General features: G+C 40.7%; 4 protein-coding genes and 2 long non-coding RNA genes across 8 annotated transcripts in view; 1 reads left to right on the top strand and 5 right to left on the bottom strand.

The window, feature by feature from the left end:
- Positions 1–10,691, top strand: part of LOC135535821 (CD209 antigen-like protein C) — a 17,047-nt gene extending 6,356 nt beyond the window's left edge. The window contains exons 2-6 of one of the 2 annotated variants that reach the window (XM_064962250.1): positions 6,770–6,871; positions 6,951–7,226; positions 7,347–7,489; positions 7,581–7,681; positions 8,195–10,691. In XM_064962250.1, the coding sequence (XP_064818322.1) occupies positions 6,770–6,871; positions 6,951–7,226; positions 7,347–7,489; positions 7,581–7,681; positions 8,195–8,339 (767 nt within the window). In that variant the 3' untranslated portion in view covers positions 8,340–10,691. Of the gene's footprint in view, positions 1–6,754; positions 6,872–6,950; positions 7,227–7,346; positions 7,490–7,580; positions 7,682–8,194 lie in introns of both variants that reach the window. The other variant, XM_064962249.1, reaches the window with a different exon arrangement.
- A 13,654-nt stretch (positions 10,692–24,345) lies between these two features.
- On the bottom strand, positions 24,346–26,706 carry LOC135535809 (ubiquitin carboxyl-terminal hydrolase 37-like). Its single transcript, XM_064962238.1, has 4 exons — positions 26,565–26,706; positions 26,087–26,206; positions 25,120–25,255; positions 24,346–25,051 (listed from the first exon to the last, which is right to left on the bottom strand). The coding sequence occupies exons 1-4, from the start codon at positions 26,704–26,706 to the stop codon at positions 25,015–25,017; spliced, it is 435 nt and encodes a 144-aa protein (XP_064818310.1). The 3' UTR covers positions 24,346–25,014.
- A 119-nt stretch (positions 26,707–26,825) lies between these two features.
- Positions 26,826–27,852, bottom strand: LOC135535817 (ubiquitin carboxyl-terminal hydrolase 37-like). The gene is made up of 4 exons (XM_064962247.1): positions 27,758–27,852; positions 27,512–27,648; positions 27,219–27,318; positions 26,826–27,089 (listed from the first exon to the last, which is right to left on the bottom strand). The coding sequence occupies exons 1-4, from the start codon at positions 27,818–27,820 to the stop codon at positions 27,006–27,008; spliced, it is 384 nt and encodes a 127-aa protein (XP_064818319.1). The 5' UTR covers positions 27,821–27,852; the 3' UTR covers positions 26,826–27,005.
- A 4,878-nt stretch (positions 27,853–32,730) lies between these two features.
- Positions 32,731–35,251, bottom strand: LOC135535818 (uncharacterized). The gene is made up of 3 exons (XR_010454891.1): positions 35,127–35,251; positions 34,125–34,218; positions 32,731–33,492 (listed from the first exon to the last, which is right to left on the bottom strand). It is a non-coding gene; the product is annotated as an uncharacterized LOC135535818 (long non-coding RNA).
- An 8,520-nt stretch (positions 35,252–43,771) lies between these two features.
- LOC135535808 (ubiquitin carboxyl-terminal hydrolase 37-like) lies at positions 43,772–46,420 on the bottom strand. Its single transcript, XM_064962236.1, has 9 exons — positions 46,335–46,420; positions 45,585–45,717; positions 45,339–45,475; positions 45,101–45,200; positions 44,892–44,971; positions 44,447–44,697; positions 44,190–44,236; positions 43,915–43,996; positions 43,772–43,785 (listed from the first exon to the last, which is right to left on the bottom strand). The coding sequence occupies exons 1-9, from the start codon at positions 46,418–46,420 to the stop codon at positions 43,772–43,774; spliced, it is 930 nt and encodes a 309-aa protein (XP_064818308.1).
- Positions 46,421–69,404: 22,984 nt separating this feature from the next.
- On the bottom strand, positions 69,405–71,629 carry LOC135535795 (uncharacterized). Of its 2 annotated transcripts, none has more exons than XR_010454882.1 (2): positions 71,565–71,629; positions 69,405–70,541 (listed from the first exon to the last, which is right to left on the bottom strand). It is a non-coding gene; the product is annotated as an uncharacterized LOC135535795 (long non-coding RNA). The 2 variants fall into 2 exon arrangements; XR_010454883.1 differs by lacking the exon at positions 71,565–71,629 and adding an exon at positions 70,611–70,710.
- Positions 71,630–72,089: the final 460 nt, after the last annotated feature.

Genomic DNA, 72,089 nt, shown 5'->3' with positions numbered 1-72,089 from the left:
TGTTACTGTATAACAAGACAGGACATGGTACTGTATAACCAGCCAGCATATGTTACTGTATAACCAGCCAGGACATGTTACTGTACAACCAGCCAGGATATGTTACTGTACAACCAGACAGGATATGTTACTGTATAACCAGCCAGGACATGTTACTGTACAACCAGACAGGACATGGTACTGTATAACAAGACAGGACATGTTACTGTATAACCAGCCAGGACATGTTACTGTATAACAAGACAGGACATGGTACTGTATAACCAGCCAGGATATGTTACTGTATAACCAGCCAGGACATGTTACTGTATAACCAGCCAGGACATGTTACTGTACAACCAGACAGGATATGTTACTGTATAACCAGCCAGGAAATGTTACTGTATAACCAGCCAGGACATGTTACTGTATAACCAGCCAGGACATGTTACTGTATAACAAGACAGGACATGGTACTGTATAACCAGCCAGGATATGTTACTGTATAACCAGCCAGGACATGTTACTGTATAACCAGCCAGGACATGTTACTGTACAACCAGACAGGATATGTTACTGTATAACCAGCCAGGACATGTTACTGTATAACCAGCCAGGACATGTTACTGTATAACCAGCCAGGACATGTTACTGTATAACCAGACAGGACATGATACTGTATAACCAGCCAGGACATGTTACTGTATAACCAGACAGGACATGATACTGTATAACCAGCCAGGACATGTTACTGTATAACCAGCCAGGACATGTTACTGTATAACCAGCCAGGACATGTTACTGTATAACCAGCCAGGAAATGTTACAGTATAACCAGCCAGGACATGTTACTGTATAACCAGCCAGGAAATGTTACTGTATAACCAGCCAGGACATGTTACTGTATAACCAGCCAGGAAATGTTACAGTATAACCAGCCAGGACATGTTACTGTATAACCAGCCAGGAAATGTTACTGTATAACCAGCCAGGACATGTTACTGTATAACCAGCCAGGACATGTTACTGTATAACCAGCTTTGGACTCTCGGTACTGCGGGCCTCCTCTGGGTGAACGTTTGGTTTTTTACCCCAGCACTACACAGCTGATTCTAATCATCAAAGCTTGATGATGAGTTGGTTATTTGAATCAGCTGTGTAGTTCTAGGGCAACAACCAAAATGTTCGCCAAGCGGGGCACCAGGACCGAGTTTGAGAAACTCTGCTTTAAGGCACTGTAGCTAGAATCAGAAAAAATTGTTTAAAATGTGTGAGTCCATCTATACCAATCCAGATATGACCAATAAGGTTTGACAGAAGTGAGATGGAGGAGAGGATTGTGGATATCTACAACAGTGCAGACACACTGGGGGGAACAGTGAGATCAGCACCATGACACATCTGCAGAAAGGCCAGCTACAAGCCAGTTAAAAACACCTTTACAGAGGAAAGAGACCAACTACAGACAAACTAGAACAACCTGACTGAAGTGAGAGATTAGCCATAGACCAGTTACATCAACCTGCCTGAGGGGAGAGACCAGCTACAGACCAGTTACAACAACTTAACTGAAGAGTGATACAAGCTACAGATAAGTTATAACCCCATGACTAATGAAAGAGACCACCTACAGACAAGCTACAACAAGTTGACTAAAGAGAGGCCAGCTACAGAGGAAGAGAGATGGTTTTGAAAGTTTTCTTACTGCAGTTTAACGGAGGCTCGGCCCAGAAAGACAATTTTCCAAACACGGCCACATTGAGAATTCAAATGAGAAAATTCCAAATAAGACACTGAAGTCATCACATTTGTGCACAAAACATCCATTGAATTATTGAAATATTTGTTGTTGAGGCTGATTTTTAAAAAACATGTTATATTCATCCAATGTCTGGCATGTTTTTGGATGACTTAATGACAATGTTGCTGCTAACACTATTCCCTGTGCACTTAGTGTTACTGCACATGTGATGTTGGCTGTGTAAACCGGATGCACCCGGGATATAGATGTCCATGAATCTGATTATGCGAACATGATTACCTTGATAACAACGGGCGGACATCTTGGATGCATTCTCCAGCTGTTATTGTACCTCAGTGGTCTCCTCCGACATACCATTAGCATGGAGCTCCTCAAACTTGCAGCTCTCTGCCAACCTAACCGAAGATGTCAAAGAGACGCGCATCGTTTTAGTCAACCTATGCCAGGGCAACGGGGCCCTCAACACTTCTACAGAGGTGGGCCCCAGGGCCAAGAATGTGACCCGGGTGGTCTACAGTGCCACCTGCGTTTAAAGAAGGCAGAGCCGGTGGTAGTGGACAGTGCAGACAACGTGGGAGTGGTTGTGAGCTCTACATCCCAGGGCCGGTTTCCCTGTGGATAGACAGTAGATGTTATGACAGTTAACCTGTGGATGGACAGTAGGTGTTATGACAGTTAACCTGTGGATGGACAGTAGGTGTTATGACAGTTAACCTGTGGATAAACAGTAGATGTTATGACAGTTAACCTGTGGATGGACAGTAGGTGTTATGACAGTTAACCTGTGGATGGACAGTAGGTGTTATGACAGTTAACCTGTGGATGGACAGTAGGTGTTATGACAGTTAACCTGTGGATGGACAGTAGGTGTTATGACAGTTAACCTGTGGGGAGAAAGCAGATGTTATGAATGTTAATCTCTGGATGGACAGTAGGTGTTATGACAGTTAACCTGTGGATAGACAGTAGATGTTATGACAGTTAACCTGTGGATGGACAGTAGGTGTTATGACAGTTAACCTGTGGATGGACAGTAGGTGTTATGACAGTTAACCTGTGGATAGACAGTAGATGTTATGACAGTTAACCTGTGGATAGACATTAGATGTTATGTCAGTTAACCTGTGAATAGACAGTAGATGTTATGACAGTTAACCTGTGAATAGACAGTAGATGTTATGACAGTTAACCTGTGGATGGACAGTAGATGTTATGACAGTTAACCTGTGGATAGACAGTAGATGTTATGACAGTTAACCTGTGGATAGACAGTAGATGTTATGACAGTTAACCTGTGGATGGACAGTAGGTGTTATGACAGTTAACCTGTGGATGGACAGTAGATGTTATGACAGTTAACCTGTGGATGGACAGTAGATGTTATGACAGTTAACCTGTGGATGGACAGTAGGTGTTATGACAGTTAACCTGTGGATGGACAGTAGGTGTTATGACAGTTAACCTGTGGATGGACAGTAGGTGTTATGACAGTTCACTGCCACCCTATGACCTCTGTTGTCTCTGCTAGTCAACATGATGTCTGCTGAAAGCTTCCTTCATTACCAAGTCCCGCCCTCTCTCTCCTCCAATCCCACTCATGACATTGGCCACGTTCCAGTTTGATTACATTGAAGTCGCCTGCCAGATCTCACAATGTCTGGATTGGTGTTTAACACATCGGATGATCACATCATGTTGTACAGTAACCTTATTTGTTGACGCGTGCAACTCAACTGCAATATAGTTGGACTGGAACAAGACAGCTCATTCCTCATTGTGGTTGATAGATTGAGTTCTGACCTCACAGATACAGGAAGCTACTAACACTGCTACTGCTCTCCCTCCCTCCCTCCCTCCGATCTCACTCTGACAGCCACAGTTTCCTCTTCTCTCTCTGGTTAGCCAGCCTACTTGTAACTCTTTAGGCTCAAGTTTTTTTTTCAAAGCCATGAGTAAGTATTACTTCTCTGTAAAATTTGAAAGTCAACAATAGGTTTGGCTCTATGTCCTACCTGCATGTACAGTGGCTTGCAAAGGTTTTCACCCCCCTTGGTATTTTAGCTATTGTTATTGCCTTACAATCTGAAATTAAAATAGATTTTTTGGGGGGTTGTATCATTTGATTTACACAACATGCCTACCATTTTGAAGATGCAAAATATTTTTTTATTGTAAAACAAACAAGAAATAAGACAAAAAAACAGAAAATTTGAGCATGCATAACTAATCACCCCCCAAAGTCCATACTTTGTAGAGCCACCTTTTGCAAGTGTCTTGGGGTATGTCTCTATAAGCTTGGCATATCTAGCCACTGGGATTTTGGCCCATTATTCAAGGCAACTGCACCAGCTCCTTCAAGTTGGATGGATTCTGCTGGTGTACAGCAATCTTTAAGTCATACCACAGATTCTCAATTGGATTGAGGTCTGGGCTTTGACTAGGCCATTCCAATACATTTAAATGTTTCCCCTTAAACCACTCGAGTGTTGCTTTAGCAGTATGCTTAGGGTCAATGTCCTGCTGGAAGGTGAACCTCTGTCCCAGTCTCAAATCTCTGGATGACTGAAACAGGTTTCCCTCAAGAATTTCCTTGCATTTAGCGCCATCCATCATTCCATCAATTCTGACCAGTTTCCCAGTCCTTGCCAAAGAAAAACGTCAGTCTGCTTGGAGCAGCCAGAGCTGCCAGTCTGCATGGAGCTGCCAGTCTGCATGGAGCTGCCAGTCTGCAAGGAGTTGCCAGTCTGCAAAGAGCTGCCAGTCTGCAAGGAGCTGCCAGTCGGCAAGGAGCTGACAAAGCTGTTAGTCTGCATGGAACAGTCTGAGCTGTCAGTCTGCAAGAAGCCGCCAGAGCTGTCAATCTGCATGGAGCAGCCAGAGACGCTAGTCAGCATGGAGCAGCCAGAGCCGTCAGTCAGCATGAAGCAGCCAGAGCCGTCAGTCTGTCAGGATCCGCCAGTCAGCCAGACTCTTCCAGATCTGCCAGTCAGCCAGACTCTTCCAGATCTGCCAGTCAGCCAGACTCTTCCAGATCTGCCAGTCAGCCAGACTCTTCCAGATCTGCCAGTCAACCAGACTCTTCCAGATCTGCCAGTCAACCAGACTCTTCCAGATCTGCCAGTCAACCAGACTCTTCCAGATCTGCCAGTCAACCAGAATCTTCCAGATCTGCTAGTCAACCAGACTCTTCCAGATCCGCCAGTCAGCCAGGATCTGCCAGAACTGCCAGCCAGCCAGGATCTGCCGGATTCAACTGCCTGGCTGGGCTTCCTCTCAGTCCCGAGCTTCCCCTCAGTCCCGAGCTGCTTCAGTCCCGAGCTGCCCCTCAGTCCCGAGCTGCCCCTCAGTCACGAGCTACTCCTCAGTTCAGTGGGGTTCTGGGTGAGGACTATTAGGCAATGGTCGGCGGCGAGGGTGGATTATCCCAGGACGCGAAGGGGAGGAACTATGACATTTATGGAGTGGGGTCCACGTCCCGAGCCGAACCGCCACCATGGACAGACGCCCACCCGGACCCTCCCTATGGTTTTGAGGTGCGTCCGGGAGTCCGCACCTTAGGGGGGGGGGGGTTCTGTCACGCTTTGGTCTTAGTATTTTGTGTTTTAGTTAATTAGTTGGTCAGGCCAGGGTGTGACATGGGTTTATGTTATTGTGTTGTCGTATTGGGGTTTTTGTAGGCATTGGGTTTGTGGTTGATTAGGGGTGTGTTTAGTTTAGGTTTGGCTGCCTGAGGCGGTTCTCAATCAGAGTCAGGTGATTCTTGTTGTCTCTGATGGGGAACCGTATTTAGGTAGCCTGTGTTTCACTGTGTATTTCGTGGGTGATTGTTCCTGTCTCTGTGTAGTTTCACCAGATAGGCTGTAATTAGGTTTCACGTTCCGTTTTGTTGTTTTGTATTTATTAGTTATTTCATGTATCGTTCCGTTTTTTCTTCATTAAAAACATGAGTAACCAACACGCTGCATTTCGGTCCAACTCTCTTTCGACAAACGAAGAACGCCGTTACAAGAGGTTAAATGTTCTGAAAAGCTTGAGGCTCTGTATTTTAGGATGTATACTAACTGCAGAAACATACATTTTCATGTTCATAAAGTCCTATGTAACTTCCCTCCCCAGTCTGTATTTCCTAGTCTCAGAGCATTTCCTATTATTCTGTACGTAAATCCGAGACACTCCATTTAGTATGATATGTTACCTTTCAGATGATATGTATCAATTTGTGGATGCCCATCATCCATTTTGTATAATTTGTTGCAAATTTCCTAAACTTATAATATATTGTGAATTTGCTAAACATATGATATGTTCTGAATTCTACTAACATTAGCTTGCTGACTAACATTAGGAAGGTGAGGGGTTAACTGTCACTGGCCACTATATTTCCTGTTGCTGTGAGAAGCTGTATCTTTAACAACAAGTCCCCCTCAACAGGAAGAGAGATGGGGTGAGAAAACAACACTTTAAATACAGCTATTCTTCCTCCATTTACAGATGAAACAACAGAGATGCTTCATACCTTGGGATCATATGGGGCGAATCCTATCTTCCACTTAAGTCAAATTTAGACATTGTCCTTCAATGATGTCAATATGGAGACACAATTAAATTGAAGTGATACTTCAGGATTTTGGCCCTTTATCTACTTCCCCAGAGACAGATGAGCTTGTAGATTACATTTTTATGACTGTATCCAGTCTGAAGGAAGTTAGCGGTAGTTTTGCAATGACTGGAGGTGAATGGCATGCTAGCAGATACCGAGGAAATCAGCTCCTATTGATTTTAATTTTGGAAATCTGTTCCCAAGTATAATAGAGAGACACACTAACGTAAGAAAGGTTTGAAATTATTACGTTTTAGTCACATTTTATATTTATTTGGGCTTTTTTAGTCAATTTGCAAATTATGTTCCTGCCCCTGATCATTCGCTCAAGACAAAACCTTGGAATCTACCAGATGATCCCTGCACCAGATGGTTCATGTTCGATTGTGTCTCATTGATGATGCTATGTACAGTACCTGTGTCCACAGAGCCTGATAACTCAGGGAAGAGATCCTCCACAGTTGCTGCAGTGTTTCTGGGGCTGCTGTGTGTTCTCCTACTGGCTGGGATCATAGGCCTGTCTGTCTACTGTAAGTTATAATTCCTACAATTCACCAGCAGTTATGTGACTATCTCCTTTAATTATAAACTTTGCTGTTGTTGTAACAGATTATGGGGTTTATAAGAGTTCCTTAGCCTACAAAACCAACTCATCTGCAGAGAGAGACCAGCTACAGACCAGCTACAACAACCTGACTACTGAGAGAGACCAGCTACAGACCAGCTACAACAACCTGACTACTGAGAGAGACCAGCTACAGACCAGCTACAACAATCTGACAACTGAGAGAGACCAGCTACAGACCAGTTACAACAACCTGGCTAAACAGATAGAACAGCTACAGACTGAGAGAGATTTTCTTAGGGGGTGGCTTACCAATTGCAGTGAGTAAACCTACAGTAATAAATTATCATTAATCCCACAAACATGATCATGAGTCTGTATTCTTATATTAAGTGTACATTGTGATAAGTTGAAGGAAATTCATGTCAATCATCTTGTAGAACAAACCTGTACTGCTGGCTGGCAGAAGTTTGAATCCAGATGGTACTTCCTGTCTACTGAGACTAAAACCTGGAAGGAGAGCAGAGAGGATTGTCTGGAGAGAGGAGCAGACCTGGTGATCATAAATAGTGATGAGGAACAGGTGAGAGAGAGAGCGAGAGAGAGAGCGAAAATATAATTTTGTGCAGGGGGTAAAAGATAAAACATATAATTTATATATTTTTCAACAACAGAAATTTCTCTTCGACCTCAAGAGGAGAGTCTGGATTGGTCTGACCGATTCTGTTATTGAGGGGACCTGGAAATGGGTGGACGACACCCCACTGACCACAAGGTGAGCGATGATAACTAATCTGTCAATAAGGCTCCATTAAACTTTGTTCAATACAGGTCATTGATGATACCAGTCAACACAATTAACTATGAAAAATTTATACATAATATTTCCGATTGTGATGTTCTAACTGTGACGTCTAACTGTGTTTAAACCTGAAGATACTGGTATTAACCATGATATCTGACTGTGTTTAACTCTGTAGATACTGGTATTAACCATGATATCTGACTGTTGTTAACCCTGTAGGTACTGGTATTAACCATGATATCTGACTGTTGTTAACCCTGTAGGTACTGGTATTAACCATGATATCTGACTGTTGTTAACTCTGTAGGTACTGGTATTAACCATGATATCTGACTGTTATTAACCCTGTAGGTACTGGTATTAACCATGATATCTGGCTGTTGTTAACCCTGTAGGTACTGGTATTAACCATGATATCTGACTGTTTTTAACCCTGTAGGTACTGGTATTAACCATGATATCTGACTGTTTTTAACCCTGTAGGTACTGGTATGCCAAACAGCCTGATAATGCAGGTCCTAATGGGGACGAGAACTGTGCTGAGATAGCCAAAGATCAGAGTCCTCTGAAGGCATGGAATGACTTGTCATGTGACAGCATAATCAACTGGGTTTGTGAGAAAGAGTAACATCACCATAACAACATGCTGTAACACATACAGTAGACTCCAGTGTCTCTCTCTCTCTCTCTCTCTCTCTCTCTCTCTCTCTCTCTCTCTCTCTCTCTCTCTCTCTCTCTCTCTCTCTCTCTCTCTCTCTCTCTCAAACCCATGCACACAAATGTTGTATTTGTTTGTATTAGTATATTAATAAATGTACTGCTTATTTCCTGACATTATAGCTTCCTGTTTACCAGAGTCAACATGAAGTTAGTAAACATGACTTTGTTCACAATGTATGCGGTGCATTTGGTCAATTCCAATTAAATACATTCTTCTTACTTGCTACAGATATTTACAATCTCCAATTTAGGCCTGGTGATGACATTCTCAACAGTACCAAACCACCTTTACATACACTGTACAGGAGGTGACTGTATCACCAATCAATGGGTGTAGTAGAGATTTCAAAGGGTATCAAACGATGTAAATGAATCATCTTTGACAGTCAGTCTTTGTTGTCAAGTTAAATATCAAATGCTCATATTTGACTGTTGTTCCCCTATATGAGTCCCAAAAGAGGAGAGTGAAGTTGATATTTTCAGTAGTTCAACCAGCTGTCACTCAAACGCCTCAACCAATTAGGTTCATAACGAGAGAGGAGAGCTATGGTGGTTTCATGTAGTCACCTCATCTTCACTGGTTAAGACTACCCACCCTCAATATCCACTTGGAGCAGTTTGTAGTGTCACATCTATAGTCTGGACATTCTAATGACCCATTATTATAGTCCTGGACATACTGAACATGTTGATGTATATTTGGGGGTAAACAAAGATGCCCAGGGTCCCTGCTCATCTGTGTGAACGTGCCTCAGGCATGCTGCAAGGAGGCATGAAGACTGCGGATGTGGCCAGGGCCATACATTGCAATATCCGTACTGTGAGATGCCTAAGACAGCGCTACAGGGAGACAGGATGGACAGCTGATCGTCCTCGCAGTGGAAGACCACGTGTAACAACACCAGCACAGGATCGGTACATCCGAAAATCACACCTGCGTGACAGGTGCAGGATGGCAACAAGAACTGCCCGAGTAACACCAGGAACGCACAATCTCTCCATAAGTGCTCAGACTGTCCGCAATAGGCTATGAGAGACTGGACTGAGGGCTTGTAGGCCTATTGTAAAGGCAGGTCCTCACCAGACATCACCAGCAACAACATCGCCTATGGGCACAAACCCACCATCGCTGGACCAGACAGGACTGTCAAAAAGTGCTCTTCATTGACGAGTCTCACCAGGGGTGATGGTCGGATTCGCGGTTATAGTCGAAGGAATGAGCATTACACCGAGGCCTGTACTCTGGAGCGGGATCGATTTGGAGGTGAATGGTCCATCATGGTCTGGGGCGGTGTGTCACAGCATCATCGGACTGAGGTTGTTGTCATTGCAGGCAATCTCAACGCTGTGCGTTACAGGGAAGACATCCTTCTCCCTCATGTGATACCCTTCCTGCAGGCTCATCCTGTCATGACCCTCCAACATGACAATGCCAGCAGCCATACTGCTCTTTCTGTGCGTGACTTCCTGCAAGACAGCAATGCCAGTGTTCTGCCATGGCCAGCGAAGAGCCCGTATTCCAATCCTATTGAGCACATCTGGGACCTGTTGGATCGGAGGGTGAGGGCCATTCCCCCCGGAAATGTCAGGGAATTTGCAGGTGTCTTGGTGGATGAGTGGGGTAACATCTCACAGCAAGAACTGGCAATTATGGTCCAGTCAATGAGGAAGAGTTGCACTGCAGTACTTAATGCAGCTGGTGGCCACACCAGACACTGACTGTTACTTTTGATTTTGAACCCCCCTTTGTTCAGGGACACATTATTCCATTTATGTTAGTCACATGTCTGTGGAACTTGTTCAGCTTATGTCTCAGTTGTTGAATCTTGTTATGTTCATACAAATATTTACACATGTTTAGATTGCTGAAAATATACACAGTTGACAGTGAGAAGATGTTTCTATTTTTTGCTGAGTTTATGTTAACTGTCACGACTTCTGCCGAAGTCGAAGCCTCTCCTTGTTCGGGCGGTGCTCGGCAGTCGACGTCACCGGTCTTCTAGCCATCATTGATCCATTTTTCATTTTCCATTGGTTTTGTCTTGTCTTCCTACACACCCGTTTTCAATCCCATTCCTTTCCTGTTGTGTATTTAACCCTCTGTTTCCCCTCATGTCTTTGTCAGAGATTGTTTGTATGTCAGTGTATATATTATTTGTATTGGTGTGCGACGGGTCCTCGTACCCATTGTTGTTATTTGTTACATTTAGTGTTTGGAGTATGTTTCGTTCATTGTTATTAAATAACACCATTACACTCAGTTTGATTCTCCAGCGCCTGACTTCCCTGCCACCTATAAACACGACTCTGACATTAACAGCTCGCCTTTGTTCTCCACATCCCCTCTATGATCTATATCTTCCTGGTATGATAGTGTCCTGTCCATCATCACAAATAGAATGTTCCATTCCCTGGGCAGGAGGACTGTGTTGAGATATACTCTGGACAAGATGACCATGTAGAGACATGAAATAACTTATAATGTTCTGCAGAAAATGGTTTAACAATAACCACTGTAACAATCTCTCTCACACACACACACACACACACACACACACACACACACACACACACACACACACACACACACACACACACACACACACACACACACACACACACACACACACACGCGCACATGCACACAAGTATACAAACTTGTTCTATTTTTTGTATTAGCATAGCCACAACTACCCGTGTCATTTTGTTGATACTTCCCTAGAGTTAACACCTACATCAGTCGCACAGACAGAGACACACAGATGACTCAGAGACAGATATCACTAGAAGCAGAGACTTAACATATAGAGGGCCTGCAGTTGACGTACGACGCCTCCTGGTGGCCATGTTGGAATACCACCACATTAATTCTAGAAGCAGAAACTTAGGTATAGTAGACCTACATAGAAAGAAAGACCCAGGCATTGTTAAAGATGTCAAAGGTCATCTATGCTGAGCCAGATAGGAACAAGAAGGTCAAGTTGACAGAGATGAGATGGAGGAGAGGATTGCGGATGTCTATGTCAGTGCAGACACCCTGAGAGACGGTAAGAACAGCACCAAGAGAGAAGAGACAGCAGACACTGCCCCTGATAATGGACCAGGAGACCAGCGCACAGGTATCCAAGTGCATTGCTTATCACCTAGTTGTAAGAAGTGCTGGTTACTAGGCCTACTTACCTGGTGTTAAAACAAATAAAAAGGAAGTGGGATACCTAGAGTCAGTTGTTGTCTTCTGCATTTAACCCAACCTCTCTGAATCAGAGGTGAAGGGAGCTGCCGTAATCAACATCATTGGCACCCAAGGAACAGAGGGTTAACTGCCTTGTTACGGGGCAGAATGGCAGATCTTTAACTTGTCAGCCTAACTCTCCTACCTGCCAGTCTACCTACCACCCTCCCAACCTCCCTAGTAACTATGTGTTTATACTTTGTAGATAACAGAGACATAACAGATTCTGAGGATAAAAGGAATAACTTGTTCCAGAGTTTCTCCCTTTTTAAAATCAACGCAACTGAAGAGAGAGACCAGTTACAGACCAGATAAAACAACCTGACTAGAGAGAGAGAGACCAGATACAACAACCTGACTAAAGAGAGATTCTGGCTAAAGACCAGATACAATACTGACTGACGAGAAAGGCCATATACAAGCTAAGCTTTTTGTGATAGGTGAGATATAAACTGTGATAAAATAGAAGTAAAAATCAACAGTAGTTATATATCAACGGGTTTATGAGTATAAAGATACTGGCTAAGTTTCTCAATGTGTTCAATTTTGCTCTTCAAAAGAGCAGCATTGCCAGAAAGGATGGAGATACTTTGACTCCAGTTTGTACTTCCTGTCTAGTGAGAAGAAAACATGGGAGGAGAGCAGACATGACTGCCTGGAGAGAGGAACAGGTGAGAGAGAGAGACAGAGACAGAAAGAGAGACAGAGACACAGAGAGAGAGAGAGACAAGGGGTGAGTGACTGATTACCAGGAAGTCAGGCGCAGAAGAGCAGAGATGGGTGATAACAGGAGAACTTTAATATACACCCTGGCCCGAAGGCACAGGCGAGGCAAAACAAAGCACAACCACGGTAACATGAACCGGATAAACAAAACAAACAAACCAAGGTTTGAAACAAACCTAGCGCAAGTCAGCCTGTAGCGTATCACCCGACACAAGGAACAATTCCACACACAGACATGGGGGAAACGGAGGGGAATATACATTAGGTCTGATGAGGGAATGTGAACCAGGTGTGCGGGAAAACTAGACAAAACAAATGGAAAATTAAAGGTGGAGATGCGATGACTAGAAGACTGATGACGTCGACTGCTGAACGCCACCCGAACAAGGAGAGGGACAGACTTCGGCGGAAGTGGTGACAGACAGAGAGGTTGAGTAAATATTTTCATCAGTACACTAATATGTGGGTTGTATGTTAGAAATATGTTAAAAGTTTTTATCTTTCTCAAAAACATTAATTTGTCTTCAACCTCCACCTGAGAGCCTGGATTGGTCTGACTGACTCTGTTACTGAGGAGACCTGGAAGTGGGTGGACAGCACATCACTGACCACAGGGTGACAGATTTTACCATTTTAACTTGTGATATGGAGATTAAAAACAACAATGATATTTTGCTTCCAATCATGTTCATCAAAATGTATGTTTAAAAACTTGAATGTAATTCAATTAGATCTATAGATGTATTATAGATAGCAGGTAATATTTATAAATGAAAATGTAATAAAAAGAGTAAAATAATAAATGTATTGATGGTCCACTCTTGATAATGGTATGATCATCTTACAGAGTGTGTCTTTAAAACTGAGAACACATAGGACAATGTATATAATTGAGGAGTGTAACACAGTGTCTGACTGTCTGGTTCTCTGTGTTGTTCAGGTACTGGGGGACAGGACAGCCTGATAATGGCGGTCTGTTCTCTGGGCAGGAGGACTGTGTTGAGATGTACTATGGACAAGATGACCAAGTAAAGACATTAAACTGGATCTGTGAGAAAGTGGTGTAACAATAACCTACTGTTGGAGAATACAATCCTAGGGGAGTGACCTTGGACCTTCTCCTGTATTAAGGTTGAAATGAGGAGATGAATCTGTTTGGCTGAGTGTATGTAGACATACTGTACTCTGTAAAATGCTTCTTCATTCCTTTTGTTAGAAACATGTCATGTTATTTGCAGTAGGCTTATGCTTAGTAAAAAAAGAGGTGGGACAAATTATTAACCTGTGTTTATCACTTTAATAATAAGAATAACAAAGTTACAGATTAATAAATAAAGAACAATGTTCTTTAACAAGGTTTACCAGCTTCCTGATTGAATAGGATTGGATACTTTAAACAGTATGAACTGGACACACAGAGGGCAGAACAGTACTGAGAGGACACACACACACACACACACAAAACAAACTATGCTAATAAAAGCCATGAAAGCCACTTGGCTATGAGTGTATTGCTATCTAATTACATTATATGTATAAGGGCCAGACCCACATGCAGACACAGGAGGCAGATGGTTTGAGTGTTTGATATTTATTAGTTCCAAAAGGGGTAGGCAAGAGAATATTCATGGACAGTCAAAATATCAAAACCAGATCAGAGTCCAAGAGGTACAGAGTGGCAGGCAGGCTCGAGCTCAGGGCAGGCAGGCTGGTCAGGCAGGCGGGTACAGAGTCCAGAAAACAGGCAAGGGTCAAAACTAACAGGAGGACTAGCAAAAGAGTGAATATCAAAAACAGGAGCACGGGAAAACATGCTGGTTGACTTGAAACAGACAAGACCAACTGGCACAGAGAGACAGGAAACACAGGGATAAATACACTGGGGAAAATAAGCGACACCTGGAGGGGGTGGAGACAATCACAAGGACAGGTGAAACAGATCAGGGTGTGACAATATCAGACTTTCACAACAAGGTCCAAATTCAGATGTTATCTGTGTACAGCAGCGAAGTTCCTCCTCTGTTATGGACCAGTTACAACAACCTGACCGACTGAGGAGAGGCCATCTTCTGGCAAAGCTTTGTTACAAAGTTCCTCAAAGTGTTGTCATGACGTTGCCCTCTGAGTACAGCGAGCACCATCCCCCGCTCTCTGCTTCTACAACCAGAAGGAAGACCCTGCCTCATGGCCACACAGTATTAGAGAGAGGGTAAACTTTCACAGAGGACAAAGGAAATCCTTCCACCTCACAGAACTTGAGGTACGAACACATTTCATGTTCCAGAGAAAGTGTAAAAGATCGGAGAAGAATCCAGCTACATTTTGGGAAGCTCATGAGAGACGGTGTGGCCACATTACCATAAGGCTGTTTATATAATAGCCTCAGATATGAGGTTTACATCTAATTGTTGTATAAGATGAATGAGTGAGGAAGATACTGTTTGAATAATGGTGTAATATGATTGTGGACTGTTTAATGAAGAAAAATACAATTCCCTTTTGATTTGAACTAAATCAGAGTGTAACGGCGTTCTTCGTTTGTTGAATGAGAGTCGGACCGAAATGCAGCGTGTTGGTTACTCATGTTTTTTAATGAAACAAATGAATCGCGGTACATGAAATAACTGATATAAATAAATAACAACAAAACGTGAAACCTAATTACAGCCTATCTGGTGAAACTACACAGAGACAGGAACAATCACCCACGAAATACAAAGTGAAACCCAGGCTACCTAAATACGGTTCCCAATTAGAGACAACGAGAATCACCTGACTCTGATTGAGAACCGCCTCGGGCAGCCAAACCTATGCAACACCCCTACTCAGCCGCAATCCCAATAACTAAAAAACCCCACTACAAAATACAACAACATAAACCCATGTCACACCCTGGCCTGACCAACTAATTAACGAAAACACAAAATACTAAGACCAAGGCGTGACACAGAGGACCGCCCCTGAGCCCAGTTAGGGTCAGACATTCTGGGACAGCCCTCTTCTGCCATTCTGAATAAAACCCAACTTTGAGAAATTATCAGCAGACCATGTTTTTCTCCATTAGGGGAGGACTAAGGTTGTAGACCAAGCTAACCTCAATTACGAGAGGGCTAAAGGTGTAGACCATTGCTGAATCTTTTTAACCTCTTACACTTATGGTGGCGCTATTTCATTTTTGGAAGAAAAACGTTCCCGTTTTAAACAAGATATTTTGTCACAAAAAGATGCTCGACTATGCATATAATTGCTACTGTTCGAAAGAAAACCCTCTGACGTGTCCAGAAATACAAATATCTTCTCTGTGCGTGCCCTTTAACGTGAGCTTCAGGCAAAACCAAGATGACTTGGCATCCAGGAAATGACAAGGATTTTTGAGGCTCTGTCTTTCATGATCTCCTTATATGGCTGTGAACGCAAGAGGAATGAGTCTGCCCTTTCTGTCGTTTCCCCAAGGTGTCTGCAGCATTGTGACGTATTTGTAGGCAGATCGTTGGAAGATTGACCATAAGAGACCACATTTACCACGTGTCCGCCCGGTGTCCTGCGCCGAAATTGGTGCGCAAAAGTCACCTGCCAGTATTTTTCCATGGGGCACAGAGAGAGAAGCAAGCTTCCACGAACTGCATGTCAATGAAGAGATATGTGAAAAAACACCTTGAGGATTGATTCCAAACAACGTTTGCCATGTTTCGGTCGATATTATGTAGTTAATCCGGAAAAAGTTTCACGTTGTAGGTGACTGCATTTTCGGTTCGTTTCGGTAGCCAGGCGCAATGTAGAAAACGGAACGATTTCTCCTACACACAGACGCTTTCAGGAAACACTGCGCATTTGGTATGTGGCTGGGAGTCTCCTCATTGAAAACATCAGAAGCTCTTCAAAGGTAAATGATTTTATTTATTTGGTTATCTGGCTTTTGTGAAAATGTTGCGTGCTACATGCTACACAAAATGCTATGCTAGCTTTGCATACTCTTACACAAATTAGTCAATTTCTATGGTTCAAAAGCATATTTTGAAAATCTGAGATGACAGTGTTGTTAAGAAAAGGCTAAGCTTGAGAGCAAACGCATTATTTTAATTTTATTTGCGATTTTCAGAAATCGTTAACGTTGCGTTATGCTAATGAGCCTGAGGCTTAGTCACAATCCCGGATCCGGGATGGGGAGTTTCAAGAGGTTTTAACCATACCACGTGGTTAAACTCTTAGACTATCGATACCGACAGAATGAGAACAAGTCTTCGATACTAATTACTAGTCTGCAGCTAGGAATTCGGCATCAGTGAACGCGAAGAACGACAACCGCCGAAACATCCATTCTATAAAGAATGTCACTTTGAACTATCCCCTCTAACCAAGACAGAGAGAGAGAGGGAGAGATGGAGAATTCTACAAAAGAAAGACTTTTCACCAGCGATCAAGACGACACATTAAGCGTAAATATATATATTTATTGCAATTGTTCCCGAATGAGTGAGCGTTCATGTGTAAGGGATTAGCATTTTAATTGTTATAATTAACTCTGCTCCCTTGTCTAACAAGCTGCCATGCCAGTTCAGCCCACTAGGGCACATTCTATCATTTCATGTAACCATATTTACTTTGTTTATGCATTTCAGTGAATTACTTAGTTAGTAATAAATAAATGATTTAAGACAATTGATGTATGGATGACTCATAGTGAAGACTGGATTCGTGCAGAACCAACAATTTACTACGCTTGGAATGAGACTAACTTGAGGTAAAATAAACAATTAATTAATCTGAAGGCTATTGATCAGATATGAAAATATCTGAAAGGTTATATTGGGAAATTATAACTTTGTAATCTGAATACTTTCCTTGGAGCCCCTATTTCCTAGTTAATTATTCCACGCTTCAAGACTGCTTCGATCATGTGGATTGGGATATGTTCCGCATTGCGGCTGTACCTGTAGTTAGTACTACATCCACCCAGGCCTCTGTCACCAACAATACAGCTGTACCTGTAGTTAGAACTACATCCACCCAGGTCTCTGACACCAACACTACAGCTGTACCTGTAGTTAGTACTACATCCACCCATGTCTCTGTCACCAACACTACAGCTGTACCTAGTACTACATCCACCCAGGTCTCTGTCACCAACACTACAGCTGTACCTGTAGTTAGTACTACATCCACCCAGGCCTCTGTCACCAACAATACAGCTGTACCTGTAGTTAGAACTACATCCACCCAGGTCTCTGACACCAACACTACAGCTGTACCTGTAGTTAGTACTACATCCACCCATGTCTCTGTCACCAACACTACAGCTGTACCTGTAGTTTGTACTACATCCACTCAGGTCTCTGTCACCAACACTACAGCTGTACCTGTAGTTAGTACTACATCCACCAAGGTCTCTGTCACCAACACAACAGCTGTACCTGTAGTTAGTACTACATCCACCCAGGTCTCTGTCACCAACACTTCAGCTGTACCTGTAGTTAGTACTACATCCACCCAGGTCTCTGTCACCAACACTTCAGCTGTACCTGTAGTTAGTACTACATCCACCCAGGTCTCTGTCACCAACACTTCATCTGTACCTGTAGTTAGTACTACATCCACCCAGGTCTCTGTCACCAAAACTACAGCTGTACCTGTAGTTAGTACTACATCCACCCAGGTCTCTGTCACCAACACTACAGCTGTACCTGTAGTTAGTACTACATCCACGCAGGTCTCTGTCACCAACACTACAGCTGTACCTGTAGTTAGTACTACATCCACCCAGGTCTCTGTCACCAACACTACAGCTGTACCTGTAGTTAGTACTACATCCACCCAGGTCTCTGTCACCAACACTACAGCTGTACCTGTAGTTAGTACTACATCCACCCAGGTCTCTGTCACCAACACTACAGCTGTACCTGTAGTTAGTACTACATCCACCCATGTCTCTGTCACCAACACTACAGCTGTACCTGTAGTTTGTACTACATCCACCCAGGTCTCTGTCACCAACACTACAGCTGTACCTGTAGTTAGTACTACATCCACCCAGGTCTCTGGCAGAAGTTTGAATCCAGTTGGTACTTTCTGTCTACTGAGACTAAAACCTGGAATGAGAGCAGAAAGGACTGTCTGGAGAGAGGAGCAGACCTGGTGATCATAAACAGTGACAAGGAACAGGTGAGAGAGAGAGAGAGAGAGAGAGAGAGAGAGAGAGAGAGAGAGAGAGAGAGAGAGAGAGAGAGAGAAGAGAGAGAGAGAGAGAAAATATGGGTGTTCAGTGGGTAGATATGATCAAATATATGTATCTTTCTCAACAACAGGAGTTTCTCTTCAACCTCAACAAGGGAGTCTGGATTGGTCTGACTGACTCTGTTACTGAGGGGACCTGGAGATGGGTGGACAGCTCCCCACTGACAAACCCAAGGTAATACACTACTGCTATAATAACACTGACCAACCCAAGATAATATATTACTGCTCTAATAACACTGACCAACCCAAGGTAATACACTACTGCTATAATAACACTGACCACACCAAGGTAATACACTACTGCTATAATAACACTGACCAACCCAAGATAATATATTACTGCTCTAATAACACTGACCAACCCAAGGTAATACACTACTGCTATAATAACACTGACCAACCCAAGATAATACACTACTGCTCTAATAACGGCAGGGTTAGCGTTGGACTAGTAACCAAAAGGTTGCAAGTTCGAATCCCTGAGCTGACCCTGAACAGGCAGTTAACCCACTGTTCCTAGGCTGTAATTGAAAATAAGAATTTGTTCTTAACTGACTTGCCTAGTAAAATGAAGGTAAAATTAAAAAATTAACACTGACCACAGTGATATCTGACTGTTGTTAACCCACTGTGGGTACTGGTATTAACCATGATATCTGACTGTTGTTAACCCTGTAGGTACTGGTATTAACCATGATATCTGACTGTTATTAACCCTGTAGGTACTGGTATTAACCATGATATCTGACTGTTGTTAACCCTGTAGGTACTGGCGTAAACCACAGCCTGATAATGGTGCTGGCAGACTAGACTATGGTGAGGAGGACTGTGTTGAGATACGTAAAGATCAGTGTCCTCTGGAGTCATGGAATGACTTGTCATGTGACAGAAAAATCTACTGGGTTTGTGAGAAAGTTGTTTAACATCACCATGACAACATACTGTAACACATACAGCAGCACACAGTGCACGAAACTTCCTCCTTCATTCTCTCGCTCTCTCTGTGTGTCTCTCTCTCTGTAGCTCTCTCTCTCACAGACATTCTCTCTCTGTCTCAAACCCACACACACAACCTCACACCCACACTGCGTGCACACATGCATGCAAACTTATCTATTGTTGTGTTTATTTGCAGTATTATATTAATACAAGGCCTACTTATTTCCTGTTTGTAACTTCCTGTGTTTTATACCTCCTCAGGTTCAACATGAAGTCAGTACATTTGACTTTTCCATACACATAATTTCTAATTCAAATATATTCTACAGATCTTTACATGCTCCAATTTAGGCCTGGTGATAACATTCTCAACACCATTACATACACTGTATAGGAGTTGACTGTATCACCAATCAATGAGTGTAGTAGAGATATCAAAGAATGTTACTTAATAATATTTAACAGTCAGTCTTTGTTGTCAATTTACATATAAGCACAATATCAAATGCTCATATTTGACTGTTGTTCTCCTATATGGGTCCCAAAAGATGGAAGTGTAGTGGATATTTTCAGTGGTTCAACTAGATGTCACTCAAAAACTCCTCAACCAATCCGGTTCATTAAGAGAAAGGGTGGCAGGTAGCCTAGCGGTTAAGATCGTTGGGCCAGGAACCGAAAGGTTGTTGGTTCAAATTCCTGAGACGACTATTTGAAAAATCTGTAGATGTGCCCTTGAGCAAGGCACTTAACTCTAATTGCTCCTGTAAGTCGCTCTGGATAAGAGTGTCTGCTAAATGACTAAACTGTAAATGCAGAGGAGAGACATGGGGGTTACTGTTGTCATCTCATCCTCACTGGTTAAAACTACCCACCCTCAATATCCACTAGGAGCAGTTTGTAGTGTCCCATCTATTGTCTGGACATTATAATGACCCATGTTTGTAGTCCTGGACCTCCTGAACATGTTGATGTATATTTGGGAGTAAACAGAGGGTCCAAATCAGCAGAAAGGTGAAAGGAAGGAGGAGTTCTGGAAACTCCCTGAATTATCTTGGGGCTGTTACATATGATATTTAATACATGTTAACAGCTAGTCTTTGTTCTCCACTTCCCCTCTATGATCTATATCTTCCTGGTATGATAGTGTCCTGTCCATCATCACAAATAGCAAGTCAGGTTCCCTGGGCAGGAGGACTGTGTTGAGATATACTCTGTACAAGCTGACCATGTAGAGACATGGAATGATTTATATTGTGCTGCAGAAAATGGTTTAACAATAACCACTGTAACAATCTCACACACACACACACACACACACACACACACAAACACTGTTTACTCCCAAATATACATCAACATGTTCAGGAGGTCCAGGACTACAAACATGATAATGATAACTACAATCATTATAATGTCCAGACAATAGATGTGACACTACAGTATGCACACAAGTAAGTAAACTTGTTCTATGTTTTGTATTAGCATAGCCACAACTACCATTTCATCATTTTGATACTTCGCTAGAGTTAACACCTACAACAGTCACACAGACAGAGACACACAGATGACTCAGAGACAGACATGTCACCAGAAGCAGAGACTTAACGTATAGAGGTCTTGCAGTTGACGTACGACGCCTCCTGGTGGCCATGTTGGAAGTCCACCACATTAATTCTCGAAGCAGAGACTTAATGTATAGTAGACCTACATAGAAAGAAAGACCCAGATATTGTTAAAGATGTGTCATAACTGTCCTGTTCGGGTCAGGTACCGTGGACCACACTCCTACAGAGACATCTCTCACACCCGCCAGAGGGGGAGAGATGGAGAGGTATGGAGGTGGCGGATTTTATGAAACCTCACGCCCTTTGTAAATCTTAAGGCAGCAGAGAAAATCCCTTTGTCCTCTTACTGCGGAGGAATGGAATGTATGTTGGGCCTATGGAGAACCTACCTCAGAACAGTAACATGCAATAAGGGGACTTTGGGACAATATGTGTTGTCAGACAAAATGGTGGTAATGACGATAGATGGAATATGAAAATCAATGTCGTTTTTGTTATGTTATTAAAAGTGAAATGATGAGGTTATAACGAAAACATTGCAACTTGAAGAGTTTCCACAATATGTACCTGAAGTTTGCACACTGTACGTTGTGTGGAAAATGTCCAGATCAAATAGAATGTTTCTGAAAAGATTAAATGTGACATTAGTTGTCTAAATAGGATATGTGTAAAATCCAGACTTTGCCTCGTAACTAGTTACGCCCAGAGAACTTGCCAAAAAGACGGAAACACCTCTTTCTGACCTGAGGGTATAAAACATGTGAGTTAAGCATTAACATAACAGACTACGTGACCATGTGCTGCAGCCAATGTCCTATTTGTTGTAACCCCACAACGCAACACGAGGTTGAAGAAGACAAAGGAACCTTTTAACAAATCTATGCTACGGATGAGTAGCTGTGTCTTGAATTCAAGCAAGACCACCCGGTTACCACACTCCAAGGAATCGTGTGTCAACACTGCTTTCATTCCTACGCTACACGGCTGACCATACTCAGAAGACCCCCGTTCAGAACAAGGCGAGGAAACAGGCCACTATGAGAAAGGAGCCTGACATCGTGTGGACAATCAGAGAGTTACACCCGGTAACCAAAGAAGTGCTGCCATCAGAGAAGGAGGAACTCGGTCCACAAGGAGATGCCAAATCGGAGACCTTTGACACGTAATTACATCATTATATTCTGACCCATGAGAGCGGCAGTTCAGGGCAAGGTTAGGGCTAAACTAAGCATAGTTTACAAATGTACCCAGGTGTGCTTTTCACTTGTGCTCTCTCACTTTCTCACTCTTTTTAAATCCCCATTTTGTATAACATGTGCCATATTGTGTTGGCCAGCGAGGGACATGTTTTATTAAACTACATTCTAACCAATAGACTGTGTGTTTGTGTATCTTATATTATCATTTTAGCTCGTTAGTAAATAAATATTCAACTACATTGGTGTGGCACGGATTATTTTGGGGGACTGAGGTTTGTGCAGATTCCCGGATTATGCGACGTTCAGGATGAGATTGTCGAGGAAATTAATTAATTAGCAACGGTTGTAAAATCAATATTCAGATATTCTTTGAGTTAATCTGGGAAAAAGCAACTCAATAAAACCAAACTTTCCCATGGTGCCCCATGTTGCTGAGGTAATAATTACCTGATTCATTTAATCATTATAAACAGTTAATATTTGAAATTCTTTTTTTTATTCTCTTAAATCTGTCAAACTGAAAATATTTTCAGAACTTCTGCCTTTTCATTCTGAGTAACTCTTCACAGACAACACACTCCGGGGGGAAGTTTCCCCTAGGTACAGATCTAGAATCAGGTCTTTCTCCCCCAATCCTAACCTTAACCATTTGTGGTGGAACTGCAAATCCGACCAAAGAATAATGGTCACGTTGCACAATCCAGGTGTGGAAAGCTCCCAGAGATTTACCAGGAAATACTCACAGCTGTAATCGCTGCCAAATGTGCTCCTACAAAGTATTGACTTAGGGGTGTGAATACTTATGTAAAATCTATATTATATTTCATTTTCAATACAAACATTTCTAAAAATATGGGGTATTTTGTGTAGTTGAGTGAGAGAAAAATATATTATATTTTTATATATATTATATTTACTGCATTTTAAATTCAGTCTGTAATACAACAAAATGTGGAAAAGTCGAGGGGTGTGAATTATTTCTGGAGGCACTGTATGTTAAGATGAATGCTCTAATTGTATGTCTGCTAAATGACTAAAATGGAAATGTAATAGTAATTAATGGTAAATAATGTATTGTGTAACTTTGGAGTCATTTTTATTGTAAATAAGAATAGAATACTATGATTAAAGATAATTAAAGGTTAGCATGTCTTGGGGGTATGATATAAAATGCTAACCCCTATTATTGGTAATGGTGAGAGGTTAGCATGTCTTGGGGGTATGATATAAAATGCTAACCCCTATTATTGGTAATGGTGAGAGGTTAGCATGTCTTGCAGGTATGATATAAAATGCTAAACTCCCCTATTATTGGTAATGGTGAGAGGTTAGCATGTCTTGGGGGTATGATATAAAATGCCAACCTTCCCTATTATTGGTAATGGTGAGAGGTTAGCATGTCTTGGGGGTATGATCCTCTGTAACTTTCTCACTCAACATTATTTACCATTCAATAAATTAAAGGTGACATTCTGTACAGTCACCCCATATGAAACATTTGATCTCCAATCCAAAACGGTGGCGTATAGAGCCAAATGAAAAGTTGTAGCTTCACTGTCCAAATAAATACGTAAGGGAGCGTACGTGAGATAAGAAAAGACAGAGTGTCACGTCACACAGCCTTTAACAGTGACAGGTCACAATGGTACAGTAAGGGTGTGGCGTCATTGTAAACATCGTTGATATTAAGCATCTCAATCACATCACGTGAAAGGGAAGGAGTTCCCATAGGTCGTTTGTGACCCGTTACTCTACTCACAGAACCAAGGTCACATCCGTAGCCCAGCATTTTCATGTCTGTATTTATTCAAATACAACTGGAGAGTAACTTCAAAAGATACTCATAGCACCTCTGAATCTTTATGTGACATTCCTCCTCCAGACCTGATTGGTGTTAGAAGGCTCCATTACAGCTGCTTCCCTTTGTCACGTTTCCTGTTAGGACCGGCCTGAATCCCAGACCATAAATCTTCCTGAGTTAAAGAGTTACAACGGTCAACAGAATCATCTTAAATGGGATTTTCTTACATTTGCTTGTCTTTATTAATATTGCAGGTCTTCCGGTGTGACCATGCTGAATAAGAGGTTAGACACCACAGTGTATTTCACAACAGGAGGATTTCAAACCAAACCAAATAGAAGGGATGTTATATCCTCTAAATAATCACACTCTCTGTCCACCACATCTACATGTGTACTACATTTAGTGTGTATACTTTATACATTAGGTGAAGTAGTCAAGACAAGGGCAGGAATTGATGACATAAGCTACTGAAAGAATGTTCATGCTAGTGTTGAAGAGCAGCATGATTGAAGTTGGGCTGAATGCTGCACCTGTTGAGGCAGGTCTGAGGGTGTTGGGGCTGGGTCATGTTCTGCCCATGTTGAGACTGGGCCTGGTTCTTCCCATGTTGAGGCTGGGCTGGGTGTGATGATGTTGGGCCCAGTGCTGCCCCTGTTATGGCTGGGCTCGGGGTTGTTGATGTTGGGCCAAATGCTACCCCTTTCGAGGCAGGTGTGTGAGGGTTGAGGCTGGGCTGGGGGTTTTGAGACTGGGCCTGGTACTACCCCTGTTGAGGCTGGGCTGGGGGTTTGAGGCTGGGCCTGGTACTACCCCTGTTGAGTCAGGTCTGAGTGCTGGTCCAGGTGCTGCCCCTGTTTAGGCTGGGGCTGATGCTGGTGGCCCTGTTAGGCCCTGTGTGCTGGGGCCTCCCGCTCTCTTGCCCTGTAGGGTGAAAGAACCGTACACATAAATAGCAACACAAGAATATAGATGGTGAGAGTGAGCAGTACCTGAACATATAGAAGAGCATGTAGGCACTCCGGGCTCTGGTCCTCAGCACAGTGGCTTCATTGGACATTGACACCTGGCTGTCGTTACAGCAGAACCAGTTTCCACTGGCATGCAATATGTCACTAATGTAGTGCCCTGTGGAACAAGGAAGACAGACTAGAGGTCAAGGGTCAGGCTATTGTGGGTAATAGAGTGTTTTGTAACAGTTAAACAGTTCATTTGGGAGGTATTTTATCTGTTACATGTGTCAAGTTTTGAAATCAGAGATAAACAAATACACATAACATATAATTAGGCATGCCTCTCCATTCTTTTGAATTAAATTGAGCAAACTCTAAACATATTGCAGTGCTTGTTGGGATGACACTTCACTCTGAAGCCTGCAGCCTTGCTCGCTTGGCCGAAATGGCTGTTGGTGGGTCTAATTATCCCCTAAAACAGGGTTCCACAAATGGCGGCCCGCGGGACAAATTTGGTCCCAAGGATGATTTTATTTGGCCCCTATGTTTTCTGACCAAATAAAATGTAATTGTTAAAAGACTGTAAAAACACCAGCAAATCAGCTCCAAGTGATTTTCATTTTGGAAATCTGTTTCAAAGTATTCCCACGCACAATAAAGAGATATATGTGGTTGTACACAAATGTAAGCAAGGTTTGAAATTAGTCAAATATTATATATGTTTGGCCTTCCTACGGTATATTTGCAGTCTACAAATTTTAGTAATTTTGTTCCACACCCCTTCCCATCTGGCTAAGAAAAAAAATGGAAGGCTGATTCTAGTTGATGATCCCTGGCCTTCACCCTCAATACTTTTCACTCCCTCAGCTTTGGGATGCTTGTGTATACGGCAGAGACACACGTGAACATGCAAATTGAGATCCAAGGAGAAGGGAGTGATTTGGAATTCAGCTGATGTCATATATATTGTGCATCTGCATGTGTGTGTTTGATGGTATTTACTTACCGGAGTTTGCGGAGCCTCCCAAATGAGAGACGACGCCAGTCAGCTGGTAGTAACCATTCACTGACTGCACTGGCTTCTGCTTTTGTAAGAAAACACATGTGATCATAGGATTCTCATTTCCTCTACAGTCCACCACACTGTCTACAGTCTACTACAGTACTAGTCTACTACAGGAGGTCTACTACATCGTGTACTCCTCATAACTATCTCAGTGTTCTGTCATAACTTATTTTTCACTGCGTTCACTCTCTCTCTCTATCTCTCTCTCTCTTCTCACCACTGAGGCTGTCAGCAACACTTTCCCTGGTTCCTGCTTATTTGAATCTGAGGGATCAAATATACATATCAAGAGCTGTGAAAACGTGGTCACTTGTCTGAATTACTCTGGTCTAAAATATCAGAACCATTTTGGGATTCTCTGTGGGTGGTGGTTTGTGTGGTGTTGGAGCAAGAATAGTGTTATGGTGCCATGACCTACCTGAACAGCAGAGGGCGCTGTCTTTGGCCTCTCCAGATGGTCTGGAGACTTGGCTGGCGAGGGTCTGGGGGATGGACCCCTGGATGCTGGGGGCCTGGCTGGTGAGGGCCTGTGGGCTGGCACTGTGCAGGTGTGGCACCATGTCCCCACAGAGGGTGGAGAGCCTCAGCTCCGAAGGAAACAAAAGAGGAGCCTCCAGCTTCTCCAACCCCCCAGGTCCTCCAAACCTCTTCAGATGCAGAACCAGCACTCTGCCCAGAAACAGAGAGGAAGAGAGATGAACAGACAGACAATGAAACCAGTCAACAACATAACAGATGAGTGAAATGTGTTTGGCGGTGCTCACCTCTAAGTCCTACAACCTGCTCAGGAAGGTAACTACTCCTAAAGGCCCAGGACATTAAACACTGCTAGTACTATGAGAGGTTATAAAGGGACAACTCACAGAGGCAGTGTGTGGAACTGCTCCACCTTTGAGGCGTGGAGGCCTTTACAGCCCTCACATGTGAATTCAACCTTTTCACTCTGGTTAGAAACAAAAGCATTACATATTGAATGATACCACTACAATAATAAGATAGCGTATTCTGAGGCAGTGGGCAGCTTGCCCTGGGTGTTAGTCTCTACATGCAGGGCTGAGCCCTAAGTGCTGACTTTGAAAGTGAGTGCCAGGCTGCTCAGCAAGGTGCGCTCAGGGCTGAAGTCCAATGAGAGGTGGTTGTAGTCCTCTCTGGTAGACGACTCGCGCCCACAGCTTCAGAAGCAGGACAAAGAGAAGAAAAATGCACCAAGTCTGTTTCAGGTCTCTACAATGTTTCTGTTATGCCATGTGTTTTGTAATATTAATATATACTGTATATATATATATATATATATATATATATATATATATATATATATATATAAAGATCATGTTCTCAGTAGATACATTACAAGCAACCTCTTACCTGGTACATGTGCGCACCGACACAAGTTGGAACTCCAGCTGGGAAACAGGGCAGGTATAGTTCATCCCGAGTGTCTTCAGAATCATGCCCTCCTCCTTCAGCTGGCACAGCATATCGACAAGTAACTCGTGTGCGTCCTATGATGAGGAAGAGAAAGAAACACACCAAGATAAAAGCAAATTAAAAAGAGAAAATGAACCCTTGCAAGAAGAGCACTCGTACACAAGAGAGTAGTGCCTCAGTTACCTGTTGCGTGTCCCCCAGATACTTCAAATCGTATCCCGACAAGGAGTACTTGACCTTCCACATGAGGTCTGCTTTTGAGGCCTGTTTTGCCACACTGTCAGGTCGACCCGAACGGTGCACATCAGACAGAGACCTGTAGGGGAGACAGAGAGTAAGTTAGCAGCTGTCTGGATGGTGTCAACCTACTGGCTTACGCCTGAATGAGATGAGTAAATACAAATATGTTTTATCTAGTGGCACCCCATCATTAGAAATGTTTCATTCGATTTGATGCAATTTCACCTTTGAGGACGGACAATGAAGCCAAACAACAAAAAAGTATTGTTTATTCTCCTAAGATATTTGGTTTGGATACTGCTCTCAATTCCAGAGCATTTTAAAAAACTACCAAATTTAATAAGGTAATGTGGAATATTCAGTCAATGAGCATTATGGGTCATGTAGTCATTCTACACTTTCCAAATTGGCCTACAAATTGCCTACATGAAAGTCAGTGTGTCATTGTTGTTCTTCTGGGTTACTAAGATTCCGAAAAACAAAATAAACTGGAAAATAGACCGAAAATACAGTACACAGCAAAGTATGAAGTGGTTAAGGTTAGGATAAGGGAGGATTAGTGAAAGTGCTCTCCTAACCTGCTACGACAATCACTTTCTATCGAAGTGGTGTGAAAAGAGTGTGTCCCTTCTTTAATTTATGACCACAATTAATGGGTGTGTGGGGTGAGTGTCTGCTTTTGAGCCTTCCCTTACCTGAGCAGGTTGGAGAAGGGGGAGGAGCTCCAGAGTTGTTCCTGGTGCAGGATTTCCTTTGAGAATGATGGCAGGACCAGGAGGCATTGCAGGGTGGCGTTAAGGAAGCAAGTGTTGCCAATGTTAGGCAACCTGTGAAGAAGAAGCAGTCATCAGTACACACATAGAGATGAATCATAACCTTCATATCTCTATAAAGTGATGATAATGGCAGGGGATACGGGATACATTATATTTAACACAAAGAAGTGGATGTCTTTTAGACCAAGATTGACATAATTCATGGGTTTATAAATATCTATTAAAACGGACATGCTCGATAGTAAGCCCTATCCCCATAGTATATCAGACACTAATCTCTAAACAATAGAGAACTTATATTCAATGCATTTGCAGTGTGTTGTGGTTTACCCAAGAAGTTCCATGTTGACCAGTGCCACCCGTTCTCCTCTGGCCCCCTGGGTCTCTTCTGGCCCTCTGGTGGCTGAGCTGGCCCTGGGAAGAGTCATGCTTCTGGTGGCTGAGCTGGCCCTGGGAAGAGTCGTGCTTCTGGTGGCTGAGCTGGTCCTGGGAAGAGTCATGCTTCTGGTGTCCGAGACTGGTCTCTGGGGCATTGGACTAGAGTGTTCTTGAAGAGACAGAGGTCTGAAGGAAGGAGAGAAACAGGTCTAATGACTCCAACACAGATATTATCACTCTACACAGTCTCTCTATTAAATACTGTACTGTACTATAAACACAGCTGAGTAGTTATGCATGTACTGCTGTCCATATAAATGCAGTGTACCAAGTAGACCAGGCCAATAGGTTAGTACTCTCTTTATCCACTAGATGTAGACAGAAGAGGCTAAAACTACAGTTTCAGGAAAATAACTTTCTGGGACTGTGTTTATCAAGTGTCTCCGAATAGGAGTCTGATCTCGGACCAGTTTTGCATTTTAGATCATAGATCAATGAATCAGATTATTATGGACAGAGAGGACCTGATCCTAGATTAGCACTCATACTGTTGATTAACACTGGCCTTGGTCTGGTAGCACTAAACCCAACTCTCCAAAGAGACTCTCGGATGGGACTGTACTTTATGTTTGGATTACCTGACTGTTGTGCCCTCCTGGCTGGTGTCTCCATGACGGTCCAGAGGGTTGGTAGGAGAGGGAGAACAAGGGTGGGACACCACTGGACAGGATTTCACTGGGGAAGGGTTTTTGGCAGGTGACCGGGGTACAGAGGGTTGTTTAGCAGGAGAGCAAGGCTGAGAGGAACATTTAACAGGAGAGGGAGGTGGATGGAGGGAGGAGAGTTGGTCAGAGGGTGAGGGGTCAGAGGTAGCGGAGCCATTCCGTTCAGAACGGTCAGATGGAATTGGAGGGGGATGAAGTGCCCCTCTCCTTCTTCTTTCTTGTCTTCTGCTCCACATCAACTGAATTTGCTTTCTGACGTTTTTTCTGTTGACAAGAAAATGTGATAGTGCTAAATACTTCCCCCCAGATCCCCAGCCAATGGAAGAGGGGGGTCATAAGAGTAGGAAGAGGATGGCCTAAATGGAGAATCATAGGTATCTATCCTAAACCTCAAATAACACAGTATAGACAGGTTACATTGAGTGACATTTGCAATAGCCGAACTTCATGTACATTTCACGTACACTTTTTACGTATTCGTCAATCAGAATGTCATTGTACTTTTACTCTTCCCACTAGGTTTAAGAGAAAAATAGTACTCCAGAATTATATTAGTTGTTAATTGATTAAATGACCTGATTTCATACCTTTTTGCACCAGCAGAAACAAGCCATGTCGATAACCAATGAAGACTGATACATTTCATCATTAACCCATTGTTCAAATTGGCTTTAAGACCATTGTGATGTCATCGGTCATGTATGACACCACCATTTGGCAACCCAATCTATAACATTTTAAAATATATTGTTCAATGAACAAATGTGTTTTATTGAAGAGCAAAGTTATGCAGTATACATACAATATTGTAGATAATATGCTCCATTGTATTCTTGTTTCTTTTTTTACATTCATTTTTTTGTATGTTGTTTCATTAAACGTACGACCACAATAAAGGCATTTTAAGTGCCTTGATCTTCATCTTACAAGTTTTTTGATAGCTTCCATGTTGTGGTTTGGTTATCGGTTTATTTAAATTTAAATGATTTTTCTCTTATTCACCAGCAGATGGACAAAGGGTTGGTTAAAAAAATGCGAACAGGTGATAGAGATTTAGCCTAAACCTCAAACAATCCAGATTGGTTTGGGACAGTTTTCCGTATTCAATCTTGCCCTTAGGGCAGCTCTGTCTCAGGCACATTGTCACGGGATACTAGGAGTGTTGGGTTGGAATCAGGCGCAGAGAGCAGGGTTCAGTATATCGTGAATTTATTCTCTGGCAAACAAACGGTCACGCCAACACACAGGGCACCCAAACACAGGACAAAACAGTCCGGAGAATACACACATGCGAGCCACACTCCAACAGAGTAACAAAAACAATCCCACATAAAACAAGGGCGGGACAACCTACTATATATAGGGAAGCTAATTAAACTAAAATACACACAGGTGAAACTAATAAGACAAACGAAAAAGGGATCGGTAGCGGCTGGTAGGACGGTGACGACGACCGCCGAGCACCGCCCGAACAGGCAGGGGAGCCAACTTCGGCGGAAGTCGTGACACACATAATGAATGTGATTGGTTCAATTAAAGCTCAATGGTCAGTGGGCAGAGTTTACAGTGCCCAGTGCGTGTTAAATACACTTGCTTGGTGATAAATTGGTGTTGAATGGAAGGCATAACACAAGGTTGCTGGCATGAATTTTGTTTTCTAATCTCACTCCAACCCCTAAACAATACTTCTTACCTAAATTTAACCCAACCCTCGCTAGAGTCCCAGGTCTGTTTAGTGCTGTCTTGCCAACTCCTACTAGCTAGAGTCCCAGGTCTGTTTAGTGCTGTCTTGCCAACTCCTACTAGCTAGAGTCCCAGGTCTGTTTAGTGCTGTCTTGCCAACTCCTACTACCTAGAGTCCCAGGTCTGTTTAGTGCTGTCTTGCCAACTCCTACTAGCTAGAGTCCCAGGTCTGTTTAGTGCTGTCTTGCCAACTCCTACTAGCTAGAGTCCCAGGTCTGTTTAGTGCTGTCTTGCCAACTCCTACTAGCTAGAGTCCCAGGTCTGTTTAGTGCTGTCTTGCCAACTCCTACTACCTAGAGTCCCAGGTCTGTTTAGTGCTGTCTTGCCAACTCCTACTAGCTAGAGTCCCAGGTCTGTTTAGTGCTGTCTTGCCAACTCCTACCAGCTAGAGTCCCAGGTCTGTTTAGTGCTGTCTTACCAACTCCTCCAGTGGTTCTTTCTTAAAAAGTTGCATCACATTGCAGCTCAACTTGCGGGCTGCCGCAGAATTCTATGTCACATTATTTATTATTTAAGTGTCAGACGTTGTTGCCATTAACGCTTGTTAGAGCTAGTTTGACCACCAGAGAGCATCTTTGAGAAACATTTGGCCGTTTTTAACATGAAACTAATCGTTGGATAACAGATCTGCTCTCGGTACTCATTTACACACGTTACTGTGTGTGTTTCGATTCTCTCTCGCACAAACACACACATACACGCTCACCCTCTATAACCACTCTTTATATTTACAGTGGTGATGGACAGCTGGAGGCATTTTGTTGTGAATTCTAAAAACCAGTTAACCTAACTCAGAAATACATTTCACTGGTTGCCATGGTGAATAATCCGATAATAATTGGTTGGACACATGAAAGGAAACAAAGAGTTTACCGGAAACTGAAAATACTTGCAGATCAATTCAGATCAACAATTTTCAATAGTAGATCTAATTACATTTAGAGGATTCTAAATTAATATCTAATGGGCTTTTATACAATGATAATGCAGGGATAATAATAAATTAATATATTTGTAGGGGTTGGGCAAATCTGGTTTTAGACTACTTAAGCGTTGAATACATTGAAGTTTGCCCATTTTGCTACACTTTACAATAGGACTCATCTCTGACTGCCTGCAAAATCTACAGTGGTACAATATAAATATATTTTTGAATTACTTTTTAAAAATGTATATGTTTATTAAGTTGTCTTGCTTTTCCCAGAGCAGCACAAAACGGTGCTGAAATAGTTGACCATACGCGGGTAGGCTTTTGCTTCAAATCCTATTGTAACAATTGGATGACATTGGGAGTTTCAGTAAGCAACAATTTGTTGCCTTCACTAGCCTACTTTATTCTTAAAATAACTCCAGCACATAAAAGAGAAAGGAGCCTTAATTAATTAAACAATAAAGTGATTTAATTCACAAATGCATTTGACTGTACTTAATATTGGCCATCAACCAGAAAAACACCATGGTTGAAACATGTTATTGATTATTTTTTTTGTTTTGTTTACTATTTGAGAATGTACACATTTATTTAAGCTACTGTGCAGTCTGACAAGTAAACATAGCCCACAGTAGATAGTAAACATGGCAAAGATGCTTAATTCCTTACATAAGGGAGAGCAGGCCATGTCAAGACGTTCTCAGTGACCTCAAGTACTCATTAACTCTGTCTTGAATGTTTTTTTCGGGTTGCATCAGTCTTGGTCACAGTATTAATGATGAACACCTGGAGGTTCACTGGTCAGCCACATTTGCCTTGGGATCCATCCCAGTTGGGGCGGCATGTCGTCTAGTGGTTAGAGCGTTGGGCCAGTAACCGGAAGGTTGTTGAATCAAATCCCTGAGCTGACAAGGTAAACACCTGTTGTTCTGCCCCTGAACAAGGCAGTTAACCCACTGTTCCTAGGACATCATTGTAAATAAGAATTTGTTCTTAAATGACTTGCCTAGTTAAATAAAAAATACAAGTATCTGTTTCTGCAAATAATGAGTGATACTGATTCATGTGCACCTTCATCAGATGAGCAGAATGGTACTGCCCTGCGTCCCCATCGATTGTGGTGTCCTATGATAGAAATGGTAGATCAATTAAGAATGAAAAGTGACTCCAACACACAAATTCTGCATAATGAATCATGTTTTAAGAATGTAGCAAAACCAACCGCTTTCATGGGAACCATGTGTTTTTAGGGAGTGGCCCGTTGTCCAGCCCTTTGGATGGTGATGTTCTAACTGTGATGTCTTATAGTTTTTAACCCTGTAGGTACTGGTATTAACCATGATATCTGACTGTTTTTAACCCTGTAGGTACTGGTATTTACCATGATATCTGACTGGTTTTAACCCTGTAGGTACTGGTATTAACCATGATTGCTGACTGTTATTAACCCTGTAGGTACTGATATTAACCATGATTTCTGACTGTTGTTAACCCTGTAGGTACTGGTATTAACCATGATATCTGACTGTTTTTAACCCTGTAGGTACTGGTATTTACCATGATATCTGACTGGTTTTAACCCTGTAGGTACTGGTATTAACCATGATTGCTGACTGTTATTAACCCTGTAGGTACTGATATTAACCATGATTTCTGACTGTTGTTAACCCTGTAGGTACTGGTATTAACCATGATATCTGACTGTTATTAACCCTGTAATGCTTCCACCTTGTGGTTAAAGTGAGAGATGAACTCACCATAGAGGTAAGTTCAGACTCAGACTCTGTAGTACAGACTGTTTCAAGACATTGGATAATACAATCCCAGGGGAGGGACCTTGGACCATCACATCTAATAGGGTTGAAAGGAGGAGAGGAGATAGAGACAGAGGAGGAAGAAGAAAATTAAGAGAATGAGGAAGACAAATAATTGTTGTGTTAAGATTTAGAGGAGAGTATGTAGTCACACTGTACTCTGTAAAATGTTTCTTCATTATTTTGATTAGAAACATGTCATGTGATTTGAAGTAGGCTTATGCTTAGTAAAAAGAAAGTGGGTCCAATTATTAACCTGTGATCATCACTTTAATAATAAGAATAACAAAGTCACAGATCAATAAATAAAGGAGCAATGTTCTTTAACAAGGTCTACCAGCTTCCTGATTGAATGTGATTGGATACTTAAAACAGTGTGACCTCGACACACAGAGGGCAGAACAGTGCTGAGATGGCACACACACACACACACACACACACACACACACACACACACACACACACACACACACACACACAATGCTAATGAAAGGTGAGAATGACTCACAACCTTCATTGTACAAGGGACAGCATGTAGGTTACCAATGACAACACCAATCACCAGTGGAGCTGAGAACAGGTGAAACAGATCAGAACGTGACATGAAATAGCTTTTGACTTCTATGATATAGCCTGCAGTAGCCTATATGTGGTGCTCAATGCAGGCATACATTGCAGGACACTTTTAAAACGTTTTACATTATGAAGATATTGACATTAATTCATAATTTTTTATTTGGTCTGTAACATCATGGGCCAAATAGGTGACTGTAAATGGTATTGTAATTGTATTATGCCAGACACCACTCTACAAAATAAAATTTGTTATTACCATACAGAGAATTAGACAATGTAGGCTACACCTCTGCCTATAAACGTATTTACATATTCAAACCTGTCTCAAAATACAACATCGCCCCTTTAATTAAGACATCAGCTTTTTACCTATCTGGCTTTTCAAAGACAGCTTGAAGTGTTGGCTCCTCGTTTTGTGCTCCTATACCCATATTAATGTAGAACTGGGCTAATAACTCGTCAACTAGCAAAGAATATCAACAAATGTGCCCACGAGCCGCTCTGATCTGATGTGAAAAGCGCGTTCACTCCTGGGTGATTGAAAGACCAGTCTTGCGCAACCCCCTGCCAATTAAATTCTACCCCGTTGTGCTGTGGCTCTGCCAACAACAAATTCACAGACTCAATTTTGGAAAATTAAATTTGTTATGTTTTGTTGCATTGAAAATAGGCTGATATAATATTGATACGATCCCTGATAAAACATTGATCTTTATAGTGCAAACTAATGGGGTTGAACTCAGTGAAGTTCAATCTCTTCCACCTCTGTGTTGCATGGCGTTTCTTCTGTGCAGCAGTCCTGGAGGAAGTGCGCGGCCGCTTAGTTCAGAGGGAACATGGCTGTCTGCAACACAGTCTTGTTTTTTTATGGTTCAAGGTCACGGTAATAGAAGGAGAAACTGAGCTTGTAGAAATGGCCAGTAGGGGGAGACAAACACTTATAAAAGTAGGTATTACACCCAACAAGAGGGACTTTTCTGACCAGCATTCAACTACAACCAGATGATAGACCAAACCAAAAACTGACCATTACCTTAACCCTAACCCAACCTTATATCCATGGATGAAAAGTGGCCTGTGTTTTCAGGTCAGATGCAGTACATAAGACCTACATAGAATGTGAATAATGACATAAATCTCAATTGTCACCATATCCCCTGTATAGTGCACTACCTTTGACCAGGGTCCATCACTATGTAGGAAAAAGGGTTCAATTTGCGACACATAGAGTTTAGGGATGTTTTTGCTGGATCACCTATTGTATTGTAATTTCAGTTGATTTCAGCATGTGTTGCTGTGCCAAATCATATTTAGCCCATACCACTGACTTCCTTTAATAACAGCTTCCTGTCTGTCTGTCTGTCTGTCTGTCTGTCTGTCTGTCTGTCTGTCTGTCTGTCTGTCTGTCTGTCTGTCTGTCTGTCTGTATGTCTGTCTGTCTGTCTGTCAGTCAGTCAGTCTGTCAGTCTGTCAGTCAGTCAGTGGTTGGTGGTTATTAGCAGACCTGGGACACATATTCATTAGGGCACACCATCGTAAAATGTTTTACAACGGCAAAACAAAACACTTTATTCTTATTGGACAGGTACAGTTAGTCCCTCCCTGTTTCAGTTTTCTATCTTACATTTGGTGCCTCATGAATATGACCCAAATACTTGAGCTGTGCTTGGTTGAGATTGCCTGGCTTAATAGAAGCAACAGAATAGCCCCAAACGCCCCAAACGCTCGACATATTTGACAGATTTCTAATTCTAGTTATTTAAATCATCCAGAGACATTATTAAGATACATCCAATATGTTAATCAGTGATACAGAGTAGTAAGAGATCATATAAGAGGGTGTGTGTCTGGTGTATGTATTTGAATTTGCATTTATTATGGGTCCTCATTAGTTCCTGAGAGAATGTAGGAGAGGATTGTGGTATGTTATCGTGTGTGTGTGTGCGTGTGTCTGTGCATATGTTTGTGTTGCTTCACAGTATGCGGGTGGAACTTACTCCAGAAGACCAGGAAATTACTCAGGAATCAGGAAAAAAAGGTGGAAAGAAGGTGTCCCAACACTAACCAGCCAGGACATGTTACTGTATAACCAGCCAGGACATGTTACTGTATAACCAGCTATGACATGTTACTGTACAACCAGCTATGACATGTTTCTGTTCCACAAATCCCCACCTACAACAAGGTCAAAAGCAGTCAGCTTTTGACTGTCACGTCCTGATTTGTTTCACCTGTCCATGAGCTTGTCTCCACCCCTCTCCAGGTGTCGTTCATCTTTCCCATTATCCCCTGGGTACTTATACCTGTGCTCTCTGTTTATCTGTTGCCAGTTTATCAAGTCAATCAGCATTTTGTCTCAGCTCCTCAGTCTCTATTTTTCTCGCCCTCCTGGTTTTGACCCTTCCTGCCCTGACACTGAGCCCGTCTGCCTGACCACTCTGCCAGCCCTGACCCTGAGTCTGCCTGCCGTCCTGTGCCTTTGCCCCTACTCTGGGTTACCTCCCTCTGCCTGACCTGACCCTGAGCCTGCCTGCCGTCCTGTACCCTTGCCCCACTACTCTGGATTATCGACCTCTGCCTGACCTGACCCTGAGCCTGCCTGCCGTCCTGTACCCTTGCCCCACTACTCTGGATTATCGACCTCTGCCTGACCTGACCCTGAGCCTGCCTGCCGTCCTGTACCCTTGCCCCACTACTCTGGTTTACCTCCCTCTGCCTGACCTGACCCTGAGCCTGCCTGCCGTCCTGTACCCTTGCCCCACTACTCTGGATTATCGACCTCTGCCTGTTTTGAACTGCTTTAAGACACTGTAGCTATAGTCAGAAAACATTGTTGAAAATGTCTGAGTCCATCTACACCAAGCCAGATATGACAGAGGTGCAATGGAAGAGAGGATTGTGGATATCTACATCAGTGCAGAGACCCTGAGAAACGGTGAGACCAGCACCTCAACACATCTGCAGAATGGCCAGCAACATAACAGTTACAACACCCATACTGAAGAGAGAGAGAGACCAGCTACAGACTAGCTAAGACCACCTGACCAAAGAGAGACCAGCTACAGACTAGCTAAGACCACCTGACCAAAGAGAGACCAGCTACAGACCAGTTTTAACAACCTGACTGAAGAGAGAGATCAGTCATATCATGTATTATATTATCACACTAAGGGTGGTGGGAGTCATATCATGTATTATATTATCAAACTAAGACTGGTGGGAGTCATATAATGTATTACATTATCAAACGAAGACTGGTGGGAGTCATATCATGTAGTAGGTCATCAAACTAAGACTGGTGGGAGTCATATCACGTATTATATTATCAAACTAAGGCAGGTGGGAGTCATATCATGTATTATATTGTCAAACAAAGGCTGGTGGGAGTCATATCATGTATTATATTATCACACTAACAGTGGTGGGAGTCATTCCAAGTAGTATATTATCAAACTAAGGCAGGTGGGAGTCATGTCATGTGGTGTATTATCAAACTAAGGCTGCAGGGAGTCATATGTAGTTTATTATAAAACTAAGGCTGGTGGAGTAATATATAGTGTGGTGTGTGAGTCAAATCACACATTATATTATCAAACTAAGGCTGGTGGGAGTCATATCATGTATTATATTATCAAACTAAGACTGGTGGGAGTCATATCATGTATTATATTATCACACTAACGGTGGTGGGAGTCATTCCAAGTAGTATATTATCAAACTAAGGCAGGTGGGAGTCATGTCATGTGGTGTATTATCAAACTAAGGCTGCAGGGAGTCATATGTAGTTTATTATCAAACTAAGGCTGGTGGGAGTCATGTGTATTATATTATCAAACTAAGGCTGCAGGGAGACATATGTAGTTTATTATCAAACTAAGGCTCGTGGGAGTCATGTGTATTATATTATCAAACTAAGGCTGGTGGGAGTCATATCATGTATTATATTATCAAACTAAGGCTGGTGGGAGTCATATCATGTATTATATTATCAAACTAAGACTGGTGGGAGTCATGTGTATTATATTATCAAACTAAGGCTGGTGGGAGTCATATCATGTATTATATTATCAAACTAAGGCTGGTGGGAGTCATATCATGTATTATATTATCAAACTAAGACTGGTGGGAGTCATGTGTATTATATTATCAAACTAAGGCTGGTGGGAGTCATGTGTATTATATTATCAAACTAATGCTGGTGGGAGTCATATGTAGTTTATTATCACACTAAGGCTGGTGGGAGTCATATCATGTAGTATATTATCACACTAAGGCTGGCGGGAGTCATAGTATGTATTATATGATCAAACTAAGGCTGGTGGGAGTCATATCATGTAGTATATTATCACACTAAGGCTGGCGGGAGTCATATCATGTAGTATATTATCACACTAAGGCTGGCGGGAGTCATATCATGTAGTATATTATCACACTAAGGCTGGTGGGAGTCATAGTATGTATTATATGATCAAACTAAGGCTGGTGGGAGTCATATCATGTAGTATATTATCACACTAAGGCTGGCGGGAGTCATATCATGTAGTATATTATCACACTAAGGCTGGTGGGAGTCATAGTATGTATTATATGATCAAACTAAGGCTGGTGGGAGTCATATCATGTAGTATATTATCACACTAAGGCTGGTGGGAGTCATAGTATGTATTATATGATCAAACTAAGGCTGGTGGGAGTCATGTGTATTATATTATCAAACGAAGGCTGGTGGGAGTCATATCATGTATTATATTATCAAACTAAGACTGGTGGGAGTCATATAATGTATTACATTATCAAACGAAGACTGGTGGGAGTCATATCATGTAGTAGGTCATCAAACTAAGACTGGTGGGAGTCATATCACGTATTATATTATCAAACTAAGGCAGGTGGGAGTCATATCATGTATTATATTGTCAAACAAAGGCTGGTGGGAGTCATATCATGTATTATATTATCACACTAACGGTGGTGGGAGTCATTCCAAGTAGTATATTATCAAACTAAGGCAGGTGGGAGTCATGTCATGTGGTGTATTATCAAACTAAGGCTGCAGGGAGTCATATATGTAGTTTATTATAAAACTAAGGCTGGTGGAGTAATATATAGTGTGGTGTGAGTCAAATCACACATTATATTATCAAACTAAGGCTGGTGGGAGTCATATCATGTATTATATTATCAAACTAAGACTGGTGGGAGTCATATCATGTATTATATTATCACACTAACGGTGGTGGGAGTCATTCCAAGTAGTATATTATCAAACTAAGGCAGGTGGGAGTCATGTCATGTGGTGTATTATCAAACTAAGGCTGCAGGGAGTCATATGTAGTTTATTATCAAACTAAGGCTGGTGGGAGTCATGTGTATTATATTATCAAACTAAGGCTGGTGGGAGTCATATCATGTATTATATTATCAAACTAAGGCTGGTGGGAGTCATATCATGTATTATATTATCAAACTAAGACTGGTGGGAGTCATGTGTATTATATTATCAAACTAAGGCTGGTGGGAGTCATATCATGTATTATATTATCAAACTAAGACTGGTGGGAGTCATGTGTATTATATTATCAAACTAAGGCTGGTGGGAGTCATATCATGTATTATATTATCAAACTAAGACTGGTGGGAGTCATGTGTATTATATTATCAAACGAAGGCTGGTGGGAGTCATGTGTATTATATTATCAAACTAATGCTGGTGGGAGTCATATGTAGTTTATTATCACACTAAGGCTGGTGGGAGTCATTTCATGTAGTATATTATCACACTAAGGCTGGCGGGAGTCATAGTATGTATTATATGATCAAACTAAGGCTGGTGGGAGTCATACCATGTAGTATATTATCACACTAAGGCTGGCGGGAGTCATATCATGTAGTATATTATCACACTAAGGCTGGCGGGAGTCATATCATGTAGTATATTATCACACTAAGGCTGGTGGGAGTCATATCATGTAGTATATTATCACACTAAGGCTGGTGGGAGTCATAGTATGTATTATATGATCAAACTAAGGCTGGTGGGAGTCATATCATGTAGTATATTATCACACTAAGGCTGGTGGGAGTCATAGTATGTATTATATGATCAAACTAAGGCTGGTGGGAGTCACGTGGTTGCCAGTGTTTCTAATCCACTATGAAAAAGAGTTTCACTATCATGTCTTGGGGGTATGATATAAAATGCTAACCTTCCCTATTATTGGTAATGGTGAGAGGTTAGCATGTCTTGGGGGTATGATATAAAATGCTAACCTTCCCTATTATTGGTAATGGTGAGAGGTTAGCATGTCTTGGGGGTATGATTTAAAATGCTAACCTTCCCTATTATTGGTAATGGTGAGAGGTTAGCATGTCTTGGGGGTATGATTTAAAATGCTAACCTTCCCTATTATTGGTAATGGTGAGAGGTTAGCATGTCTTGGGGGTATGATATAAAATGCTAACCTTCCCTATTATTGGTAATGGTGAGAGGTTAGCATGTCTTGGGGGTATGATTTAAAATGCTAACCTTCCCTATTATTGGTAATGATGAGAGGTTAGCATGTCTTGGGGGTATGATATAAAATGCTAATCTCCCCTATTATTGGTAATGGTTAGAGGTAAGCATGTCTTGGGGGTATGATATAAAATGCTAAACTTCCCTATTATTGGTAATGGTGAGAGGTTAGCATGTCTTGGGGGTATGATATAAAATGCTAACCTCCCCTATTATTGGTAATGGTGAGAGGCTAGCATGTCTTGGGGATATGATATAAAATGCTAACCTTCCCTATTATTGGTAATGGTGAGAGGCTAGCATGTCTTGGGGGTATGATATAAAATGCCAACCTCCACTATTATTGGTAATGGTGAGAGGTTAGCATGTCTTGGGGGTATGATATAAAATGCTAACCTTCCCAATTATTGGTAATGGTGAGAGGTTAGCATGTCTTGGGGGTATGATATAAAATGCTAACCTTCCCTATTATTGGTAATGGTGAGAGGTTAGTATGTCTTGGGGGTATGATATAAAATGCTAACCTTCCCTATTATTGGTAATGGTGAGAGGTTAGCATGTCTTGGGGGTATGATATAAAATGCTAACCTTCCCAATTATTGGTAATGGTGAGAGGTTAGCATGTCTTGGGGGTATGATATAAAATCATAGAACCAAGGTCACATCCGTAGCCCAGCATTTTCATGTCTGTATTTATTCAAATGGAATACAACTGGAGAGTAACTTCAAAAGATACTCATAGCACCTCTGAATCTTTATGTGACATTCCTCCTCCAGACCTGATTGGGTGTTAGAAGGCTCCATTACAGCTGCTTCCCTTTGTCACGTTTCCTGTTAGGACCGGCCTGAATCCCAGACCATAAATCTTCCTGAGTTAAAGAGTTACAACGGTCAACAGAATCATCTTAAATGGGATTTTCTTACATTTGCTTGTCTTTATTAATATTGCAGGTCATCCGGTGTGACCATGCTGAATAAGAGGTTAGACACCACAGTGTATTTCACAACAGGAGGATTTCAAACCAAACCAAATAGAAGGGAAGTTATACCCTCTAAATAATCACACTCTCTGTCCACCACATCTACATGTGTACTACATTTAGTGTGTATACTTTATACATTAGGTGAAGTAGTCAAGACAAGGGCAGGTATTGATGACATAAGCTACTGAAAGAATGTTCATGCTAGTGTTGAAGAGCAGCATGATTGAAGTTGGGCTGAATGCTGCACCTGTTGAGGCAGGTCTGAGGGTGTTGGGGCTGGGTCATGTTCTGCCCATGTTGAGACTGGGCCTGGTTTTTCCCATGTTGAGGCTGGGCTGGGTGTGATGATGTTGGGCCCAGTGCTGCCCCTGTTATGGCTGGGCTCGGGGTTGTTGATGTTGGGCCAAATGCTACCCCTTTCGAGGCAGGTGTGTGAGGGTTGAGGCTGGGCTGGGGGTTTTGAGACTGGGCCTGGTACTACCCCTGTTGAGGCTGGGCTGGGGGTTTGAGGCTGGGCCTGGTACTACCCCTGTTGAGTCAGGTCTGAGTGCTGGTCCAGGTGCTGCCCCTGTTTAGGCTGGGGCTGATGCTGGTGGCCCTGTTAGGCCCTGTGTGCTGGGGCCTCCCGCTCTCTTGCCCTGTAGGGTGAAAAGAACCGTACACATAAATAGCAACACAAGAATATAGATGGTGAGAGTGAGCAGTACCTGAACATATAGAAGAGCATGTAGGCACTCCGGGCTCTGGTCCTCAGCACAGTGGCTTCATTGGACATTGACACCTGGCTGTCGTTACAGCAGAACCAGTTTCCACTGGCATGCAATATGTCACTAATGTAGTGCCCTGTGGAACAAGGAAGACAGACTAGAGGTCAAGGGTCAGGCTATTGTGGGTAATAGAGTGTTTTGTAACAGTTAAACAGTTCATTTGGGAGGTATTTTATCTGTTACATGTGTCAAGTTTTGAAATCAGAGATAAACAAATACACATAACATATAATTAGGCATGCCTCTCCATTCTTTTGAATTAAATTGAGCAAAGTCTAAACATATTGCAGTGCTTGTTGGGATGACACTTCACTGAAGCCTGCAGCCTTGCTCGCTTGGCCGAAATGGCTGTTGAAATGTCTAATTATCCCCTAAAACTGGGTTCCACAAATGGCGGCCCGCAAGACAAATTTGGCCCAAGGATGATTTTATTTGGCCCCCTATGTTTTCTAACCAAATAAAACGTAATTGTTAAAAGACTGTAAAAACACCAGCAAATCAGCTCCAAGTGATTTTCATTTTGGAAATTTGTTTCGAAGTATTCCCACGCACAATAAAGAGATATATATGTGGTTGTACACAAATGTAAGCAAGGTTTGAAATTAGTCAAATATTATATCTGTTTGGCCTTCCTACGGTATATTTGCAGTCTACAAATTTGAGATATTTTATTCCACACCTCTTCCCATCTGGCTAAGAAAAAAAATGGTTGATGATCCCTGGCCTTCACCCTCGATACTTTTCACTCCCTCAGCTTTGGGATGCTTGTGTATACGGCAGAGTCACACGTGAACATGCAAATTGAGATCCAAGGAGAAGGGAGTGATTTGGAATTCAGCTGATGTCATATGTATTGTGCATCTGCATGTGTGTGTTTGATGGTATTTACTTACCGGAGGTTGCGGAGCCTCCCAAATGAGAGACAACGCCAGTCAGCTGGTAGTAACCATTCACTGACTGCACTGGCTTCTGCTTCTGTCAGAAAACACATGTGATGATAGGATTCTCATTTCCTCTACAGTTCACCACACTGTCTACAGTCTACTACAGTACTAGTCTTATACAGGAGGTCTACTACATTGTGTACTCCTCATAACTATCTCAGTGTTCTGTCATAACTTATTTTTCACTGCGTTCACTCTCTCTCTATCTCTCTCTCTCTTCTCACCACTGAGGCTGTCAGCAGCACTTTCCCTGGTTCCTGCTCATTTGAATCTGAGGGGTCAAATATACATATCAAGAGCTGTGAAAACGTGGTCACTTGTCTGAATTACTCTGGACTAAATCAGCTCCCATACATCACTAAAGATGTCTGAGAAACATTTTAAATGGCAGCTTCCAGATTCTCTGTCAGCAGGACCATTTTGGGAGTGGGTGGTTTGTGTGGTGTTGGAGCAAGAATAGTGTTATGGTGCCATGATCTACCTGAACAGCAGAGGGCGCTGTCTTTGTTCTCTCCAGGTGGGCTGGAGACTTGGCTGGCGAGGGTCTGGGGGATGGACCCCTGGATGCTGGGGGCCTGGCTGGTGAGGGCCTGTGGACTGGCACTGTGCAGGTGTGGCACCATGTCCCCACAGAGGGTGAAGAGCCTCAGCTCCGAAGGAAACAAAAGAGGAGCCTCCAGCTTCTCCAACCCCCCAGGTCCTCCAAACCTCTTCAGATGCAGAACCAGCACACTGCCCAGAAACAGAGAGGAAGAGAGATGAACAGACAGACAATGAAACCAGTCAACAACATAACAGATGAGTGAAATGTGTTTGGCGGTGCACACCTCTAAGTCCTACAACCTGCTCAGGAAGGTAACTACTCCTAAAGGCTCAGGACATTAAACACTGCTAGTACTATGAGAGGTTATAAAGGGACAACTCACAGAGGCAGTGTGTGGAACTGCTCCACCTTTGAGGCGTGGAGGCCTTTACAGCCCTCACATGTGAATTCAACCTTTTCACTCTGGTTAGAAACAAAAGCATTACATATTGAATGATACCACTACAATAATAAGATAGCGTATTCTGAGGCAGTGGGCAGCTTGCCCTGGGTGTTAGTCTCTACATGCAGGGCTGAGCCCTAAGTGCTGACTTCGAAAGTGAGTGCCAGGCTGCTCAGCAAGGTGCGCTCAGGGCTGAAGTCCAATGAGAGGTGGTTGTAGTCCTCTCTGGTAGACGACTCGCGCCCACAGCTTTAGAAGCAGGACAAAGAGAAGAAAAATGCACCAAGTCTGTTTCAGGTCTCTACAATGTTTCTGTTATGCCATGTGTTTTGTAATATATATATAAAGATCATGTTCTCAGTAGATACATTACAAGCAACCTCTTACCTGGTACATGTGCGCACCGACACAAGTTGGAACTCCAGCTGGGAAACAGGGCAGGTATAGTTCATCCCGAGTGTCTTCAGAATCATGCCCTCCTCCTTCAGCTGGCACAGCATATCGACAAGTAACTCATGTGCGTCCTATGATGAGGAAGAGAAAGAAACACACCAAGATAAAAGCAAATTAAAAAGAGAAAATGAACCCTTGCAAGAAGAGCACTCGTACACAAGAGAGTAGTGCCTCAGTTACCTGTTGCGTGTCCCCCAGATACTTCAAATCGTATCCCGACAAGGAGTACTTGACCTTCCACATGAGGTCTGCTTTTGAGGCCTGGTTTGCCACACTGTCAGGTCGACCCGAACGGTGCACATCAGACAGAGACCTGTAGGGGAGACAGAGAGTAAGTTAGCAGCTGTCTGGATGGTGTCAACCTACTGGCTTACGCCTGAATGAGATGAGTAAATACAAATGTTTTATCTAGTGGCACCCCATCATTAGAAATGTTTCATTTGATTTGATGCAATTTCACCTTTGAGGACGGACAATGAAGCCAAACAACAAAAAAGTATTGTTTATTCTCCTAAGATATTTGGTTTGGATACTGCTCTCAATTCCAGAGCATTTTAAAAAACTACCAAATTTCCCACGGTAAGGTGGAATGTTCAGTCAATGAGCATTATGGGTCATGTAGTCATTCTACACTTTCCAAATTGGCCTACAAAATGCCTACATCATAATCAGTGTGTCATTGTTGTTCCTCTGGGTTATGAAGATTCCAAAAAAAACAAAAAAAATGGAAAAAAACCATAAATACAATACACAGCAAAATATGAAGTGGTTAAGGTTAGGAAAAGGGTTAGGATTAGTGAAAGTGCTATCTTAACCTGCTACGACAATCCCTTTCTGTAGAAGTGGCGTGAAAAGAGTGTCCCTTCTTTAATTTATGACCACAATTAATGGGTGTGTGGGGTGAGTGTCTGCTTTTGAGCCTTCCCTTACCTGAGCAGGTTGGAGAAGGGGAGGAGCTCCAGAGTTGTTCCTGGTGCAGGATTTCCTTTGAGAATGATGGCAGGACCAGGAGGCATTGCAGGGTGGCGTTAAGGAAGCAAGTGTTGCCAATGTTAGGCAACCTGTGAAGAAGAAGCAGTCATCAGTACACACATAGAGATGAATCATAACCTTCATATCTCTATAAAGTGATGATAATGGCAGGGGATACGGGATACATTATATTTAACACAAAGAAGTGGATGTCCTTTAGACCAAGATTGACATAATTCATGGGTTTATAAATATCTATTAAAACGGACATGCTCGATAGTAAGCCCTATCCCCATAGTATATCAGACACTAATCTCTAAACAATAGAGAACTTATATTCAATGCATTTGCAGTGTGTTGTGGTTTACCCAAGAAGTTCCATGTTGACCAGTGCCACCCGTTCTCCTCTGGCCCCCTGGGTCTCTTCTGGCCCTCTGGTGGCTGAGCTGGCCCTGGGAAGAGTCATGCTTCTGGTGGCTGAGCTGGTCCTGGGAAGAGTCATGCTTCTGGTGGCTGAGCTGGCCCTGGGAAGAGTCATGCTTCTGGTGGCTGAGCTGGCCCTGGGAAGAGTCGTGCTTCTGGTGGCTGAGCTGGCCCTGGGAAGAGTCGTGCTTCTGGTGGCTGAGCTGGCCCTGGGAAGAGTCATGCTTCTGGTGGCTGAGCTGGCCCTGGGAAGAGTCATGCTTCTGGTGGCTGAGCTGGCCCTGGGAAGAGTCGTGCTTCTGGTGGCTGAGCTGGCCCTGGGAAGAGTCATGCTTCTGGTGGCTGAGCTGGCCCTGGGAAGAGTCATGCTTCTGGTGGCTGAGCTGGCCCTGGGAAGAGTCATGCTTCTGGTGGCTGAGCTGGCCCTGGGAAGAGTCGTGCTTCTGGTGGCTGAGCTGGTCCTGGGAAGAGTCATGCTTCTGGTGGCTGAGACTGGTCTCTGGGGCATTGGACTAGAGTGTTCCTGAAGAGACAGAGGTCTGGAGGAAGGAGAGAAACAGGTCTAACGCCTCCAACACAGATATTATCACTCTACACAGTCTCTCTATTAAATACTGTACTGTACTATAAACACAGCTAAGTAGTTATGCATGTACTGCTGTCCATATAAATGCAGTGTACCAAGTAGACCAGGCCAATAGGTTAGTACTCTCTTTATCCACTAGATGTAGACAGAAGAGGCTCAAACTACAGTTTCAGGAAAATAACTTTCTGGGACTGTGTTTATCAAGTGTCTCCGAATAGGAGTCTGATCTAGGACCAGTTTTGCATTTTAGATCATAGATCAATGAATCAGATTATTATGGACAGAGATGACCTGATCCTAGATTAGCACTCATACTGTTGATTAACACTGGCCTTGGTCCGGTAGCACTAAACCCAACTCTCCAATGAGACTCTCGGATGGCACTGTACTTCATGTTTGGATTACCTGACTGTTGTGCCCTCCTGACTGGTGTCTCCATGACGGTCCAGAGGGTTGGTAGGAGAGGGAGAACAAGGGTGGGACACCACTGGACAGGATTTCACTGGGGAAGGGTTTTTGGCAGGTGACCGGGGTACAGAGGGTTGTTCAGCAGGTGAGCAAGGCTGAGAGGCACATTTAACAGGAGAGGGAGGTGGATGGAGGGAGGAGAGTTGGTCAGAGGGTGAGGGGTCAGAGGTAGCGGAGCCATTCCGTTCAGAACGGTCAGATGGAATTGGAGAGGGGGATGAAGTGCCCCTCTCCTTCTTCTTTCTTGTCTTCTGCTCCACATCAACTGAATTTGCTTTCTGACGTTTTTTCTGTTGACAAGAAAATGTGATAGTGCTAAATACTTCCCCCCAGATCCCCAGCCAATGGAAGAGGGGGGTCATAAGAGTAGGAAGAGGATGGCCTAAATGGAGAATCATAGGTATCTATCCTAAACCTCAAATAACACAGTATAGACAGGTTACATTGAGTGAAATTTGCAATAGCCGAACTTCACTTTTTACGCATTCGTCAATCAGAATGTCATTTTACTTTTACTCTTCCCACTAGGTTTAAGAGAAAAATACTACTCCAGAATGATAGTAGTTGTTAATTGATTAAATGACCTGATTTCATACCTTTTTGCACCAGCAGAAACAAGCCATGTCGATAACCAATATAGACTGATACATTTCCTCATTAACCCATTGTTCAAATTGGCTTTAAGACCATTGTGATGTCATCGGTCATGTATGACACCACCATTTGGCAACCCAATCTATAACATTTAAAAAAATATTGTTCAATGAACAAATATGTTTTATTGAAGAGCAAAGTTATGCAGTATACATACAATATTGTAGATAATATGCTCCATTGTATTCTTGTTTCTTTTTTTACATTCATTTTTTGTATGTTGTTTCATTAAACGTATGACCACAATAAAGGCATTTTAAGTGCCTTGATCTTCATCTTACAAGTTTTTTGATAGCTTCCATGTTGTGGTTTGGTTATCGGTTTATTTAAATTTAAATGTTTTTTCTCTTATTCACCAGCAGATGGACAAAGGGTTGGTTAAAAGAATGTGAACAGGTGGTAGATTTAGCCTAAACCTCAAACAACAATCCAGATTGGTTTGGGACAGTTATCCGTATTCAATCTTGCCCTTAGGGCAGCTCTGTCTCAGGTCTGTTTAGTGCTGTCTTGCCAACTCCTACTAGCTAGAGTCCCAGGTCTGTTTAGTGCTGTCTTGCCAACTCCTACTAGCTAGAGTCCCAGGTCTGTTTAGTGCTGTCTTGCCAACTCCTACTAGCTAGAGTCCCAGGTCTGTTTAGTGCTGTCTTGCCAACTCCTACCAGCTAGAGTCCCAGGTCTGTTTAGTGCTGTCTTGCCAACTCCTACCAGCTAGAGTCCCAGGTCTGTTTAGTGCTGTCTTGCCAACTCCTACTAGCTAGAGTCCCAGGTCTGTTTAGTGCTGTCTTGCCAACTCCTACCAGCTAGAGTCCCAGGTCTGTTTAGTGCTGTCTTGCCAACTCCTACTAGCTAGAGTCCCAGGTCTGTTTAGTGCTGTCTTGCCAACTCCTACTAGCTAGAGTCCCAGGTCTGTTTAGTGCTGTCTTGCCAACTCCTACTAGCTAGAGTCCCAGGTCTGTTTAGTGCTGTCTTGCCAACTCCTCCAGTGGTTCTTTCTTAAAAAGTTGCATCACATTGCAGCACAACTTGCGGGCTGCCGCAGAATTCTATGTCACATTATTTATTATTTAAGTGTCAGACGTTGTTGCCATTAACGCTTGTTAGAGCTAGTTTGACCACCAGAGAGCATCTTTGAGAAACATTTGGCCGTTTTTAACATGAAACTAATCGTTGGATAACAGATCTGCTCTCGGAACTCATTTACACACGTTACTGTGTGTGTTTCGATTCTCTCTCGCACAAACACACACATACACGCTCACCCTCTATAACCACTCTTTATATTTACAGTGGTGATGGACAGCTGGAGGCATTTTGTTGTGAATTCTGAAAACTAGCCAACCTAACTCAGAAATACATTTCACTGGTTGCCATGGTGAATAATCCGATAATAATTGGTTGGACACATGAAAGGAAACAAAGAGTTTACCGGAAACTGAAAATGAAAATACTTGCAGATCAATTCAGATCAACAATTTTCAATAGTAGATCTAATTACATTTAGAGGATTCTAAATTAATATCTAATGGGCTATTATACAATGATAATGCAGGGATAATAATAAATTAATATATTTGTAGGGGTTGGGCAAATCTGGTTTTAGACTACTTAAGCATTGAAAACATTGAAGTTTGCCCATTTTGGGCAACATCTACAGTGGTACCTGCAACATCTACAGTGGTACAATATAAATATATATTTTTGAATTACTTTTTAAAAATGTATATGTTTATTAAGTTGTCTTGCTTTTCTCAGAGCAGGACAAAAAGGTGCTGAAATAGTTGATCATACGCGGGTAGGCTTTTGCTTCAAATCCTATTGTAACAATTGGATGACATTGGGAGTTCCAGTAAGCAACAATTTGTTGCCTTCACTAGCCTACTTTATTCTTAAAATAACTCCAGCACATAAAAGAGAAAGGAGCCTTCATTAATTAAACAATAAAGTGATTTAATTCACAAATGCATTTGACTGTACTTAATATTGTCCATCAACCAGAAAAACACCATGGTTGAAATATGTTATTGGTTATTTTTTTTGTTTGTTTACTATTTGAAAAGGTACACATTTAATAAGCTACTGTGCAGTCTGACAAGTAAACATAGCCCATAGTACATAGTAAACATAGTAAACATGGCAAAGATGCTTAATTCCTTACATAAGGGAGAGCAGGCCATGTCAAGACTTTCTCAGTGACCTCAAGTACTCATTAACTCTGTCTTGAATGTTTTTTTCGGGTTGCATCAGTCTTGGTCACAGTATTAATGATGAACACCTGGAGGTTCACTGGTCAGCCACATTTGCCTCGGGATCCATCCCAGTTGGGGCGGCATGTCGTCTAGTGGTTAGAGCATTGGGCCAGTAACCGGAAGGTTGTTGAATCAAATCCCTGAGCTGACAAGGTAAAAATCTGTTGTTCTGCCCCTGAACAAGGCAGTTAACCCACTGTTCCTAGGACATCATTGTAAATAAGAATTTGTTCTTAAATGACTTGCCTAGTTAAATAAAAAATACAAGTATCTGTTTCTGCAAATAATGAGTGATACTGATTCACGTGCACCTTCATCAGATGAGCAGAATGGTACTGCTCTGCGCCCCCATCGATTGCGGTGTCCTATGATAGAAATGGTAGATCAATTAAGAATGAAAAGTGACTCCAACACACAAATTCTGCATAATGAAACATGTTTTAAGAATGTAGCAAAACCAACCGCTTTCATTTGAACCATGTGTTTTTACGGAGTGGCCCGTTGTCCAGCCCTTTGTCCACCGATCTCCATGGATGGTTGTCTGCATGGTTGTTTGCTCTGCAAAAACACATTCATGTTTTTAGTACACAAGTATCGATTGTATTAAACAGTATGTCTACACATATATGTTAAGAATATAATTAAACATTTTTATTTGTCTTAGAATAAAAACCTAATCTAACTGCAGTTTCAGTCAGTAATATGCTACTGTCCAGTTACAGCTTCGTCTGACCAAGTGGAAACAAAAAAAGAAGATCTTTAATCATTTGTGATTCAGTATATGTTCAGTGGTGGGAGAGACCCTCTGAAGTTGCTGCAGTGTGTCTGGGGCTGCTGTGTGTTCTCCTACTGGCTGGGATCATAGGCCTGTCTGTCTACTGTAAGTTTACTATGTTTTTACTGAGACTTAAGTAGCCTACTAAATTATACTTACTCATTAATGGTGTTTTAGTTACATGTTTGATTAACTTTCCCTTTTACAGATGGAGTCACTGATCATCACGACTCAACAGAGATAGACCAGCTACAGGACAGCAACAGCCTTCTGACTAAAGAGAGAGACTAGCTACAGACCAGTTACAACACCCTGACTAAAGAGAGAGACCAACTACAGACCCGTTACAACAACCTGACTAAAGAGAGAGACCAGCTACAGACTGAGAAAGTTTTTCTTAGCGAGAGGCTTTCCAATCTCAGTGAGTAAACCTACAGTATTACATTTTCATTAATCGCACACACTTTACCGTGTGTCTGTATTATTTTATACAGTGTGAAAAGATGAAGGAAATTCATGATTTCATCTTGTAGAACAAACCTGTCCTGAATGCTGGCAGAAGTTTGAATCCAGTTGGTACTTCCTGTCTACTGAGACTAAAAACTGGAAGGGGAGCAAAGATGACTGTCTGGAGAAAGGAGCAGACCTGGTGATCATAAACAGTGATAAGGAACAGGTGAGTGAGTGAGTGAGTGAGTGAGTGAGTGAGTGAGTGAGTGAGTGAGTGAGGGAGAGAGAGAGAGAGAGGGGGTGGAGGGGGAGAAGCTCTGGGTGTGCAGGCGGTAAATATGATCAAACATATACGCATAAATAGTTATCTTTCTCAACAACAGGAGTTTCTCTTCAACCTCAACAAGGGAGTCTGGATTGGTCTGACTGACTCTGTTACTGAGGGGAACTGGAAATGGGTGGACGGCTCCCCACTGACAAACCCAAGGTAATACACTACTGCTGTAATAACACTGACGAACCCAAGGTAATATACTACTGCTCTAATAACACTGACCAACCCAAGGTAATACACTACTATTATAATAACACTGACCAACCCAAGGTAATATACTACTGCTATAATAACACTGACCAACCCAAGGTAATATACTACTGCTATAATAACACTGACCAACCCAAGGTAATATACTACTGCTATAATAACACTGACCAACCCAAGGTAATATACTACTGTTATAATAACACTGACCAACCCAAGGTAATACACTACTATTATAATAACACTGACCAACCCAAGGTAATATACTACTGCTCTAATAACACTGACCAACCAAGGTAATATACTACTGCTATAATAACACTGACCAACCCAAGGTAATATACTACTGCTCTAATAACACTGACCAACCCAAGGTAATATACTACTGCTCTAATAACACTGACCAACCCAAGGTAATATACTACTGCTCTAATAACACGGGTCAACCCAAGGTAATATACTACTGCTCTAATAACACTGACCACCCCAAGGTAATATACTACTGTTATAATAACACTGACCAACCCAAGGTAATATACTACTGCTCTAATAACACGGGTCAACCCAAGGGTCAATACTGGGGCCCCTCCTGTTCAGCCTGAACATTAATGATCTGCCTTCTGTCTGTACTGGGTCTGAAGTTCAAATGTATGCAGATGATACAGTGATATATGTGCATGCAAAGAGCAAACAACAAGCTGCACAAGAACTCACTACTGTAATGGTCCAGGTTACAAAGTGGCTCAGTGACTCGTGTTTGCATCTCAATGTGACAAAAACTGTTTGCATGTTCTTCACAAAGAGGGCAACAGATGCTACTGAGCCAGATGTCTATGTGTCAGGGGAGAAGCTCCAGGTGGTATCCGATTTTAAGTACCTTGGCATCATACTTGATCAATCATACAGTAGATATTACCATTAGGAGTCAGTTAGAAAGGTAATCATACAGTAGATATTACCATTAGGAGTCAGTTAGAAAGGTAATCATACAGTAGATATTACCATTAGGAGACAGTTAGAAAGGTAATCATACAGTAGATATTACCATTAGGAGTCAGTTAGAAAGGTAATCATACAGTAGATATTACCATTAGGAGTCAGTTAGAAAGGTAATCATACAGTAGATATTACCATTAGGAGACAGTTAGGTAGGTAATCATAGAGTAGATATTACCATTAGGAGACAGTTAGGTAGGTAATCATACAGTAGATATTACCATTAGGAGACAGTTAGGTAGGTAATCATACAGTAGATATTACCATTAGGAGACAGTCAGGTAGAAAGGTACAGTAGATATTACCATTAGGAGACAGTTAGAAAGGTAATCATACAGTAGATATTACCATTAGGAGTCAGGTAGAAAGGTAAGCATACAGTAGATATTACCATTAGGAGTCAGTTAGAAAGGTAATCATACAGTAGATATTACCATTAGGAGTCAGGTAGAAAGGTACAGTAGATATTACCATTAGGAGACAGTTAGAAAGGTAATCATACAGTAGATATTACCATTAGGAGTCAGTTAGAAAGGTAATCATACAGTAGATACTACCATTAGGAGACAGTTAGAAAGGTAATCATACAGTAGATATTACCATTAGGAGTCAGTTAGAAAGGTAATCATACAGTAGATACTACCATTAGGAGACAGTTAGAAAGGTAATCATACAGTAGATATTACCATTAGGAGTCAGGTAGAAAGGTACAGTAGATATTACATTAGGAGACAGTCAGAAAGGTACAGTAGATATTACCATTAGGAGACAGTTAGAAAGGTAATCATACAGTAGATATTACCATTAGGAGTCAGGTAGAAAGGTACAGTAGATATTACCATTAGGAGACAGTCAGAAAGATACAGTAGATATTACCATTAGGAGTCAGTTAGAAAGGTAATCATACAGTAGATATTACCATTAGGAGACAGTTAGAAAGGTAATTATACAGTAGATATTACCATTAGGAGACAGTTAGAAAGGTAATCATACAGTATATATTACCATTAGGAGTCAGTTAGAAAGGTAATCATACAGTATATATTACCATTAGGAGACAGTTAGAAAGGTAATCATACAGTAGATATTACCATTAGGAGTCAGGTAGAAAGGTACAGTCGATATTACCATTAGGAGTCAGGTAGAAAGGTAATCATACAGTAGATATTACCATTAGGAGTCAGTTAGAAAGGTAATCATACAGTAGATATTACCATTAGGAGACAGTTAGGTAGGTAATCATACAGTAGATATTACCATTACGAGACAGTTAGAAAGGTAATCATACAGTAGATATTACCATTAGGAGACAGGTAGAAAGGTAATCATACAGTAGATATTACCATTAGGAGTCAGTTAGAAAGGTAATAATACAGTAGATATTACCATTAGGAGACAGTTAGAAAGGTAATCATACAGTAGATATTACCATTAGGAGACAGTTACAAAGGTAATCATACAGTAGATATTACCATTAGGAGTCAGTTAGAAAGGTAATCATACAGTAGATATTACCATTAGGAGACAGTTAGAAAGGTAATCATACAGTAGATATTACCATTAGGAGTCAGTTAGAAAGGTAATCATACAGTAGATATTACCATTAGGAGTCAGTTAGAAAGGTAATCATACAGTAGATATTACCATTAGGAGACAGTTAGGTAGGTAATCATAGAGTAGATATTACCATTAGGAGACAGTTAGGTAGGTAATCATACAGTAGATATTACCATTAGGAGACAGTTAGGTAGGTAATCATACAGTAGATATTACCATTAGGAGACAGTTAGGTAGGTAATCATACAGTAGATATTACCATTAGGAGACAGTTAGAAAGGTAATCATACAGTATATATTACCATTAGGAGTCAGTTAGAAAGGTAATCATACAGTAGATATTACCATTAGGAGACAGTTAGGTAGGTAATCATACAGTAGATATTACCATTAGGAGTCAGTTAGAAAGGTAATCATACAGTAGATATTACCATTAGGAGTCAGTTAGAAAGGTAATCATACAGTAGATATTACCATTAGGAGACAGTTAGAAAGGTAATCATACAGTAGATATTACCATTAGGAGTCAGTTAGAAAGGTAATCATACAGTAGATATTACCATTAGGAGACAGTTAGAAAGGTAATCATACAGTAGATATTACCATTAGGAGACAGTTACAAAGGTAATCATAGAGTAGATATTACCATTAGGAGACAGTTAGGTAGGTAATCATACAGTAGATATTACCATTAGGAGACAGTTAGGTAGGTAATCATACAGTAGATATTACCATTAGGAGACAGTTAGGTAGGTAATCATACAGTAGATATTACCATTAGGAGACAGTTAGAAAGGTAATCATACAGTATATATTACCATTAGGAGACAGTTAGAAAGGTAATCATACAGTAGATATTACCATTAGGAGTCAGTTAGAAAGGTAATCATACAGTAGATATTACCATTAGAAGTCAGGTAGAAAGGTACAGTAGATATTACCATTAGGAGTCAGTTAGAAAGGTAATCATACAGTAGATACTACCATTAGGAGACAGTTAGAAAGGTAATCATACAGTAGATATTACCATTAGGAGTCAGGTAGAAAGGTACAGTAGATATTACATTAGGACACAGTCAGAAAGGTACAGTAGATATTACCATTAGGAGACAGTTAGAAAGGTAATCATACAGTAGATATTACCATTAGGAGTCAGGTAGAAAGGTACAGTAGATATTACCATTAGGAGACAGTCAGAAAGATACAGTAGATATTACCATTAGGAGTCAGTTAGAAAGGTAATCATACAGTAGATATTACCATTAGGAGTCAGTTAGAAAGGTAATCATACAGTAGATATTACCATTAGGAGTCAGTTAGAAAGGTAATCATACAGTAGATATTACCATTAGGAGACAGTTAGAAAGGTAATCATACAGTAGATATTACCATTAGGAGTCAGGTAGAAAGGTACAGTAGATATTACCATTAGGAGACAGTTAGAAAGGTAATCATACAGTAGATATTACCATTAGGAGTCAGGTAGAAAGGTAAGCATACAGTAGATATTACCATTAGGAGTCAGTTAGAAAGGTAATCATACAGTAGATATTACCATTAGGAGTCAGGTAGAAAGGTACAGTAGATATTACCATTAGGAGTCAGTTAGAAAGGTAATCATACAGTAGATATTACCATTAGGAGTCAGTTAGAAAGGTAATTATACAGTAGATATTACCATTAGGAGTCAGTTAGAAAGGTAATCATACAGTAGATATTACCATTAGAAGTCAGGTAGAAAGGTACAGTAGATATTACCATTAGGAGTCAGTTAGAAAGGTAATCATACAGTAGATACTACCATTAGGAGACAGTTAGAAAGGTAATCATACAGTAGATATTACCATTAGGAGTCAGGTAGAAAGGTACAGTAGATATTACATTAGGAGACAGTCAGAAAGGTACAGTAGATATTACCATTAGGAGACAGTTAGAAAGGTAATCATACAGTAGATATTACCATTAGGAGTCAGGTAGAAAGGTACAGTAGATATTACCATTAGGAGACAGTCAGAAAGATACAGTAGATATTACCATTAGGAGTCAGTTAGAAAGGTAATCATACAGTAGATATTACCATTAGGAGACAGTTAGAAAGGTAATTATACAGTAGATATTACCATTAGGAGACAGTTAGAAAGGTAATCATACAGTATATATTACCATTAGGAGTCAGTTAGAAAGGTAATCATACAGTATATATTACCATTAGGAGACAGTTAGAAAGGTAATCATACAGTAGATATTACCATTAGGAGTCAGGTAGAAAGGTACAGTCGATATTACCATTAGGAGTCAGGTAGAAAGGTAATCATACAGTAGATATTACCATTAGGAGTCAGTTAGAAAGGTAATCATACAGTAGATATTACCATTAGGAGACAGTTAGGTAGGTAATCATACAGTAGATATTACCATTACGAGACAGTTAGAAAGGTAATCATACAGTAGATATTACCATTAGGAGACAGTTAGAAAGGTAATCATACAGTAGATATTACCATTAGGAGTCAGTTAGAAAGGTAATAATACAGTAGATATTACCATTAGGAGACAGTTAGAAAGGTAATCATACAGTAGATATTACCATTAGGAGACAGTTACAAAGGTAATCATACAGTAGATATTACCATTAGGAGTCAGTTAGAAAGGTAATCATACAGTAGATATTACCATTAGGAGACAGTTAGAAAGGTAATCATACAGTAGATATTACCATTAGGAGTCAGTTAGAAAGGTAATCATACAGTAGATATTACCATTAGGAGTCAGTTAGAAAGGTAATCATACAGTAGATATTACCATTAGGAGACAGTTAGGTAGGTAATCATAGAGTAGATATTACCATTAGGAGACAGTTAGGTAGGTAATCATACAGTAGATATTACCATTAGGAGACAGTTAGGTAGGTAATCATACAGTAGATATTACCATTAGGAGACAGTTAGGTAGGTAATCATACAGTAGATATTACCATTAGGAGACAGTTAGAAAGGTAATCATACAGTATATATTACCATTAGGAGTCAGTTAGAAAGGTAATCATACAGTAGATATTACCATTAGGAGACAGTTAGGTAGGTAATCATACAGTAGATATTACCATTAGGAGTCAGTTAGAAAGGTAATCATACAGTAGATATTACCATTAGGAGTCAGTTAGAAAGGTAATCATACAGTAGATATTACTATTAGGAGTCAGTTAGAAAGGTAATCATACAGTAGATATTACCATTAGGAGTCAGTTAGAAAGGTAATCATACAGTAGATATTACCATTAGGAGACAGTTAGGTAGGTAATCATACAGTAGATATTACCATTAGGAGTCAGGTAGAAAGGTAAGCATACAGTAGATATTACCATTAGTAGTCAGTTAGAAAGGTAATCATACAGTAGATATTACCATTAGAGTCAGTTAGGTAGGTAATCATACAGTAGATATTACCATTAGGAGTCAGTTAGAAAGGTAATCATACAGTAGATATTACCATTAGGAGTCAGTTAGAAAGGTAATCATACAGTAGATATTACCATTAGGAGTCAGTTAGAAAGGTAATCATACAGTAGATATTACCATTAGGAGTCAGTTAGAAAGGTAATCATACAGTAGATATTACCATTAGAAGTCAGGTAGAAAGGTACAGTAGATATTACCATTAGGAGTCAGTTAGAAAGGTAATCATACAGTAGATACTACCATTAGGAGACAGTTAGGTAGGTAATCATACAGTAGATATTACCATTAGGAGTCAGGTAGAAAGGTACAGTAGATATTACATTAGGAGACAGTCAGAAAGGTACAGTAGATATTACCATTAGGAGACAGTTAGAAAGGTAATCATACAGTAGATATTACCATTAGGAGTCAGGTAGAAAGGTACAGTAGATATTACCATTAGGAGACAGTCAGAAAGATACAGTAGATATTACCATTAGGAGTCAGTTAGAAAGGTAATCATACAGTAGATATTACCATTAGGAGACAGTTAGGTAGGTAATCATACAGTAGATATTACCATTAGGAGACAGTTAGAAAGGTAATCATACAGTAGATATTACCATTAGGAGTCAGTTAGAAAGGTAATCATACAGTAGATATTACCATTAGGAGACAGTTAGAAAGGTAATTATACAGTAGATATTACCATTAGGAGTCAGGTAGAAAGGTACAGTAGATATTACCATTAGAAGTCAGGTAGAAAGGTACAGTAGATATTACCATTAGGAGTCAGTTAGAAAGGTAATCATACAGTAGATACTACCATTAGGAGACAGTTAGAAAGGTAATCATACAGTAGATATTACCATTAGGAGTCAGGTAGAAAGGTACAGTAGATATTACATTAGGAGACAGTCAGAAAGGTACAGTAGATATTACCATTAGGAGTCAGTTAGAAAGGTAATCATACAGTAGATATTACCATTAGGAGACAGTTAGAAAGGTAATCATACAGTAGATATTACCATTAGGAGTCAGGTAGAAAGGTACAGTCGATATTACCATTAGGAGTCAGTTAGAAAGGTAATCATACAGTAGATATTACCATTAGGAGACAGTTAGGTAGGTAATCATACAGTAGATATTACCATTACGAGACAGTTAGAAAGGTAATCATACAGTAGATATTACCATTAGGAGACAGTTAGAAAGGTAATCATACAGTAGATATTACCATTAGGAGTCAGTTAGAAAGGTAATAATACAGTAGATATTACCATTAGGAGACAGTTAGAAAGGTAATCATACAGTAGATATTACCATTAGGAGACAGTTACAAAGGTAATCATACAGTAGATATTACCATTAGGAGTCAGTTAGAAAGGTAATCATACAGTAGATATTACCATTAGGAGACAGTTAGAAAGGTAATCATACAGTAGATATTACCATTAGGAGTCAGTTAGAAAGGTAATCATACAGTAGATATTACCATTAGGAGTCAGTTAGAAAGGTAATCATACAGTAGATATTACCATTAGGAGACAGTTAGGTAGGTAATCATAGAGTAGATATTACCATTAGGAGACAGTTAGGTAGGTAATCATACAGTAGATATTACCATTAGGAGACAGTTAGGTAGGTAATCATACAGTAGATATTACCATTAGGAGACAGTTAGGTAGGTAATCATACAGTAGATATTACCATTAGGAGACAGTTAGAAAGGTAATCATACAGTAGATATTACCATTAGGAGTCAGTTAGAAAGGTAATCATACAGTAGATATTACCATTAGGAGACAGTTAGGTAGGTAATCATACAGTAGATATTACCATTAGGAGACAGTTAGGTAGGTAATCATACAGTAGATATTACCATTAGGAGACAGTTAGGTAGGTATTCATACAGTAGATATTACCATTAGGAGACAGTTAGGTAGGTAATCATACAGTAGATATTACCATTAGGAGTCAGTTATAAAGGTAATCATACAGTAGATATTACCATTAGGAGTCAGTTAGAAAGGTAATCATACAGTAGATATTACCATTAGGAGTCAGTTAGAAAGGTAATCATACAGTAGATATTACCATTAGGAGTCAGTTAGAAAGGTAATCATACAGTAGATATTACCATTAGAAGTCAGGTAGAAAGGTACAGTAGATATTACCATTAGGAGTCAGTTAGAAAGGTAATCATACAGTAGATACTACCATTAGGAGACAGTTAGGTAGGTAATCATACAGTAGATATTACCATTAGGAGTCAGGTAGAAAGGTACAGTAGATATTACATTAGGAGACAGTCAGAAAGGTACAGTAGATATTACCATTAGGAGACAGTTAGAAAGGTAATCATACAGTAGATATTACCATTAGGAGTCAGGTAGAAAGGTACAGTAGATATTACCATTAGGAGACAGTCAGAAAGATACAGTAGATATTACCATTAGGAGTCAGTTAGAAAGGTAATCATACAGTAGATATTACCATTAGGAGACAGTTAGGTAGGTAATCATACAGTAGATATTACCATTAGGAGACAGTTAGAAAGGTAATCATACAGTAGATATTACCATTAGGAGTCAGTTAGAAAGGTAATCATACAGTAGATATTACCATTAGGAGACAGTTAGAAAGGTAATTATACAGTAGATATTACCATTAGGAGTCAGGTAGAAAGGTACAGTAGATATTACCATTAGAAGTCAGGTAGAAAGGTACAGTAGATATTACCATTAGGAGTCAGTTAGAAAGGTAATCATACAGTAGATACTACCATTAGGAGACAGTTAGAAAGGTACAGTAGATATTACCATTAGGAGACAGTCAGAAAGATACAGTAGATATTACCATTAGGAGTCAGTTAGAAAGGTAATCATACAGTAGATATTACCATTAGGAGACAGTTAGAAAGGTAATCATACAGTAGATATTACCATTAGGAGTCAGGTAGAAAGGTACAGTCGATATTACCATTAGGAGTCAGTTAGAAAGGTAATCATACAGTAGATATTACCATTAGGAGACAGTTAGGTAGGTAATCATACAGTAGATATTACCATTACGAGACAGTTAGAAAGGTAATCATACAGTAGATATTACCATTAGGAGACAGTTAGAAAGGTAATCATACAGTAGATATTACCATTAGGAGTCAGTTAGAAAGGTAATAATACAGTAGATATTACCATTAGGAGACAGTTAGAAAGGTAATCATACAGTAGATATTACCATTAGGAGACAGTTACAAAGGTAATCATACAGTAGATATTACCATTAGGAGTCAGTTAGAAAGGTAATCATACAGTAGATATTACCATTAGGAGACAGTTAGAAAGGTAATCATACAGTAGATATTACCATTAGGAGTCAGTTAGAAAGGTAATCATACAGTAGATATTACCATTAGGAGTCAGTTAGAAAGGTAATCATACAGTAGATATTACCATTAGGAGACAGTTAGGTAGGTAATCATAGAGTAGATATTACCATTAGGAGACAGTTAGGTAGGTAATCATACAGTAGATATTACCATTAGGAGACAGTTAGGTAGGTAATCATACAGTAGATATTACCATTAGGAGACAGTTAGGTAGGTAATCATACAGTAGATATTACCATTAGGAGACAGTTAGAAAGGTAATCATACAGTAGATATTACCATTAGGAGTCAGTTAGAAAGGTAATCATACAGTAGATATTACCATTAGGAGACAGTTAGGTAGGTAATCATACAGTAGATATTACCATTAGGAGACAGTTAGGTAGGTAATCATACAGTAGATATTACCATTAGGAGACAGTTAGGTAGGTATTCATACAGTAGATATTACCATTAGGAGACAGTTAGGTAGGTAATCATACAGTAGATATTACCATTAGGAGTCAGTTAGGTAGGTAATCATACAGTAGATATTACCATTAGGAGTCAGTTAGAAAGGTAATCATACAGTAGATATTACCATTAGGAGACAGTTAGGTAGGTAATCATACAGTAGATATTACCATTAGGAGACAGTTAGGTAGGTAATCATACAGTAGATATTACCATTAGGAGACAGTTAGGTAGGTATTCATACAGTAGATATTACCATTAGGAGACAGTTAGGTAGGTAATCATACAGTAGATATTACCATTAGGAGTCAGTTAGAAAGGTAATCATACAGTAGATATTACCATTAGGAGTCAGTCAGAAAGGTAATCATACAGTAGATATTACCATTAGGAGTCAGTTAGAAAGGTAATCATACAGTAGATATTACCATTAGGAGACAGTTAGGTAGGTAATCATACAGTAGATATTACCATTAGGAGACAGTTAGAAAGGTAATCATACAGTAGATATTACCATTAGGAGTCAGTTAGAAAGGTAATCATACAGTAGATATTACCATTAGGAGACAGTTAGAAAGGTAATTATACAGTAGATATTACCATTAGGAGTCAGGTAGAAAGGTACAGTAGATATTACCATTAGAAGTCAGGTAGAAAGGTACAGTAGATATTACCATTAGGAGTCAGTTAGAAAGGTAATCATACAGTAGATACTACCATTAGGAGACAGTTAGAAAGGTAATCATACAGTAGATATCACCATTAGGAGTCAGGTAGAAAGGTACAGTAGATATTACATTAGGAGACAGTCAGAAAGGTACAGTAGATATTACCATTAGGAGACAGTTAGAAAGGTAATAATACAGTAGATATTACCATTAGGAGTCAGGTAGAAAGGTACAGTAGATATTACCATTAGGAGACAGTCAGAAAGATACAGTAGATATTACCATTAGGAGTCAGTTAGAAAGGTAATCATACAGTAGATATTACCATTAGGAGACAGTTAGAAAGGTAATCATACAGTAGATATTACCATTAGGAGTCAGGTAGAAAGGTACAGTCGATATTACCATTAGGAGTCAGTTAGAAAGGTAATCATACAGTAGATATTACCATTAGGAGACAGTTATGTAGGTAATCATACAGTAGATATTACCATTACGAGACAGTTAGAAAGGTAATCATACAGTAGATATTACCATTAGGAGACAGTTAGAAAGGTAATCATACAGTAGATATTACCATTAGGAGTCAGTTAGAAAGGTAATAATACAGTAGATATTACCATTAGGAGACAGTTAGAAAGGTAATCATACAGTAGATATTACCATTAGGAGACAGTTACAAAGGTAATCATACAGTAGATATTACCATTAGGAGTCAGTTAGAAAGGTAATCATACAGTAGATATTACCATTAGGAGACAGTTAGAAAGGTAATCATACAGTAGATATTACCATTAGGAGTCAGTTAGAAAGGTAATCATACAGTAGATATTACCATTAGGAGTCAGTTAGAAAGGTAATCATACAGTAGATATTACCATTAGGAGACAGTTAGGTAGGTAATCATAGAGTAGATATTACCATTAGGAGACAGTTAGGTAGGTAATCATACAGTAGATATTACCATTAGGAGACAGTTAGGTAGGTAATCATACAGTAGATATTACCATTAGGAGACAGTTAGGTAGGTAATCATACAGTAGATATTACCATTAGGAGACAGTTAGAAAGGTAATCATACAGTAGATATTACCATTAGGAGTCAGTTAGAAAGGTAATCATACAGTAGATATTACCATTAGGAGACAGTTAGGTAGGTAATCATACAGTAGATATTACCATTAGGAGTCAGTTAGAAAGGTAATCATACAGTAGATATTACCATTAGGAGTCAGTTAGAAAGGTAATCATAGAGTAGATATTACCATTAGGAGTCAGTTAGAAAGGTAATCATACAGTAGATATTACCATTAGGAGACAGTTAGGTAGGTAATCATACAGTAGATATTACCATTAGGAGACAGTTAGGTAGGTAATCATACAGTAGATATTACCATTAGGAGACAGTTAGGTAGGTATTCATACAGTAGATATTACCATTAGGAGACAGTTAGGTAGGTAATCATACAGTAGATATTACCATTAGGAGTCAGTTAGAAAGGTAATCATACAGTAGATATTACCATTAGGAGTCAGTTAGAAAGGTAATCATACAGTAGATATTACCATTAGGAGACAGTTAGGTAGGTAATCATACAGTAGATATTACCATTAGGAGACAGTTAGGTAGGTAATCATACAGTAGATATTACCATTAGGAGACAGTTAGGTAGGTATTCATACAGTAGATATTACCATTAGGAGACAGTTAGGTAGGTAATCATACAGTAGATATTACCATTAGGAGTCAGTTAGAAAGGTAATCATACAGTAGATATTACCATTAGGAGTCAGTCAGAAAGGTAATCATACAGTAGATATTACCATTAGGAGTCAGTTAGAAAGGTAATCATACAGTAGATATTACCATTAGGAGTCAGTTAGAAAGGTAATCATACAGTAGATATTACCATTAGGAGTCAGTCAGAAAGGTAATCATACAGTAGATATTACCATTAGGAGACAGTTAGGTAGGTAATCATACAGTAGATATTACCATTAGGAGTCAGTTAGAAAGGTAATCATACAGTAGATATTACCATTAGGAGTCAGTTAGAAAGGTAATCATACAGTAGATATTACCATTAGGAGTCAGTTAGAAAGGTAATCATACAGTAGATATTACCATTAGGAGTCAGTCAGAAAGGTAATCATACAGTAGATATTACCATTAGGAGACAGTTAGGTAGGTAATCATACAGTAGGTATTACCATTAGGAGTCAGTTAGAAAGGTAATCATACAGTAGATATTACCATTAGGAGACAGTTAGGTAGGTAATCATACAGTAGATATTACCATTAGGAGTCAGTTAGAAAGGTAATCATACAGTAGATATTACCATTAGGAGTCAGTTAGAAAGGTAATCATACAGTAGATATTACCATTAGGAGTCAGTTAGAAAGGTAATCATACAGTAGATATTACCATTAGGAGACAGTTAGAAAGGTAATCATACAGTAGATATTACCATTAGGAGTCAGTTAGAAAGGTAATCATACAGTAGATATTACCATTAGGAGACAGTTAGGTAGGTAATCATACAGTAGATATTACCATTAGGAGACAGTTAGGTAGGTAATCATACAGTAGATATTACCATTAGGAGACAGTTAGGTAGGTATTCATACAGTAGATATTACCATTAGGAGACAGTTAGAAAGGTAATCATACAGTAGATATTACCATTAGGAGTCAGTTAGAAAGGTAATCATACAGTAGATATTACCATTAGGAGTCAGTTAGAAAGGTAATCATACAGTAGATATTACCATTAGGAGACAGTTAGGTAGGTAATCATACAGTAGATATTACCATTAGGAGTCAGTTAGAAAGGTAATCATACAGTAGATATTACCATTAGGAGTCAGTTAGAAAGGTAATCATACAGTAGATATTACCATTAGGAGTCAGTTAGAAAGGTAATCATACAGTAGATATTACCATTAGGAGACAGTTAGAAAGGTAATCATACAGTAGATATTACCATTAGGAGTCAGTTAGAAAGGTAATCATACAGTAGATATTACCATTAGGAGACAGTTAGGTAGGTAATCATACAGTAGATATTACCATTAGGAGACAGTTAGGTAGGTAATCATACAGTAGATATTACCATTAGGAGACAGTTAGGTAGGTATTCATACAGTAGATATTACCATTAGGAGACAGTTAGAAAGGTAATCATACAGTAGATATTACCATTAGGAGTCAGTTAGAAAGGTAATCATACAGTAGATATTACCATTAGGAGTCAGTTAGAAAGGTAATCATACAGTAGATATTACCATTAGGAGACAGTTAGGTAGGTAATCATACAGTAGATATTACCATTAGGAGACAGTTAGGTAGGTAATCATACAGTAGATATTACCATTAGGAGACAGTTAGGTAGGTATTCATACAGTAGATATTACCATTAGGAGACAGTTAGGTAGGTAATCATACAGTAGATATTACCATTAGGAGTCAGTTAGAAAGGTAATCATACAGTAGATATTACCATTAGGAGTCAGTCAGAAAGGTAATCATACAGTAGATATTACCATTAGGAGTCAGTTAGAAAGGTAATCATACAGTAGATATTACCATTAGGAGTCAGTTAGAAAGGTAATCATACAGTAGATATTACCATTACGAGTCAGTCAGAAAGGTAATCATACAGTAGATATTACCATTAGGAGACAGTTAGGTAGGTAATCATACAGTAGATATTACCATTAGGAGTCAGTTAGAAAGGTAATCATACAGTAGATATTACCATTAGGAGTCAGTTAGAAAGGTAATCATACAGTAGATATTACCATTAGGAGTCAGTTAGAAAGGTAATCATACAGTAGATATTACCATTAGGAGACAGTTAGGTAGGTAATCATACAGTAGATATTACCATTAGGAGTCAGTTAGAAAGGTAATCATACAGTAGATATTACCATTAGGAGTCAGTTAGAAAGGTAATCATACAGTAGATATTACCATTAGGAGACAGTTAGAAAGGTAATCATACAGTAGATATTACCATTAGGAGACAGTTAGAAAGGTAATCATACAGTAGATATTACCATTAGGAGTCAGTTAGAAAGGTAATCATACAGTAGATATTACCATTAGGAGACAGTTAGGTAGGTAATCATACAGTAGATATTACCATTAGGAGTCAGTTAGAAAGGTAATCATACAGTAGATATTACCATTAGGAGTCAGTTAGAAAGGTAATCATACAGTAGATATTACCATTAGGAGTCAGTTAGAAAGGTAATCATACAGTAGATATTACCATTAGGAGTCAGGTAGAAAGGTAATCATACAGTAGATATTACCATTAGGAGACAGTTAGAAAGGTAATCATACAGTAGATATTACCATTAGGAGACAGTTAGAAAGGTAATCATACAGTAGATATTACCATTAGGAGACAGTTAGAAAGGTAATCATACAGTAGATATTACCATTAGGAGTCAGGTAGAAAGGTAATCATACTGTCACATTCGTTATAAGGATCTGACCAAGGTGCAGCTTGGTATGCGTACATTCTTCTTTATTTAAAGAATGAATACTGAACAAAATAACAAAATGAAACATGAAGCTATACAAACGAGTGCTGACAGGCAACTACACATAGACAAGATCCAACAACAGAAAGTGGGAAACAGGGCGACCTAAATATGATCCCCAATCAGAGACAACAATAAACAGCTACCCCTGATTGGGAACCATATCAGGCCAACATAGAAATACAAAACCCTTAGACCTACAACTACCCTAGACATACAAAGCCTAGACATGCAACACTAGAGTACCCGTCCGAGTCACACCCTGAACTAACCAAAATATAAAGAAAACAGAGATATCTAAGGTCAGGGCGTGACACATACAGTAGATATTACCATTAGGAGTCTATGTATATTATCACACTAAGACTGGTGGGAGTCATATCATGTATTATATTATCACACTAAGACTGGTGGGAGTCATTCCAAGTAGTATATTATCACACTAAGACTGGTGGGAGTCATATCATGTATTATATTATCAGGCTAGCATGTCTTCGGGGTATGATATAAAATGCTAACCTCCCCTATTATTGGTAATGGTGAGAGGTTAGCATGTCTTCGGGGTATGATATAAAATGCTAACCTCCCCTATTATTGGTAATGGTGAGAGGTTAGCATGTCTTCGGGGTATGATATAAAATGATAACCTCCCCTATTATTGGTAATGGTGAGAGGTTAGCATGTCTTCGGGGTATGATATAAAATGCTAACCTCCCCTATTATTGGTAATGGTGAGAGGTTAGCATGTCTTCGGGTATGATATAAAATGATAACCTCCCTATTATTGGTAATGGTGAGAGGTTAGCATGTCTTCGGGGTATGATATAAAATGCTAACCTCCCCTATTATTGGTAATGGTGAGAGGTTAGCATGTCTTCGGGGTATGATATAAAATGCTAACCTCCCCTATTATTGGTAATGGTGAGAGGTTAGCATGTCTTCGGGGTATGATATAAAATGATAACCTCCCCTATTATTGGTAATGGTGAGAGGTTAGCATGTCTTCGGGGTATGATATAAAATGCTAACCTCCCCTATTATTGGTAATGGTGAGAGGTTAGCATGTCTTCGGGGTATGATATAAAATGATAACCTCCCCTATTATTGGTAATGGTGAGAGGTTAGCATGTCTTCGGGGTATGATATAAAATGATAACCTCCCCTATTATTGGTAATGGTGAGAGGTTAGCATGTCTTGGGGGTATGATATAAAATGATAACCTCCACTATTATTGGTAATGGTGAGAGGTTAGCATGTCTTCGGGGTATGATATAAAATGATAACCTCCACTATTATTGGTAATGGTGAGAGGTTAGCATGTCTTCGGGGTATGATATAAAATGATAACCTCCCTTATTATTGGTAATGGTGAGAGGTTAGCATGTCTTGGGGGTGTGATATAAAATGCTAACCTTCCCTATTATTGGTAATGGTGAGAGGTTAGCATGTCTTGGGGGTATGATATAAAATGCTAACCTTCCCTATTATTGGTAATGGTGAGAGGTTAGCATGTCTTGGGGGTATGATATAAAATGCTAACCTTCCCTATTATTGGTAATGGTGAGAGGTTAGCATGTCTTGAGGGTATGATATAAAATGCTAACCTTCCCTATTATTGGTAATGGTGAGAGGTTAGCATGTCTTGGGGGTATGATCCTCTGTAACTTTCTCACTCAACATTATTTACCATTCATTAAATTAAAGGTGACATTCTGTACAGTCACACCATATGAAACATTTGATCTCCAATCCAAAACGCTGGCGTATAGAGCCAAATGAAAAGTTGTAGCTTCACTGTCCAAATAAATACGTAAGGGAGCGTACGTGAGATAAGAAAAGACAGAGTGTCACGTCACACAGCCTTTAATAGTGACAGGTCACAATGGTACAGTAAGGGTGTGGCGTCATTGTAAACATCGTTGATATTAAGCATCTCAATCACATCACGATAAAGGGAAGGAGTTCCCATAGGTCGTTTGGTGACCCGTTACTCTACTCACAGAACCAAGGTCACATCCGTAGCCCAGCATTTTCATGTCTGTATTTATTCAAATACAACTGGAGAGTAACTTCAAAAGATACTCATAGCACCTCTGAATCTTTATGTGACATTCCTCCTCCAGACCTGATTGGGTGTTAGAAGGCTCCATTACAGCTGCTTCCCTTTGTCACGTTTCCTGTTAGGACCGGCCTGAATCCCAGACCATAAATCTTCCTGAGTTAAAGAGTTACAACGGTCAACAGAATCATCTTAAATGGGATTTTCTTACATTTGCTTGTCTTTATTAATATTGCAGGTCATCCGGTGTGACCATGCTGAATAAGAGGTTAGACACCACAGTGTATTTCACAACAGGAGGATTTCAAACCAAACCAAATAGAAGGGATGTTATATCCTCTAAATAATCACACTCTCTGTCCACCACATCTACATGTGTACTACATTCAGTGTGTATACTTTATACATTAGGTGAAGTAGTCAAGACAAGGGCAGGTATTGATGACATAAGCTACTGAAAGAATGTTCATGCTAGTGTTGAAGAGCAGCATGATTGAAGTAGGGCTGAATGCTGCACCTGTTGAGGCAGGTCTGAGGGTGTTGGGGCTGGGTCTTGTTCTGCCCATGTTGAGACTGGGCCTGGTTCTTCCCATGTTGAGGCTGGGCTGGGTGTGTTGATGTTGGGCCCAGTGCTGCCACTGTTATGGCTGGGCTCGGGGTTGTTGATGTTGGGCCAAATGCTACCCCTTTCGAGGCAGGTGTGTGAGGGTTGAGGCTGGGCTGGGGGTTTTGAGACTGGGCCTGGTACTACCCCTGTTGAGGCTGGGCTGGGGGTTTGAGGCTGGGCCTGGTACTACCCCTGTTGAGTCAGGTCTGAGTGCTGGTCCAGGTGCTGCCCCTGTTTAGGCTGGGGCTGATGCTGGTGGCCCTGTTAGGCCCTGTGTGCTGGGGCCTCCCGCTCTCTTGCCCTGTAGGGTGAAAGGAACCGTACACATAAATAGCAACACAAGAATATAGATGGTGAGAGTAAGCAGTACCTGAACATATAGAAGAGCATGTAGGCACTCCGGGCTCTGGTCCTCAGCACAGTGGCTTCATTGGACATTGACACCTGGCTGTCGTTACAGCAGAACCAGTTTCCACTGGTATGCAATATGTCACTAATGTAGTGCCCTGTGGAACAAGGAAGACAGACTAGAGGTCAAGGGTCAGGCTATTGTGGGTAATAGAGTGTTTTGTAACAGTTAAACAGTTCATTTGGGAGGTATTTTATCTGTTACATGTGTCAAGTTTTGAAATCAGAGATAAACAAATACATGTCGCATATAATTAGGCATGCCTCTCCATTCTTTTGAATTAAATTGAGCAAAGTCTAAACATATTGCAGTGCTTGTTGGGATGACACTTCACTGAAGCCTGCAGCCTTGCTCGCTTGGCCGAAATGGCTGTTGAAGTGTCTAATTATCCCCGAAAACAGGGTTCCACAAATGGCGGCCCGCGGGACAAATTTGGCCCAAGGATGATTTTATTTGGCCACCTATGTTTTTTTAACCAAATAAAACGTAATTGTTAAAAGACTGTAAAAACACAAGCAAATCAGCTCCAAGTGATTTTCATTTTGGAAATTTGTTTCGAAGTATTCCCACGCACAATAAAGAGATATATATGTGGTTGTACACAAATGTAAGCAAGGTTTGAAATTAGTCAAATATTATATCTGTTTGGCCTTCCTACGGTATATTTGCAGTCTACAAATTTGAGATATTTTATTCCACACCTCTTCCCATCTGGCTAAGAAAAAAAATGGTTGATGATCCCTGGCCTTCACCCTCGATACTTTTCACTCCCTCAGCTTTGGGATGCTTGTGTATACGGCAGAGTCACACGTGAACATGCAAATTGAGATCCAAGGAGAAGGGAGTGATTTGGAATTCAGCTGATGTCATATGTATTGTGCATCTGCATGTGTGTGTTTGATGGTATTTACTTACCGGAGTTTGCGGAGCCTCCCAAATGAGAGACGACGCCAGTCAGCTGGTAGTAACCATTCACTGACTGCACTGGCTTCTGCTTCTGTCAGAAAACACATGTGATGATAGGATTCTCATTTCCTCTACAGTTCACCACACTGTCTACAGTCTACTACAGTACTAGTCTACTACAGGAGGTCTACTACATCGTGTACTCCTCATAACTATCTCAGTGTTCTGTCATAACTTATTTTTCACTGCGTTCACTCTCTCTCTATCTCTCTCTCTCTTCTCACCACTGAGGCTGTCAGCAGCACTTTCCCTGGTTCCTGCTCATTTGAATCTGAGGGGTCAAATATACATATCAAAAGCTGTGAAAACGTGGTCACTTGTCTGAATTGCTCTGGACTAAATCAACTCCCATACATCACTAAAGATATCTGAGAAACATTTTAAATTGCAGCTTCTAGATTCTCTGTCAGCAGGACCGTTTTGGGAGTGGGTGGTTTGTGTGGTGTTGGAGCAAGAATAGTGTTATGGTGCCAT

Source organism: Oncorhynchus masou, unplaced genomic scaffold, assembly GCF_036934945.1.
Source record: "Oncorhynchus masou masou isolate Uvic2021 unplaced genomic scaffold, UVic_Omas_1.1 unplaced_scaffold_518, whole genome shotgun sequence".
Taxonomy (NCBI): Eukaryota; Metazoa; Chordata; class Actinopteri; order Salmoniformes; family Salmonidae; genus Oncorhynchus; species Oncorhynchus masou.
The sequence above is the reverse complement of the archived record's forward strand: the minus strand, read 5'-3'. Positions and strand labels throughout refer to the sequence as shown.

Coding starts and splice junctions, on each gene's coding strand:
- LOC135535809 (XM_064962238.1), bottom strand. CDS start 26,706: ATGGTGCCACACCTGCACAGTGCCAGCCCACAGGCCCTCACCAGCCAG. Junction 26,207..26,564: donor CAGCGCCCTCTGCTGTTCAG/GTAGGTCATGGC, acceptor TGGACTGTAGAG/GAAATGAGAATCCTATGATC. Junction 25,052..25,119: donor ATGCTCTTCTATATGTTCAG/GTACTGCTCACT, acceptor TTCACCCTACAG/GGCAAGAGAGCGGGAGGCCC.
- LOC135535817 (XM_064962247.1), bottom strand. CDS start 27,820: ATGTGGAAGGTCAAGTACTCCTTGTCGGGATACGATTTGAAGTATCTG. Junction 27,649..27,757: donor ATCTGGGGGACACGCAACAG/GTAACTGAGGCA, acceptor TCCTCATCATAG/GACGCACACGAGTTACTTGT. Junction 27,090..27,218: donor GCCTGGCACTCACTTTCAAA/GTCAGCACTTAG, acceptor GTTTCTAACCAG/AGTGAAAAGGTTGAATTCAC.
- LOC135535808 (XM_064962236.1), bottom strand. CDS start 46,420: ATGCCTCCTGGTCCTGCCATCATTCTCAAAGGAAATCCTGCACCAGGA. Junction 45,201..45,338: donor TCGGTGCGCACATGTACCAG/GTAAGAGGTTGC, acceptor CTGCTTCTAAAG/CTGTGGGCGCGAGTCGTCTA. Junction 43,997..44,189: donor TGCTGCTGACAGCCTCAGTG/GTGAGAAGAGAG, acceptor GTTTTCTGACAG/AAGCAGAAGCCAGTGCAGTC.